Source organism: Haliotis asinina, chromosome 14, assembly GCF_037392515.1.
Source record: "Haliotis asinina isolate JCU_RB_2024 chromosome 14, JCU_Hal_asi_v2, whole genome shotgun sequence".
NCBI lineage: Eukaryota > Metazoa > Mollusca > Gastropoda > Lepetellida > Haliotidae > Haliotis > Haliotis asinina.
The window spans coordinates 152,527-224,615 of NC_090293.1; the positions used below are offsets into that span (position 1 = coordinate 152,527).

Consider the following 72,089-nt stretch of genomic DNA (forward strand, 5'->3'; position numbering starts at 1 on the left):
CAGACACTGGGGCTGGTGGGTTGGTGATTTCTATCTGACCGCTGGTGAATCTGCCAGATTTGTCAGAGGGTCAGACACTATTCGTGAACACTGGATTTCAGATCAAATGGGAGAGTGTTCCATTAACTGCAGCATTATATGTAAAAGATCTTCTGCCAAATGTCTTCAACCCGATATTGGGGACCTTTAGTAGCATTTGATCACTGGAACGGAGAGTTCTTATAAGGACATACACTTCTACCAGATCACACAGATATCCAGGAGCTGTATCATTTATACACTGATATGTGAGGATGAGCATCTCATGGTGTATCTGTTCTTTGACAGGCAACCAATGGAGATAGAAAAGTATAATACTTTATAGATAGCAACTTCTTTATTTCTATGATGCAACATTTCGGTATAGATTCTTATACCATTTCTATTATCTTTCAACTTCTAAAATGCCAGTGAAACTGATCAGCCAGTGGAGATATCTGAGTACTGGCCATGGAGTGATGTATAAGTACTGGAGTGATGTAATAATAATAAATAATAATAATGGATAGCATTTATATAGCGCTAATCTCCAAAAGGACTCTTTGCGCATTTCTCTCACAAAAATTGGATGGAAAAGTACACATGAAGGGAAAGCCTGTTTGAATAGGAATGTACTTAAACCAGTCTTGAATGAACTTAGAGAAGCGGAATTGCGCAGTTCATTTGGAAGAGCATTCCAGACCGAGGTCGCACTGTATTTGAAAGAGCGCTCTCCTGCTGACTTTAAGTTGTATTTTGTGACTTTTAACAGTTTCTCACTGGAAGAACGGAGAGTTCGTGGAGCCTTGTATGTAGAAAGTTCTTTGGACAGATATGGCGGTAGTGAACCATCAAAATGGCGAAACACAAGTGTTGCAATCTCGTATTTGCATCGAAATGCGATAGGCAGCCAATGCAGATGCTGCAGCATGGGAGTTACATGGTCATGCTTGTATAAGTACTGCAGTGATGTATAAGTACTGGAGTGATGTATACATACTGCAGTGATGTACATCTATAGTTTGTGTCTAGACTGACATACACATATAGACATGCCAGTAGAGACAAATGCGTCAACATGCATACCCGAACAGATTGATGATTGACAACAATATCACTTGACCACCATTTAATCAATTTTGATGGGCATATTTCTAAATGTCCAGCCCATAGTTAAACTGTATTGGGATGACAATATATGGGTCCTTAAATGGCCATTCTTACAACAGGGTCCCAACGGCTTGGCACATAGATACTAGTCTTCTTTTGGACAAATCCAATGGTGGAATAAATTGCAGCCTGCGACGAATGTGGGTCTGTAATTAGCAACCTTTCTTTATGTAGTTCATAAAGTATACAGTTACATTGTGATATTTGTTAGATAATCCACCTAATCCAAATTGTAATATTTGACAGTTTGCTGCTTTTTGTTATGCATTTGTTTTTCACTGGTAAGTCAGGGTACGCAAGTGTAGAACAAACCAAAGCGTTTCTGTCATTTCCTTTGTGTACATTTGGGATGCTACAGGTATAGCGCGTATTTTGAAATTTCAATGCGCATTTTATGCAAGTACGCAGCTTTTCTAGACTTCTAAGTAAAACATAATAATGTTTATAACACCTTACTGGATTCCATACAAAAGTGCATGCTCAAAGCGATAAATATAAAGGAGCTTAAACTGCTAAGATAAATTAAACACTTGTACATATCTCTCCATACGACATTGTACTTTGACATGTGGACATTTCCAAACAGTAAGACTTACCCCGGATTAAAGTCTTTCCAAACCGCCGTGCAGCAAAGGAAACAGGAAGAGACTCACTTCATAGACAACTGGTAGACAGACAACTTTTCTGTGTCCTCAGTGAGTAATTGCCTTTTGGTGTGTCTGGAGAGGCTACTTGCTACTGCAATGTTAATTAGTTTTGAATCACATGGACACTGAAAGAAACTTCCCAGATTTCTAAATGCAATCACATCACAAACATACTTCTTTTCTGGTCTTCTCTCTTTGACAAAGGCAAACTTTTGATTTCTCAATAAAACACAACTGTCTCTCCTCTTTGTTGATATAAAAGAATTACCAATTGGTTGTTTTGACTGGAATCCGTTTGGTTACTTGTGCTTTAGGATTTTGGCAGTTTTGTACATGTGTCTTTAGTTTGTCCAAATGGTTTTCAAATTTGAATGCAGATATATGATTTAATGATGTATGTGTGAAAGTGCTGGACATGTTCTTCTAGATGGATTAAGAAATGAACATAACATGTGAATGTGGGACCATAAATATCCTTAGTTTTTTTCACAAATTAGCACAACAGCTCTCTTGCATAATCCAAATAGACGTTCCTAGTATCATTGTTGGCATCCAGGGCCTCATTTCACAAAACTCTTGTAAGGCTAAGGTCTCGGAACTTTTCTCGTAGCATTTGTACCTGGCATACTGTAACATAGGAGGTGCAAAGGCTACGACAAAAGTTACGAGACCTTATCCTTACGAGAGTTTTGTGAAATGAGGCCCAGGAGACTAAATAATGCCTCAGTCATGGCCCACCCAGATCCATGGCCCACCCAGAACCCATGTGTATGTAGTGTATTCTCGTATCTGCTGAAATCTGTTATCGATTGACCTGCCTATAGTTGTCTCAGGGGTCACGACTTCTTGCTTACCTCGGAAGTAAGGCTGAACGTACTCAGCGACCCCATTCTGCTCTTTATTGAGCGACATTTTCACAGTGATTTGAAACTTTATACTTCCCAAATTGTTTAGTTCCTCATGAACTTTGTCAGCGATGCTATGTTGGTGATGTCTATGTTTTTATCAACATGCATGCTCCAACTTCTCAGATACTTACCTACAGCCTCAGTGCACACGAACTCAACAGCTCTATGCTGACGCAATAGTTCGACTAGCTCGGCCTTCCTCATACGGGAATAACCTACTGAACCCAGCCCTTTAACCTCCTGTTTGAGTTGTTTCACAGTGTATAGTTGTTTTACCGCAGGGTTGTTAATCCGTTAATCATACTAGGATAACCCGTCAGCCCTAGCTCTTTCGCTCAGAGTTTTAGTTGTTTTACCGTTGGAGGGGATTGTATACTGAGTGATCTATATAACTCTGATCTCATTCAGGAGTAACCAGCTACGCGTAGTGCTTTCGCAGCCTGTCTGAGCTCCTGGACAGTAGACATGGCACATGCATGTATGTATATCAATCTCTAATAGGAAAAATTATAAAAAATAAATAAAATGTAAAGGAAGCGGCCTTAATCTATTTCTAGATGGATATTTTCGATTACCCACTCCCCACATTTGTCTTGTAGTGTTTGCAAAGCGTAGTCAATAAAACTATCTCTTTCCACACAGCTTCAGAGTCTTCTTCATAGAAATCCCAAATAAAGTTTTTTCACTATGATTGTAACTGAGAAGTACTCATAGTCTTCCAGTACGCAAAAAATCATAGGTTTGAGGACACTGATATCTATTCTTTCACCCACATTCATCTGCCAATGGCGAGGGCTCAATTTCCTTGAATATCTCTAATAGAAAATTACATTTGTATCCTGAGGTGATGCCTATGTTCTTTTCTGTACTCATTTGTTCTCTCGTAGATAAGCTTATTTCGAACGTTTGCTCTTTGTGATTTGCACTGTCAATAGTGGCCTTTTACTCCGATGCCACACGGAACACCTGTAATTTGGGAGGCTGCTCCTGTGAAAACAGCAGTAGCCCTTACACATGCTTCACCTGCTGCAGATCTCTGTCTTCTGCATAAGTATGTATTCACATCGAAACTGTGTGGGTCCTGTCATTTTGGTATAGCCTTCAGCAACCCATGCTTGCCATAAAAGGTGACTATGCTTGTCATAAGAGGCGACTAACTGGATCGGGTATTCAGGCCGTCTGACTTGGTTGACATGTCATCAGTTCCCAATTGCGCAGACCGATGCTCATGTTGTTGGTCACTGGATTGTCTGGTCCAGGCTGGATTATTTACAGACCGCCACATATGGCTGAACTATTGCTGTGTTGTCAATGTTCTTGAACATTCAAACGGCATCGTTCTCTCGCTGGAGTTGTTCGTTAATGAAAACTAGCTACTGCATACGGTTTTTAGTGTATGCGGCTTGCATGGCTTGCGGTTTCTCTATAGCTATATCATGCCATTTTCATTCCAGCTCTATCTCGGCTGCGTTTGACTCCCGTAGTTACTTCAAACTATATTGTATGGTATGATCCCTTGTTTCATGAGTATGTCCTTGGTGGCCATTGCCATGCCAGGGTTCATTGTAAGCATTGCCATATCCTGCAGGTCGAAATCTAGCTGGATAGTCGGTTGTTTGAGCACCATTTTAGTCAACTGGGCATCCCTATGGCTAGACTGGAGATGGTGGCGTGGTATGTGTCATTGATTAGCGTTTTCCCCTAAGACATTTTGTATATAATATAGAAAATATATACGTTTATAACATGATATGCGGGTTGGGGGTTCCCCCACATCCGCCTGTGTACCTCCATGTGGTTGGTTGGTCAGGGTTTCCCCAACTTCATTATGTACCATGAACAAGGCCAGAGCATCGCAAGCTGCGCCTGCACCCCACAGGAGAGTAGGGGATATCCCTCCTTGGGGAGTACCCCCACCACATTTGGCTAAACCACCTTTTCTGCCGGAGCTACCCTCTTAGTGTCCTTCTTCCTGGTGACTGTGTTGGCACGGTGTTTTGTTGGACAGCATCCATCTTGTATACTATTATCATCATTTTTTCTCTCCTTAAATTGACAGTGCTTTGCCGCTGTCATCGGGGCTAAAAACATGCTGTATTTGTGGTACAGCACGCAGCTGACAGAGCCCAAAGTGTGTTTGATAAACGTATCTTTCTCTGAATCCTCCAAGTAGTAAAGTTGACGCTCCGTGGGCAATTTGGAGGAATTTGGTATGACATCAAACCAGAGTAGATCTGGGTCATAGCCGACCTTATAGTTTTTGTCATCTTAGTCCCGAGTCTGGCCTCGTATCTAGCGTACAGCGATTTCTTCGGCTGGCATTTTTTAAATTTTATCATGAGCGTAGTCTCAAAAGTATTCTTTGGCTTTACCCCGACTGCCAGTGCTGAGTAGTTTGAGTAGTTCATCACACTCCATCTTATAATGTAAGAGGAAAGTTTTAAATCAACAATAAAAACATCAAACAATAAAATACCCTACGCAGGCGAAACATAGGGATATGAAGGGGTACGTTGCTCATGACTAGGACTTCAAAAATCGAAATTATATACCATGCTAAGCATTTGCTAAGCATTCCTAAAACACCCTATAGGCCACTGGCTGGTCGGTTTTCAACACATAGTTACAGCTAGCTGTCTCTTTACACATTCTCATTCTGTTTTGTTCATCACATTGACCACTCTCAAAAACTCCTCGACTGAATCCCTGTCCTTGCAGTGGAATAAGGCCACCCATTGCGTCTGCTCCCTCAAATCTTTCAACACTGTGTTGAACTTCTGAGTCAGCAGCCAGACGCTGTGATTTGCATGCCGGCCAGAGAATGCCAAATGCGACAGCGTGTCTCTTTTTTCTGTTATCTCTTGATTCGCACTGCAGTCGTCCAGTATAAACAGCATCAGCTCCCCTTTAAATTTCAAATGGTAAGTCTTCAACCAGTCTTGCAGACGCGTTCCAAGGTCAACCTTGTGCATGTCAAGATCTTTCTGTGTACGTTCTATTCATGTGTAAAGTAGAGCACATGATAACGATATTATCAAACACATCCTGGTAGTAGCCTTCCAGCAAATCCAGCACGAAAACTGTTTTCCCGCATCCCGTCTGTACACACACTATGGTGCAGTGCAGATCACGAAGTATGGGGGAAACCCCCTTGAATAGTGGTGATACCCACCCCACTAGTAGATGGCGTGCAAGAATCTCCCACTGTCTATATTAAGTTGCGGGTCCATTATCGCGAACAGCTATATATGTACAGATATAAATTCAGTTTGACTGCTGTTTGATCCATCTTGGTAATCTCAATGGTTATACCCTCGCTGCCATTGTCAATGCGATGTCTCCTGCCGTGAAAATTGTTGTCGTCCATGGATTGCATGTCTTGGTGGTCAGGTATTCCCCGATCTGCATGGAGTGTAGATCGAGGTCCTTGGTTACATGCGAGTGATGTTTGATGGCCAGTAGCTTTCATATTTTATCCCACTGCTGATAAACCCTTACCTGGTCTCAATTATCCTTTTCGAGAACTGAAAGGGCTAGCCAATGCATTGCAAACCTTTTGTTGAGCACAGGTCATGAAAACTGTCATCGAAGAAAGATTGCGCAACTTGGAAGACGAGAGACTGAGACATTTTGAAGCCACTTCCTTGATCCAAGAAAAGCTTCAATCACAGATCAGCCACATAAAAGAAACCATTGATCAGGTACTGAATGAACACACCACGTTGGCCAACAGGATTTGAATCCTATTTTGACAGTAAGGAATCACCAACGCCAGCATCCTGACTGGATTGGGCTTCATCATATCGAGCCTGACTGTCAGTGGGGGAAGTCCCCACACCCCAAGTGGTGGCACATCACCAAGTGGTGTTGAAAACTGGATAAAAAACATCTCAAATCCCTCGGGGAAGCCCTGGTAAACTCACGGGTAAGGCCATTGAAGCCATGCTTGGTATCCTTGGTAGCATCATATTGTGGCTGCTTGGCTGTCACGTGGCTTGGTCAAAATCTGTGGGCATTCGTCGTTGCCGTGGAATTTGTAACCAAATGAGACACAAGGCAACCGCGATCCCCCCGACAACCAGCGCTGTTTTACAATCGATGTGCTGTTGATTGACCGCCTGCATGTGTGAGGATGTTGGTTTCATTCTGTACTCTGGAGGTGGAGCTACTACTTTCTGTGATGGTTGGAGGTGTAGGGGCAGTGATTGTGAAGCATTTTGTAACTATAGAAATTTATACCTTTACCACCTTTATAAATTTTATGGCCCATATGAAAAAAATTAGAGCCAATAAAAAATAAGTTGCACATGATGTGTTTATTTTGTGTCATAACTGAGGTAAAGTCATTGTTATAATACAGCTGAACTTAGATGGTCTACGAAGATGCTGGCCACTAAGAGACCAGTGTGAGTGATCAGTGGTCTCTGGTTAGTGATGATGGTCCAAGTTCACCAAGATTCTTTCTTTTTAAAGAAAGAAGCCTATTCTTTCTGGAACGCCACAGTTCTAGGGCTCTTGAAAATTCATGCTTAAGTCCTTTACCATGAAGTTTCACCCTCAAGAGCTTATCACTCATTACTGGCAGCAGCCTGTTCCTCTGTTTGGTAACAAAGATTTTGCTGTGAAAATGTTCTCTCACAGTCTGCAGTATGCAGTGGTAGGCATAAAGCAATCTGTGCCAGCTGTATAAGATTGGGTATCTCATCTTGGTGGTATGTTGTCAGAAGCTGCCACAGATTTTTCATGTTGTCCACTGGGTACTTGAGAGATCTCACTGTCATCTTGGCATCTGCCCACTCTCTCATCACCTGAGCTTTGTTGAAAAGAGCTGCAGAAGTACTACCTTTGTGTGTCTGGAAAAACAAGCAAACTTTAAATAATGACATTAATGCTTGTTCATGATTATTACAATTGTGACTATGGTAAATAATTCAAAATCATGAATGTTTTAATTAATGTCTAGTATAATTATTTAACTAGTCTATACTAATATTACACAGTATGACTAGTGTGCAAGCAGAAAGTATTCAAACTACCCATTACTGTTTTACATAAAGAAAATGAAGAATAATTAATGATTAATGCTTTTAATCTACATCAAATATGTGAACTTACCTGCTCTTCACCAAAATGACTCAGCAGTACACTCATCTCCTGATGTTGCCATATTCTTCAGGTGCACTCTCCCAGTTTATAGATCTCATTGCAAGCACATAGAAATTTTCTGTGATGCTCTTCTAGGGAAATCTGAAACAATCAATGTTATTTGTCATAATTGATTCAAAGCTAAGTGTATGTTTTAGACTTTTTGAGTCAATTACTTATACTAGTTAAAACATGTTTTAGCTTGGTAACAATATTATATGAATTTCACTCTGTGAGTGAAGCAGTGTTTCAAACTTTCAGCTGTATCAATCATCACTGATCATGTGTAGTACTACAAGAGGTGCAATGAGGAGGTGACAGATAATTAGCAATGCTGCTTACCTGTTATCGAAGTTTGCTATCAGCCTGTTGATGAACTCACTCTTTATGGAGTTGAAGTTCACAGTTGGTAAGTGGGGTGTCAGGATGTGACCCTTGAATTCATCATATTGACCATCTTCCTGCATTCTCACATCAGCCTCATAATGTTCTAGATGGGTTGGAAATAGTTGTTTACCCTCAACATAAGACTGCAGCTTGAAAAGGCACTCATCAACAGACACCTGAAATGAAACATTTTTTTGTGTGAAAACGAACACAAGAAGACAAAAACAGTGGATAATTACATTAGCATTTGTTGATCTGAGGGATTCTGAGGGAACTAAAGAGATGTCTGCACTGAGTGCAGATGAGAAGTTTGACTTTGAAAAGTTACTTAATTACTTACCTGGTCTGCAGTCACAGGCAAAGTGTAGCGCAAAATAGGTTGCGCAGCAGAACGAAACTGACCAGTCTTCGTATATGCGAGCGAAGCGAGCAAAGGTTGGCAACAAACTTCCCTCGCTTCGGTCCGAAAAGTATTTTTGATGTCAAAATAAAATATCGCCACCATCAAATATAGACACACATTTCCTCACAGGGTTGTGCTCTCAGATTTCCAACCTCATACTTAACAATTACTCACGTGAAATATATTTTAATCAACGTTTTAAGTGCCGCTGGTGCTCTCACAGATCGTTCTTCGCCTCCATTACCCCTGCCAGCTTCCGGTTCAACGGAATGAAGGAACAGGTTAAGTAAATCAGAAAACACTTGTCGAGTCGCATGTCCTCCGCAAAGTTCGCAGATGACAGTCGTCGTGCACATTAACCATGAATGAGGAGTAAAGGAACTGCATTGCTGTTGCTGAGGCAGGCCACAATCTCCTTATAACAGGACAATGCGGGACAGGAAAGACATTTACTTTGAGGTATGGATTTTTTGTTTTAAATTTCAAGTCATCATGTGGATTTGTCATGAGGTGTCACGGTTTTCGTTTACAGTGAAAACGATCTTTTGCTTTGTAATAGAACTATTTTGTATCGATAAGAATTGATCAAGAAATGAAAACAATAGCTTTTCGTCAAATCAGTACTTAGATCACATGGAACACTTTTATGAGAAAATTTATTTATAATTTCTCAAATAATTGAAGAAAACGTCTGAGTAATTCCCGCTGAAGCCATAAATAATTCAATTAGATAATGAAATATGCAACACAGGATATCATGGGCAGATGTGGATATCATTTGGACATCCGTAGTAGTATCATTAGTAAAGTGTCCTAGAGATGTTTGTCCACTCTGCTGTGAGAATCAATTTTGTGTGTTAAAGGGACCTGGACTGTTGGTGAGTGTGTTACCAAAATGCAAACATAATATCTGTATGATTTATATTGCACAGTAACAATAAATCAGATTTCCTTTTCACTATTCTACCCAAAGTGTTTGAGTAACTCCTTGGAGCTGTTACACCTCATAGGTCATTTGTTTTGTAGTGTTTATCAACAGGGTTACTTGCACTTTTTCTTGTATGCTAATTATTTCCCCTCCTAGGTACAAGCGGACCAGGTGTAGTAGCTCTGAAAAAGCCAGCTTTTTTGTTGCTGGAGTTACATTTGTTTGAAACTGATGTTTGTCCCAAGCAGATTGCATTTACAGCTGGTCCCTACTGTAGAAGGGTAGGGTTGGTGTTAAGACCATGAGTTATGCCTCTTTGTTGGTATATGGTATACCAACATATATATTTTATGCTTTATATATGATGATGATGATGATGATGATGATGATGATGATGATGATGATGATGATGAGGATGATGATGAGGATGATGATGACGACGACGACGAAATTGATGGTAAGTAATGATATATACAGATATCAAAGAAATACAGTTTAGAAATGGGTTGAATAGTTTTGTTGTTTTTTCCAGGAGTGTATTTATGGGAAACAGACAGGAGTTGTGGAATACTTGTTGACCACATACAAAAATGGTCTTGTCTCTTATTACAGCCTGACTCAATATTTGACTAGGTATTAAATATACAATGGAAATTGGGCTCACAAAAAATCACAAAGTATGGTTTAATTTTTGTCACAACTACCGTTTGATTTTACATCAAAGAACATTTTGGTCAAAACATCATAACATCAGAACAAAATAGTAAAACTCCCTTATGCCATCTACCATTCATTGTGCGTAACAAGAAAAGAAATAAGTTAAATTTTACTTCATATTACGTACCAGCTGACAGCATCTGTCCCAGCGTATGGCCACATTTTACTGTGTTTGTATTTCCCGCAAAAATAACTACTTGCGCAATTACCTCCCTTGCATTCATCCACTCTCTACGTCAGGAGTGAGTCTTTTCAGAATAACTGTTACTAAAATTCTAACAATAACCACAACATATCAGATAAATAATCTGGAACAGTTTAATGAGAAATTTGGGCAATATGATGTGTCCTCTTAATTTCTGCTTATTCTTGTTCCTTCATTCCGTTGAACCGGAAGCTGGCATGGGTAATGGAGGCGAAGAACGATCTGTGAGAGCACCAGCGGCGCTTAAAACGTTGATTAAAATATATTTCATGTGAGTAATTGTTAAGTATGAGGTTGGAAATCTGAGAGCACAACCCTGTGGGGAAATGTGTGTCTATATTTGATGGTGGTGATATTTTATTTTGACATCAAAAATACTTTTCGGACCGAAGCGAGGGAAGTTTGATGCCAACCTTTGCTCGCTTCGCTCACATATACGAAGACTGGTCAGTTTCGTTCTGCTGCGCAACCTATTTTGCACTACACTTTGCCTGTGCTGCAGTTTACTAGAATTTTTGTCTTGAGTGAATCTTAAAAGAGTGAGTGTCACTTCCAGTAATTTTTCATCTATATCACCCCCTGATGTAAAAGGAGCACTGAGTGGAGTGACTGAGAGGTGACTACTCTTGAAACGTCGATACAGATACCATCCTATCATATTATATCATCCTATCATTCTATATCAGTCTAAGTTCTGACACAAAACTGAAAATACTAACCTTGGCCATAGCAACATCAAGGTCTTGACGCTGCAACTGTAGGCACAACTTGCTGACAAGGGGTAGAACATCCATCATCAGATAGGTGATAAATATGAACTGGGTAGTGCCAATGAACTTCAGTAAACCCTTTGCCTTTGGATCCTTAGCAGCATTTCTCTGGTGAAAATATATGATCAGTGGATCCAGAGTATGATAAACTGCTTCCACAGCTTCATAGCAAGAAAGCCACCTGGCGGCGTGAATTTCCTTGTACTTCAGAACTGGATAATCAAGAACTTCTTTTACTTTATGCAACTCCTTTTCTCTTGTAGCAGAGGATTTAAGATAGTAAAAAAGTTGCGTCAGCCAATTTTGATATTTCTTGAATCTAGGAATTCCTTCAGCTGCCTGGCTGGTGCATAGAGCAAGCCAGTGTGCCATGCAATGTACATGTATCATGTGTGGGTTACTTTCAAGAAGTCTGCCCTTCACTCCCTTATCACTCCCAGTCATGACGCTTGCTCCGTCCGATCCAAATCCTATCAACCTGGAGGTAGGTATGCATCTATTTCTGCACTCATCAAGGATCTCTTTTGCAAGTCCTTCTCCTGTACCATCATCGTATTCTCTGTCACTCAGATACACAGTTTCAGGTTTGGATGTAATTGGGTCGATAAATCTTGCATGCAAAGTCATGTGTTTTTTGTTGGCAATATCTGTAGATTCATCGGCTAATATTGTGATGTAAGGTGAGCGTGTGAGTTTGTCATTGATAGCTTCATCAATCAAGCGCAGACAATATTTCTGTCGCTGAATAATAGCTTGCATAATTCACCCTATCACTAACTTTCAACATGTCAACTTTTACCTCCAGTCCCTGCAACAACTGCATCAAACTTTCATATTTTGACAGAGGTAAATTTTCTGACACCAACCAATAAACAACTCTGAAAGCCTTAAAGATTGCCTCATCTTCCACACTGTAAGCTTTAGCAACAGCTTTGTCAAAAGACTTTCTCATTTTCTTAGTTTCAGAAGCTTCCACGTGATCTTTTGATTCTGCATGTTGTTTCAGACCGCATGTTTTGAAATTAGAGCAACCATTTGTAAAAATGTTCTTTTTCCCATTCTGTGTACATATTGTACAAAACATTTTATCATCATGAAAATCTAGCCAGGGCCAGTGTTTTTCCCATTTGCTGTGGTATTTACGGTCAGCTGAGGTCGAACTTTCACAGTCTGTCTGCACATCGTTAGCAGTAGCGCTTTCTCTTTGGACTGGCAGTGGTACAGACGAACAGCTTGCTTCAGCATCATTATTTGATTTCATGAATGAAGTTAATGTTCTTTGTGAAGTAATAAGGTTTCTTATTCGTTTCGGGGGCATATTTAGAGTAGATTTGCATACCTGATCACAAATTAATAGAACGAACCCGAGAGAGACCACCATACTGTCATACTGCATTCTAAAAATAGTGCTGTGTGTAAACTAAAGGGACGCAACTATTCATAGACTGGTAAGCAGACTGGTACTCTGCCTATGCTACGCTCAACAAGCTGGCTACACAAAGTGTAGTGCAGCGATAGCGCAGCACGGAATGGGGCAGGGGAACCAGTCTAACTGGTAAGTTGTGTTTAGTTTCATCGAGGCCTATTTTCAGAAGCGTTGCTAGGCACGAGGTCGAGAACCAGTCAGTTCACCAGAGCTACTTCCGACCTAGTTCACACGAGACTTCCAGTTTGTTCCTTGCTTAATTTTTGTGAGATATCACTTGTTTTAGTTATGCACGAATAAAAATGAGCAATGCACCTTCTCAAATTTAGATGAAGCCACTGGCGGTACAGGTTTGTTCATTACCAGGACATTTTTGTTAAATTAGAGCTGTTGGCACATGGCGCATGGGTTTCCCAATCACTGTAGGGGGTATCCCACGTTTACATTGGGGTTGACACCCAACTTTTGGCCAGCCAGGGCAATGACTATTTCGTTGTTGTAACCCACCACCCCTTTGTGTATTCTCATTTGCTTGTCGCTCGGGGCCATGTACTCCCCAATACTGAACATGTAGTCGACTGTCAATTGGGCGTATTGCAACGTGTCCTGGAATCGCTCGATGGATGCCGCCAGATCAACCGGGCTGGCTATAGCGTCTTCCACATTTGACACAAACTGTTTCTGCCCATTGCAAGCGGTTCCCTTACCTATGATAGTGGAGCGCATCTGCATGTGTTGGCGTCTAACACAGCCCACATGTACGTTTGAGTCATTCAAGCGAATGGTTCCAGCATGAGTGAATCTATTCGATGTATCGAGCATAAACATTTTCCAATCATCACCTGGTCCTTGTTTGAACCTCCAAACACGGTAATCCTTGCTCTTGTTGAAAGTCATGTAACGGTTGTCCCACTCGTTTGTCTTTAAATAATGATATGACTTGTAACCCCACTTTACGGCCATGTCGCAGCTGGCTTTTGTGAGAGGCTCGTTTTGAACGATTGGAATGCCTAATCCGTTGTTCAGGCCAGGCAAATGATTGATACCGAATTCTTTGCAAACTTGTTCATATGCCAGTCTTTTGAATGGGTTGTTTATTGCATTCCACACCTTATCCTGAAGTATTGCTATATGTGATGTGACACTTACAAGAATAATGAACGGTAAGTCCGTTCAGCTGCTCTACTGAGAGCTGTGCATTCATCTCAACCAGCTGAGCACTACGGACAAAATTCAACGGGGCTACACTTCCATGATACTGAGAGCTATGCCTGTGAAAACAGAGAAGTGCAACGACAGCAGAACCGAGTCGTTTTCACCGCAGCAGTACAAGAGGTTAATTCGGGGAGCCATCCTTGTGTTGGTAATATCAATTTTAGATATTACACATAATTCAGTGAATAAAGGATACCTCAGCATCACAAGGCCCCTGAAAATGCGTCAATGTGGGGATCTCCAACCTCAGGGACACAAGTGGTTTTGACGACCCCGAAGTAGAGGGTAAATTGTATGCATTGCAGTTTAGAAACAACATTTACAAACATGTGGAAGTCCGCCTCAACGGTGGTGGTGGTAGGCACCTAAGTGATATAGTCCATACCTCAGGAGCGGCTCTGAACACTAGGTTCGACCTGGTTCGCATTGGTGATGATAGATGGATGGTACACCCATCGTTTGATGGCAAACTGCTTCACTTAGAAGATGTTGCGAGCAACGCGTCTGCCATCACCAAAAATAAGCCATATTCCCTCGTCTTCACCTACTACCTAAACAAAGTCGTGAACAACATAACCCTTCTCATGGCTTACGCACCAATGCAGAAGCGTAGCGTAATCGTCATCCCAGCATCGAACATTAGCAGCACTCATGCTATCGAGTAAACCCGGTAAGGATGACGTGGCATTGCAGTTGGTGTCTGAATTCACCGACGTGATAACAATCCTGGAAAAACTGCCCACGAATTTGACGCTGGTCATCCAAGTATACCTAAGGGAACCATCGCAGGACAAAGAAAACAATTGGAAACTATCTTGCAATATATAACAATGACCAGTCATTGTCCTAATGCCACGCTTAACGACCTAGGGGATGTGGAGGTGGTTGATAAACCTGTGGAAGACACCTTGTATGTCCTACACCATCAGAACAGAGTTTGATCAACATGGTCCTTGCCTCATCTTACCTCTCTTGATGAAAATAAGAACAATGGTATCTTCAGAGGGTCTTTCATTCCAGACAAGGGTTTACAAATTCAACCATGGGGAGATCCAGCTAGCAACACAATAATGGCAAAAAATCTGGAGTTAAGGTTTGTGTTTAAGATGCCCGAGTCTGGAGCGGACAATGTAACTATGGCGCAGAACTCCACACTCATCACAGAATTTGATTTATGGGTCATTGATAGGGATAAGGGCCAACAACTTTTACCAGGGGTGATGGTACACACTTGGAACGCTGAAAACTTCACACATTACCGTATCATCATACAACTGTCAGGCCCCCAACTGTCTACAGAAGTAAACCAACTTTTTGTCGGTATAGATTTACCTAGACTTCCATAGACAATATTATATTTCTTAAAAGTTTCAAATACATTGATCACAAATTAACTAAAGCACAATTAAATATCTCAATATTTATATGCAGCATATATTATACGCTCAGGATGGGGCTGTACCCATTTGTAGAGGAAGTAACTAAGACAATGGAAACCATAGACTGGTTCCGGTTGAAACAGATATGTGGCGTAAAGCAACAACTAGAACAAGACTACAATATGCGGGCATCGCTATACAATAGATACCATGCTGATACTGCAGTTGTGACTGCCATCATGGGGTAGGTGTGGCAGGTGTTGGGGTGTTGACAACCATTGTGGCTGCACCTATAGCTCTAGGTATTGAAATAACAACTAGAACAAGACTGCGATATGTGGGCATCGCTATACAATAAATAGGATGCTGATACTGCAGTTGTGACTGCCATCATGGGGTAGGTGTGGCAGGTGTTGGGGTGTTGACAACCATTGTGGCTGCACCTATAGTTCTAGGTATTGAAATAACAACTAGAACAAGACTGCGATATGTGGGCATCGCTATACAATAAATAGGATGCTGATACTGCAGTTGTGACTGCCATCATGGGGTAGGTGTGGCAGGTGTTGGGGTGTTGACAACCATTGTGGCTGCACCTATAGTTCTAGGTATTGAAATAACAACTAGAACAAGACTGCGATATGTGGGCATCGCTATACAATAAATAGGATGCTGATACTGCAGTTGTGACTGCCATCATGGGGTAGGTGTGGCAGGTGTTGGGGTGTTGACAACCATTGTGGCTGCACCTATAGTTCTAGGTATTGAAATAACAACTAGAACAAGACTGCGATATGTGGGCATCGCTATACAATAAATAGGATGCTGATACTGCAGTTGTGACTGCCATCATGGGGTAGGTGTGGCAGGTGTTGGGGTGTTGACAACCATTGTGGCTGCACCTATAGTTCTAGGTATTGAAATAACAACTAGAACAAGACTGCGATATGCGGGCATCGCTATACAATAAATACCATGCTGATACTGCAGTTGTGACTGCCATCATGGGGTAGGTGTGGCAGGTGTTGGGGTGTTGACAACCATTGTGGCTGCACCTATAGTTCTAGGTATTGAAATAACAACTAGAACAAGACTGCGATATGTGGGCATCGCTATACAATAAATAGGATGCTGATACTGCAGTTGTGACTGCCATCATGGGGTAGGTGTGGCAGGTGTTGGGGTGTTGACAACCATTGTGGCTGCACCTATAGTTCTAGGTATTGAAATAACAACTAGAACAAGACTGCGATATGTGGGCATCGCTATACAATAAATAGGATGCTGATACTGCAGTTGTGACTGCCATCATGGGGTAGGTGTGGCAGGTGTTGGGGTGTTGACAACCATTGTGGCTGCACCTATAGTTCTAGGTATTGAAATAACAACTAGAACAAGACTGCGATATGTGGGCATCGCTATACAATAAATAGGATGCTGATACTGCAGTTGTGACTGCCATCATGGGGTAGGTGTGGCAGGTGTTGGGGTGTTGACAACCATTGTGGCTGCACCTATAGTTCTAGGTATTGAAATAACAACTAGAACAAGACTGCGATATGCGGGCATCGCTATACAATAAATACCATGCTGATACTGCAGTTGTGACTGCCATCATGGGGTAGGTGTGGCAGGTGTTGGGGTGTTGACTACCATTGTGGCTGCACCTATAGTTCTAGGTATTGAAATAACAACTAGAACAAGACTGCGATATGTGGGCATCGCTATACAATAAATAGGATGCTGATACTGCAGTTGTGACTGCCATCATGGGGTAGGTGTGGCAGGTGTTGGGGTGTTGACAACCATTGTGGCTGCACCTATAGTTCTAGGTATTGAAATAACAACTAGAACAAGACTGCGATATGTGGGCATCGCTATACAATAAATAGGATGCTGATACTGCAGTTGTGACTGCCATCATGGGGTAGGTGTGGCAGGTGTTGGGGTGTTGACTACCATTGTGGCTGTGCCTATAGTTCTAGGTATTGAAACAACAGCTAGAACAAGACTGCGATATGCGGGCATCGCTATACAGTAAATACCATGCTGATACTGCAGTTGTGACTGCCATCATGGGCTAGGTGTGGCTGGTCTTGGGGTGTTGACTACCATTGTGGCTGCACCTATAGTTCTAGGTATTGAAATAACGGCTAGAACAAGACTGCGATATGCGGGCATCGCTATACAATAAATACCATGCTGATACTGCAGTTGTGACTGCCATCATGGGGTAGGTGTGGCTGGTGTTGGGGTGTTGACTACCATTGTGGCTGTGCCTATAGTTCTAGGTATTGAAATAACAGCTAGAACAAGACTGCGATATGCGGGCATCGCTATACAATAAATACCATGCTGATACTGCAGTTATGACTGCCATCATGGGGTAGGTGTGGCAGGTGTTGGGGTGTTGACTACCATTGTGGCTGTGCCTATAGTTCTAGGTATTGAAATAACAACTAGAACAAGACTGCGATATGCGGGCATCGCTATACAATAAATACCATGCTGATACTGCAGTTGTGACTGCCATCATGGGGTAGGTGTGGCAGGTGTTGGGGTGTTGACAACCATTGTGGCTGCACCTATAGTTCTAGGTATTGAAATAACAACTAGAACAAGACTGCGATATGTGGGCATCGCTATACAATAAATAGGATGCTGATACTGCAGTTGTGACTGCCATCATGGGGTAGGTGTGGCAGGTGTTGGGGTGTTGACTACCATTGTGGCTGTGCCTATAGTTCTAGGTATTGAAACAACAGCTAGAACAAGACTGCGATATGCGGGCATCGCTATACAATAAATACCATGCTGATACTGCAGTTATGACTGCCATCATGGGGTAGGTGTGGCAGGTGTTGGGGTGTTGACTACCATTGTGGCTGTGCCTATAGTTCTAGGTATTGAAATAACAACTAGAACAAGACTGCGATATGCGGGCATCGCTATACAATAAATACCATGCTGATACTGCAGTTGTGACTGCCATCATGGGGTAAGTGTGGCTGGTGTTGGGGTGTTGACAACCATTGTGGCTGTGCCTATAGTTCTAGGTTTTGAAACAACAGCTAGAACAAGACTGCGATATGCGGGCATCGCTATACAATAAATACCACGCTGATACTGCAGTTGTGACTGCCATCATGGGGTAGGTGTGGCAGGTGTTGGGGTGTTGACTACCATTGTGGCTGCACCTATAGTTCTTGGTATTGAAATAACAGCTAGAACAAGACTGCGATATGCGGGCATCGCTATACAATAAATAGGATGCTGATACTGCAGTTGTGACTGCCATCATGGGGTAGGTGTGGCTGGTGTTGGGGTGTTGACTACCATTGTGGCTGTGCCTATAGTTCTAGGTATTGAAATAACAGCTAGAACAAGACTGCGATATGCGGGCATCGCTATACAATAAATACCATGCTGATACTGCAGTTATGACTGCCATCATGGGGTAGGTGTGGCAGGTGTTGGGGTGTTGACTACCATTGTGGCTGTGCCTATAGTTCTAGGTATTGAAATAACAACTAGAACAAGACTGCGATATGCGGGCATCGCTATACAATAAATACCATGCTGATACTGCAGTTGTGACTGCCATCATGGGGTAGGTGTGGCTGGTCTTGGGGTGTTGACAACCATTGTGGCTGTGCCTATAGTTCTTGGTATTGAAACAACAACTAGAACAAGACTGCGATATGTGGGCATCGCTATACAATAAATACCATGCTGATACTGCAGTTGTGACTGCCATCATGGGGTAGGTGTGTCTGGTCTTGGGGTGTTGACAACCATTGTGGCTGCACCTATAGTTCTTGGTATTGAAACAACAGCTAGAACAAGACTGCGATATGTGGGCATCGCTATACAATAAATACCATGCTGATACTGCAGTTGTGACTGCCATCATGGGCTAGGTGTGGCTGGTGTTGGGGTGTTGACAACCATTGTGGCTGCACCTATAGTTCTTGGTATTGAAATAACAACTAGAACAAGACTGTGATATGCGGGCATCGCTATACAATAAATACCATGCTGATACTGCAGTTGTGACTGCCATCATGGGGTAGGTGTGGCTGGTGTTGGGGTGTTGACTACCATTGTGGCTGTGCCTATAGTTCTAGGTATTGAAATAACAGCTAGAACAAGACTGCGATATGCGGGCATCGCTATACAATAAATACCATGCTGATACTGCAGTTATGACTGCCATCATGGGGTAGGTGTGGCAGGTGTTGGAGTGTTGACTACCATTGTGGCTGTGCCTATAGTTCTAGGTATTGAAATAACAACTAGAACAAGACTGCGATATGCGGGCATCGCTATACAATAAATACCATGCTGATACTGCAGTTGTGACTGCCATCATGGGGTAGGTGTGGCTGGTGTTGGGGTGTTGACAACCATTGTGGCTGCACCTATAGTTCTAGGTATTGAAACAACAACTAGAACAAGACTGCGATATGTGGGCATCGCTATACAATAAATACCATGCTGATACTGCAGTTGTGACTGCCATCATGGGGTAGGTGTGGCTGGTCTTGGGGTGTTGACAACCATTGTGGCTGCACCTATAGTTCTTGGTATTGAAACAACAGCTAGAACAAGACTGCGATATGCGGGCATCGCTATACAATAAATACCACGCTGATACTGCAGTTGTGACTGCCATCATGGGGTAGGTGTGGCAGGTGTTGGGGTGTTGACTACCATTGTGGCTGTGCCTATAGTTCTAGGTATTGAAACAACAGCTGGAACAAGACTGCGATATGAGGGCATCGCTATACAATAAATAGGATGCTGATACTGCAGTTGTGACTGACATCATGGGGTAGGTGTGGCAGGTGTTGGGGTGTTGACTACCATTGTGGCTGTGCCTATAGTTCTAGGTATTGAAATAACAGCTAGAACAAGACTGCGATATGCGGGCATCGCTATACAATAAATACCATGCTGATACTGCAGTTGTGACTGACATCATGGGGTAGGTGTGGCAGGTGTTGAATACCATTGTGGCTGTGCCTATAGTTCTAGGTATTGAAATAACAACTAGAACAAGACTGTGATATGCGGGCATCGCTATACAATAAATATCATGCTGATACTGCAGTTGTGACTGCCATCATGGGGAAGGTGTGGCTGGTGTTGGGGTGTTGACTACCATTGTGGCTGTGCCTATAGTTCTAGGTATTGAAATAACGGCTCTTGTGGTAGGGTTGGCAGGGCTGGTGGTTACGTTTTTATCTCACAAATTGAATTGTAAAGCATTGAAACACGACGAGATCAGGGTTCTGGCTGAAGCAGAGCGAAACACTATAAATGAGCGTATTTCCACTTCACTTACCGATAACAAAATCTTGGAGGAGGAGTTTCGTTCAATCCTCTCTGAACTCGACAAAGACCGTAAGATGAAACAAGAGATCTGGTCCAAGTATTGTAAAACTTATCAGTGAAGAAGATAAAAAGCAGTACATAGAAGAAAGGATACAACAGTGCTCAATGATCCTTTATTTTGAAAACCAAAGAAATCATAGGAAATACTCGTTAAACTGTTTTGCTGAAACCAACATATATTGACAGCACATTGTTTCCACCCAAGTAAAAGTCAATAATTTTCCTGTCATGACCAAGAAACGGCACTTTCATGGTTATCACAGGAGAATTAACATGTCAACCATGAAGTGCCGTTTCACAGCAAAAATAACTTCGTTTCCGGACACCGGAAACCTAACTGAAACAAATTGGAAACTTCAGGTATGTTTCCGGATCAAATTCCATCAAGTTTCCGGTAAATGGAAAGTCACAAATTACCCACAATCCGGTAGGGCTCCAGTGAGTTTCCGTTACCCAGATTCCAGTAGGGATCCAGTGCGTTTCCGTTACCCAGATTCCAGTAGGGATCCAGTGAGTTTCTGTTACCCAGATTCCGGTAAGTTTCCACTGGGTTTTAGTTACCTTCATTCCAAAGAGGTTCCATATGTTTTCCACTATTAAATAGTTTCAGTTACTTAATTCAATTAGGTTTTCCACTGATTTCCGTATCTATTTAATGCATTAACCATGTTCTGTAAGTTTCAATAAATCAGAATTTGTGTGGCTATATTTGGTTTTATAATTGGTTATTAGCATGCAGTGATTACCATATGTACACATGATTGATGAGTGTGTAAATTATAGACATAATACACTCAAATACATGTTCACTTCAGTTATCTCAACACCACCTGGACATAAAATAAAAATCAGTCAGTCAGTTGATTTCTCTTTATTCATCATAAACATTGATTTAGAAACTATCATCAAAATTTGCTCAATAGCATTAACATAAAGGAGTACACACACATAACAAAAACAATACCACCTCTATTTACATCACATTGTCCTCATAGAGTGTCTGTGTTTCAATGTTGCAAATACGGTTGCGTCTTCGAAAGTTGCAAGTTTGAAGTAAAGACATTTTTGATAGAAAAGAAAAAAGAAGTGTAAATATAACCCCTTAGATCAGGAATAAATTGCATCTATAAATAAAATAGGCTGTATGATTATTGTTCAGAAGAACAAAGGGCGTGGCAGTTTTGGCGCAAAAGTCAGAACCGAGTATCTCATCACCTTCATCATACCAACAGTGTATGATTTCTCATCTTATGAACAATTAATGGCAAGAATTACAATCTTTAGGTATCAATATCAAAATTAGAACTTGTCAATATACAAGTCGTATTATTGTCAACGGCGGGGATCCCGTAAAAAGATGTTCTGAGTTCACGTTCCTTTGTTGATCATAACGTGGAAGAATAGTTTATGCACATGTCCCCGGTCATAAATTTTATTTCATTTGTCTAAACTGATGTAGTTTTAGGGTCATATCGTGCTGGACAGAAAGCTGCCAGAAGCATGGCGATATCAAAATATTTTCCACATTTCTTTTATTTCTAGTACTAAGTCGACTGTTAATGTTTTTGACTGTCTTCTGTTTTTGCTTCGTTATAAACTTTGTGGAAGACGTTTTTATAATAGTAAAGTATCTGCATGCATGTGTGATCGTGAGCAATCACAGAAGAAATTCAATGAAATGAGATGATTTTGACAGGAGAACTTTACTTTATGGAGTCAATATGAATAAGAAAGACAAGTAGAAAACTTCCACAGTACCAACTGGTTACACAGCTATTTTAAGAAGGTAAGTTTTACCTTGAACTGTCCCTATGTTACTAAAACAACTCCTGTTAGGCACAGAATGCATTGTTTGTTGTATTTATTATGAAACAACAACAAAAGTTACTAGACAAACACTAGTAATGCCACGAGAGACAGGATTTACAGATAATTTAAACTTAATTAAATATGTTGAAAGTATATTTATGCTTCATCTGTAATCATTTACATAACAACTTACCTGACAAGAATAAAAGTATTGTAGCTTGTAATATTTATTCTGTATTTTCTTTTTAATTATAACCTCATTGCAAGAGAAAATGCAAATGAAAAGTTTAAGGGTTTATTGCCAGAAGAAAAGAATAGTGACCACACCCCTTCTTCCATGAAGTGAGAAGTATATACAAGAAAAAGGAGACTGTGAGCTTGAAGGGGTGTGGTCATAAACGATATATAATAATGTTGCAACTTACATAATATATGCTTACATCCAGTCTAAGTAAACTTAGTCTCAGTGTATTTCGTTACACTCCACCACTGAGTCTAACAAAACCTAGTAGAAGGTCGCGTCAGGTAACCTTTGAGCTACTTATAACTGTCCAGTCAAACGTGAGACGGTTAAATAGATTGAACCAATCAAACAACGGCTACTATTTAGGGATCGGTGGGACTTTCAAAATATTCAGGTTACCGACACAGATCTCTCCACAAACAAAAATCTTTATATAACAAAGTTATTTGACCAGCTGTATATATGCTTTGGGGGTTCTGTTGACATGGTTACCATTAGCCAATATTTCCGCAAGATGACATCTTTGAATATTGCCAAAAACACTATTTTCAGGGACTGTTTACTCACCATTGTCATGGTTGTAGTGTCCGCTGTGTGCATCACCTGGAAGGGATCGTACACTAAACAGCTTTCGGAATCGTTCGGGTACGAACCTTTTCTAGATAAAAAGTTCAAAATGTATGTGCGAATGCCCATTTTCGCGATTTGGTAAGCTGTGTTCTCATTGGTCATCTCAAAGGTTACCTGACGCGACCTCCCATAAAGTTTTGTTAGACTCAGTGGTGGAGTGTAACGAAAAGTACTGAGGATAAGTTTTATTAGACTGTGCTTACATCATGCATAAAGGAAGTATGAAAAATACATGCATAAATAGGAATTAATGCAAATCAAATAACAAAGGCTGTTTTGCCTTACATACAGAATTATGCTACTATGGATCACAACATGCCAATAGACAAAAGGATAAATAAAATAAAATAAATGAAAAAGGGAAACCTCCAAGCCGGAGGCCCCAAGGTAAGTTGTGATGCAGATGATAATGTATATGAACCTTCCCGATGGAGGGTATTAATCTGCAAGAGAGATGGAAATATTTAGAAATATGAATGATTTGCTGATAAGGAAGTGATCAGTGGAATTTAAATATACTAGAGTAAAAGGATAAAGATAAATGCTAGGAATGATTAGCTGAGATGGATCGCCCCATAGTTTGCACAACCAAAGCTCTCTGCTCAAGATCAAAGGAGAGATATTCCTTGTATGCGTCACTCCGCCAGTCTCCCTGTAGTTGTATTAACTCTGGGGGAACTCCCGACTTGAAGGCCCAAGTGGCTCCACCTCGTCGAAAACTATGTGATGAGAATTGCGGTGGATTTCGACCTGTTTTCTTCACCAAGGTTCTTAGTTTTTCTTGTATTTCTGGGTATGTTATAAGCAACGTGTCCTCGTCTAAAGTTTCGAGAGTTCATCTGCTGATGTGGAGTTTGTGCTACCAAACTGGATTTTCTGGCCATCAGGAAAAAGGCAAATAAAAATAAACACCAGTATGCTGCATCACATGTTGATCCCAGGTCAAGGAGCATAAAAAATTGTGTTAAAATTTCAGGGGTGATGGCTAAGACTTTGTGGGGACAGTGAGGATTCATTTGTGCTAATCCCCGATACAGAAAAGTAATTTCATAGCTGGATAAGAAGAAAACTTGAAAACTTCATGAAGCATTCATGAACATTAAATGAGACATCTACTTCATGAAGAGTTCATGAAGATACTTCATGGAGAGTTCATGAAGAATTCATAGAGATACTTCATGAAGAGTTCATGAAGATACTTCCTGAAGAGTTCATGAAGAATTCATGAATATACTTCCTGAAGAGTTCATGAAGAGTTCATGAAGATACTTCCTGAAGAGTTCATGAAGACTCCCCTGAACTGTTCATGAAGACTTCCTGAAGAGCTTTTTCTGCCTTTTTCTGCAACACAAGTCACATAATCTGACCATGCTATGCAAGCTGGCAGGCAACATATAAATTCATCACCAATGGATGTGACATAAATTAAATATCAAGCAGCAAAGAGGACACAAACAGAAAACTAGATTTTGATGGGATTTCCTTTTTATTCAAATCTTCAGCAGAAAATTCTGATTAATTATTTAAAAACAACACAAGAACCTGTATCCAAACATTGTGCTCTAGAATTAAAGAAGCTGTCATCCATATATACTTGTTCTATCTTTACTACAGCTTGGATGTCAATCAGTCTGTATCCAGGAAAATGAACTCATTAGGAACACCATTTCATGCAGTAGATTGTAATATACAATTTCAGAAAGTGTAATCCCTTCAGACTATATGTTTTTTAAGTAGACAATGAGAGTCACAACCAAAAGAGAATTTACAACAGGGCCTTTAATCATCTACCTGAAAGTTGTACATGGGGCATCACAATTAATCTCAGAAGACACAGGATGGAAGAACCTTCAGGAAGAGCAGTGGTAACATCACTGAAGATGCCCACATTGGTTTAAGAATGGTTAGTGACTGAGTGAGTTGAGTTCCAGCAATATCACGACAAGGAACCCAAGAGAAGGGCTACATACATTGTACTCATGTTACGAATCAAACGCAAGTCTTCAGTGCGAAGAGTGAACACTTTGGCTCAGGAATATAATCATCGAGGAGAACTTCATCTTTGTGTTTCAATATTTGCAGAATCGCCCCCATTTCCTCAGAATCGCCCAGTGGAAATCTGAAAAACATTGCAACCAACAACATTTAATCATAGTCTTTCCATTTCAAAGAGTCTAAAGCAAATACTGAAACTTTGTTGTTTTTACAAAAAAAAATTGCTCAAAATGTTAAGTATATATAACTTGTTTCAGATAATTTTTCACCTGATTAATTAAACTATTTTAAATAATTTAATGATTTAATTTTACACTGATGACCTTAAAGTATTTTTTTTAATACAAAGAGTGCATATCAAGTAACAAAACTGGCTTTTAAATCACTTGTCTACATTCATAATCAAATATATTCTGAAATATCTGCATTTCCCAACACTTAAAATAATCAGCACTTCATAAAATAGAAAAACGTATCTTCATGTAACTGAACCTATTTCCAACTCAAATAGATGACTAAACATTGTGGCACAATCACTTTTAATTTACAATCGGTAATTATTCCAAAACTGAATACAAAAACGACAGAGAGAAAATGAAACATCCCTGAAAGTGCCTATAGCAATTATCTCCCTTTTCATTTGAATTTATTTTGTTGTTTATAATCTAAGCCAAAAAAACTTAGCACCAAACTAGCACCTTGAACTCTGACACCATCTGTATGTGCTCAGATTTAAGTCACCATCGTTACATGCCCCTGTGTAAGTCCCATCGTACACAAAGTTCACGTTATCATTCCGTACACATTACTGATTTTCCTTCTGAGACTAAGAGACATACACTGTGTAGAAACAACACTTGATACACTGCTATATGTTTAAAAAATGTTTCTGTCATTCTCCTCAAAGAGAGTTGCTTATCCCTTCACCAATGTTTGTTTATGCATATTCCGGCACTCAAAATAATTTGAAAATTGTTGTTATTTACGTACCGCTCATGGAAATCAACTTGGGATGCATCCATAGGCAGTTATTCTAGTCGATTCCTTTATCTTGAGTCAGTTCTTGACATATCCATCGTTGTATTATCGACGAAATGCGCGAATCGCAAATTAATTAGTGATATTCATCGCCTGAATCGTTGTCTGTTGGCGAAGTTGCATTTCGCGCCTTCTGCCTCGCTCTCGCGCTCGAAGACAGCAGCAATGGCGTCATGCCGGGAAACGGTCGCTTCTTTCCGTATAGAATGTTGCAAGTTTGAAGTAAAGACATTTTTTGATAGAAAAGAAAAATTAAGTGTAAATATAAAGCTTAGATCAGGAGTAAATCGCGTCTATAAATAAAATAAGACGTATGATTATTGTTATCCGTTCTTAAAGTCGCAATAGATTTCGGGAGAATGAAGGGCGGGGCAGTTTTGGCGCGAAAGTTACTCCATCATACCGACAGTGTATAATTTCTCATCTTATGAACAAATAATGGCCAGAATTACAATATTTAGGTATCAATATCGAAATTAGAACTTGTCAATGTACATGTCGTATTATTGTCAATGGCGGGGATCCCGTAAAAACATGTTCTGAGTTCACGTTCCGTTGTCGATCATAACTTGGAAAAATAGTTTATAATGCACATGTCCCTGGTCATAAATTTTATTTCATTAGTCTAAACTGACGTAGTTTTAGGGTCATATCGTGCTGGACAGGGAGTGACAGTGGAATGTGTTCTAAAATCGAGAGCATTGAATGTTTTCAACGAAAAGATCAACTTGCGGGTTATGAAAGCTGTCAGAAGCATGGCGATATCAAAATATTTTTCCACGTTTCTTTTTTTTTCTAGTGCCGAGTCGACTGTTAATGTTTTTGACAGTTTTATGTTTTTGCTATGTTTCGTTATGAACTTTGCGGAAGACGTTCTTGCGATAGTAAAGTATCTGCATGCATGTCCGATCGTGAGCAATCACGGGAGAAATTCAAAGAAATGAGACGATTTTGACAGGAAAACTTTACTTTATGGAGTAAATATGAATAAGGAAGACAAGTAGAAAAACTTCCACAGTACCAACTGGTTACACAGCTATTTTAGGAAGGTAAGTTTTACCTTGAACTGTCCCTATGTTACTAAAACAACTCCTGTTAGGCACAGAATCGTTTAGCGTTCTTTCATGCATTGTTGTATAAATTATGAAACAACAACAAAAATTACTAGACAAACACTCGTAATGCCACGAGAGATAGGATTTACAGATAATTTAAACTTAATTAAATATGTGGAAAGTATGTTTATGCCTCATCTGTAATCATTTACATAACAACTTATGTAACATGAATAAAAGTATTGTAGCTTGTAATATTTATTCTGTATTTTCTTTTTAATGTAGTTTACTCTGGAAATTTGTAGTGAATAAGACTAGACTTACTTCATGAACAAAACTTCATGAAGTAACATATAACTTCATGAAGTGTGAAATAACTTCATGAAGTTGAAGAACTCTTCATGAAATATGTCTTCATGAAGTGTGTCTTCATGAAGTAAGTTCATGAAGATTTAAGCGAAAGTTGATGAACATTTCATGAACTCTTCAGGGGTTTCGCAGGGGTTGCTTTAATGTCAAACTCGTTAACTGCTGCTGTGAAGCAGATCTCCAATTCTGCAACACCTCATGTCTGACATACCCTTTGTTCAATGCCATGACTCATACTTGATTGTTACAAAATATTTTGAGACGCTTCCCTCGGAAATATTTTCCCCAGATCTTGAGGCTTACCGTGATGGTAAGCAATTCCAGAACACTGATACTGTACTGTCTCTCCTGTACGCACTTGGGGAAAGCTCGGTGAAAATACTGCCCATCAAACCAGGTTCCACAACCATGTAAGCAAGCATCAGTAGCAAGCACTGCATCTGGGTGTGACCATTCTTCCAACGCCATCATAGATGTCCCGTTATATAACGATAAGAAGATATTCCACCATTGGATGTCCAGCTTTGCTGATCTGATGATGTCATGGGAACCAGATTCTGGGAGAGTTTTGATCCAACCAATAAGTCTGCCTAAAAAGATCCTACCAGGACGAACACATGAAGCTACAAAGTTCAATTTACCCAGCAATGACTGAGCTTCTCGCAAGGTAGTATGAGTCTGCTCTAACCAACTGGCGGTAAGATCGTGGATTTCTCTCAATCTCTCTGCATCTATAGTTAGTGTATGATCCCCTGTGTTAAACTGACTTCCAAGGAAAATCATGTTAGTGGTAGGTGCACAAGCTTTATCCCAGGCTTCTTCAAGTCCACACTTCTGTATCACGTCACCCAGCTTTCGAAATGCAGTATCCGCTACTTGGGGTTTATCACATCCCCCAAAATCATCCAGGTAGTTCACCACATCAACGTTCTCTGACTTCGCAATATAGGCCACAGCATTTATGACTCTTTGGCAGATGTACGCTGCTGATCGAAGTCCCATAGCAAGCACTCTGTCCACAAATAAATGGTGTTGCCACTTATACCCGAACAGATTTATATCTCCTGGATCAACGGGGATTTGACGATAAGCTCTCTTGAGATCTCTCTTGAACAGCAGACAACCTTTGCCTTTGACCTTGACTATTTCCACTAAATCATCGACTGATGGGTACTGCAATTTTCCATTTTGTCCAAGATAGGAATCTTTGGGAATCCACTTGTTGACACCTGAGCCTCCATCACTGCTCAAATCAACAACCACTCTTCTACGAACTTTGTCACTCTTCGGTACAGTATTCAAAGGACTTGTACATGGACCTGATGAAAAGGGGGAAACCTGGAAGGGGCCTAATACTGCTCCAACTGTAACCTCTTTGTCAAGATAATCCTCTACTGCACCTCTAATTTATTTGCTCCTGCATGGTTTCTTCTGCCCAATGTTAATAATTTGAAATCCCCTTCAAAATTTACTGGCCATCCGAACTCCAGAAAGTCAACAACACCTGAATCCCAATATTTCTTTAAATTGTTGCGCATAAATGAAATGTTGAGGTTTGAGTCTACTGGTATTCTGCATCCAAAGGCATTTGGGAGATAAGAACTTTGGATTTGCTCTTGAGCCTGAACATACTTGTGCAAATCTATGGGAGATCTACTTCGCAGTTGGCAAAATCTACATGTATCCTGATCTAAAACTAAGCTACAGCCCAAGAATTCAGAATCTGGGCATTTTCTTGAGCAAAACCCACAATAACATTAGAATCCACCTTAAGGTCATCTAAAGGGGAACTATCTTGCTCCACAAACTGAAGATTTGCATTAGCATATCTGGTGAAATAATGAGAATCCTGTGCAAAAGCACTTTCTTTGCCTCCCATGCAAACCTGACTAGGAAAATGGGTATTGTCATTGTGTACCTGGTCCCACCCTTCAACTGTGTTGAGAGATTCAAAGTCTCTCTTACCATCTTGATTAGCTGATAGGGATAGTGATTCAGATTTACTTGCCTGGGAGTCAAAGGTGTCAAGTCATGTTCTTACAGAACCAGGTTGAGAACCAGATTGGTGCGGGCAAGCTGAGGAACATTCAGGGTGCCCTAATTGGGCCTTATCTTTTAACAAGCAAGTGGCACAGAGATGGCAAACCAATCGGTTTCTTCCTCGTATAACCTGCATATGGGGGGAAGTTTGGCTACATAAATTTCGCTGAAACAAGGGACAGAACCAGGTTCTGTTGGCCAAATTATTATTATCCAAATTGTCATTTCTGAAATTGCGAATGGTTGGGAATTTTTGTTGGTTGTGACGCAAAACTGCTTTAGCCAGAATTGGGACTTCCAGAAAAGTGGAATCGTCACCCCAGCGTTTGTGACCAAGTTCTATTTGTTGAACAAAGCCTGCAAAGAAATTTAAAATAGCTTTCCATCCATACATTTCGCTGTAATAAGTAATCTTTTTCAGAAGACCCAAACGTGCCCTACTTTCTTCTAATGGGGTAGAGTCTGCACCTATGATTTCCAGCTCACCAGCTACAAGCTGTCTAAAGTCTAACTCATGAAACTTAATGTCTTTAGCAACATGTTCATACTGTAAAGTGGTATGAGGCCAAATCTGAGGGTTGACAAATCTGTCGACCGCCTTAGCCTCTAAGCCTGATCTTAAAACCCACCTTCACGATGAGAGGCATTTGACCCTTGTACTCCTTGAGACTCAGAACTGTCCATCAGCGGGTTTACAAACTGACCCATGAGGGTTGAGGCTTGATTCTGGATCCGTGGATTGTCATGGAGATCGTTCAATGTCACATTGTCAATATTTACCGTGTTTGAGCGTCCACTTTCTGTACGATCCATTTCGAGTAGGTTAACTTCATCCCACAACGCTTGTAGATGTCTTCGCCACTCTCTGTTTCAGTTCAGTGCATTGTTTCTCCAAACGAGTAATTTCAGCTTCCATGTACCGCCTGTACAACTTGTGGAAAACTTCACCCAATGATTGACGTGTTAACAAGCTCCACACAAAGGCCGAAAAACTACCATTCATCAGCTCACTATGACTTTTTTTTCACATTACATGCAGTCTTCGATCTTCTGAGGTAGTCACGATATGGCTGAAATATTGCCGATGTGACGTTAAATTTTAACTCACTCACTCACTCTTCTGAGGTAAAATACAAAACTACACTTTGGACTAAAATACAAAATGGCGCTGAACGAGAGCGATAACAACAGTGTCAGCAAAAACAATTTTGAAAAGTTAGAGTGCCAGACAGAGGCGAGGCTTATATACCGCCCAGGGAGCTGACCCCAAGGCCAAGCTGACCTCTGATAGTAACTCGAAAATGAGGTAGCAACAAAACCTACAAAATAAAACACCTCGGCATAATTATATATTTTGTAGACAAAATATTACAGTGTAGTTTACTCTGGAAATTTGTAGTGAATAAGATTACATTTACTTCATGAACAAAAACTTCATGAAGTAACATATAACTTCATGAAGTGTGAAATAACTTCATGAAGTTGAAGAAGTCTTCATGAAGTAACAAAACTTCATGAAGTGTGAAATTACTTCATAAAGTTGACAAAGTCTTCAAGAAGTATGTCTTCATGAAGTAAGTTCATGAAGATTTAAGCTAAAGTTGATGAACACTTCATGAACTCTTCATGAACTCTTCATGAAAACTTCATGAACTGAATTTCGCAGGGGTTTGCCCTTGTCTATTTTGGAGAGAAAAATAATTGTCATATTATTAATATCAATTAACTTATCAAAATATATGAAAAGATTTAAAGTTGTAACCAGTTATGAAACATAAAGTATTGACAAATCTGTCATAATTATTCAACAAGAACGTTAGTTTATTGCATAAAATTATGAATGTAATTCAACTTGTTCTGAAGTGAGACATATAATTTTTCCAATCATGTAATATGAACGCAATATTTATAAAATCATCTCCGATTTCATGTGAAACTATAACTGAAAATATATTTTAGTTTATAAAACATGCATACTGTAGTTCCTACTACACTACATCGTCATAAAAAGAAAAGCATGAATGTTATTTGGAAACACAAATGCCACGCCCATATCCGCGCACCTGTTGTTGAGAATGATGTTTGTAAACGTTTTAGTGTCGGACCATGTGAAAAAAAGAATAAGCTGGGATCAACATGCATCACAATTATATCTTTGCTATCTTTATATTCAGTGGACAATAAAGTAATGTGCCTAATATGAACAAAAATTCAAATAAAGATACTGAAAAACTTGCATCTGCAGTGTTGATCGACTACTGTTTCTGGGTCACGGGAGCATTCAAGGTCAAACTGGTTTGGCTATGTGCGAATTTATACTGTCAAAAATACACCAAGAAAATTCTGTGAGCTCTGATTAATCATTTTAAACAGTTATTTGGGTTTGTCAGACGAAATATCTCCAACTTTTCTGTTAATATTCAATAATGAATGAATTTCATCAGGCAATCCCTGTCTGTGACATCACATCCGGTGGCCTTTGCATTTACTAGAAAACAAGTTAGATTTCACGATCTTAATTTTCGTCTGTCTCTCGTCATACTAAACAGAAAATGATACATGGAACACTTGTAGAATGAGAAATCCTCCCTCTTTCGCCAGGTCTTACACAGAAGAGTTCTGTAATCTTTCTTCTGACCAAAAAAGCTATATTTTATGTAGGAGTTGGACGAAGCGGGCCATGTTTGTTTTTCGTACGTGTAAGACGATCTAACACTGTCTTTTTGCAGGTTTGTGCAAAACTTATTGAAGCATAACACTTGAAATTTGCACTAATGAATGTTTATAAATCATGTATTTTATTTTGCTATTTTCATGACATGACACGTTTAAATAAACGTAATACATGTAGTGCCATTTCAGTAAGACCTGTCTTGACATTTAAAATATGATTTGTTTACGACGAACGTTTTCGATTATTTTTTTTCAGAATTTTTAATTTGTTGTCATGCGGATATTTGCCAATACAAATATACGAAATTAAAGTCAGATACTTATGAAATATCAGTAGTAAGAATATTGAAATCGGTTTGCGATAATTGGACAATTTATACGGCTCCTAATATAAAACGCATCCGGCTGTCAATCAAGCGGTTCGGTTAAATTCAATAAAATTTACTTTATTTATGTTTGTCTTGTAATTAATATCTGTACGTTTGAAATTATCTGGATATTTTTTTATTATAATGTTTATTTTTCTATCTAGTATTAATGAGCTGAATATTTTTTCAATTGTTCCTTATTTAGTGACACACCGACTGTTTGAAATCACCCACCCTCTTATCAGCGCCTTATGCTGAAATTAATTCAACAGGCTAAAGGTTAAGGGTGTCAGTTATGGTTTGAAATGTAAAACTTTCTTTATGGCAAAATTGTTGACACCAACAGGTTGGCTCAGGTCATGAATCAGACGTATATTCTCATCAGGCATGGTTATGGCACTGAGAGCACTGACGATGGTTGGTTTATCCATTACCTCCTTGTAGTTACCGTTAAATATTTCCTTTTTTATCTGGGTCTCTACCTTCCTGGTGTCATCACTGGTTGATTTGTAATTGTGGACTTCCACAGTCTGCGGGAGCAACAGTTTGTCTTTATCAATTATATGGAAGCCATTTTTAATGCCATCTAACAAAAGGTCTCGATTCTAATCATAGTTAAGGGCAGTTTCCCGCTCTTGTAGCTTTGTGGACAGAGAAGACATGGGAACATTACTTGGTTTGAGTCAATATTGTGGGGGCAGCACCCATGGACCCCTATATAATGTCCCAGGTCTCTTGTGGTTTGGGGCGTTATGGCCAGGTTGACCATAGATCATGCAGATGTGTGCAAACCTACATGGTGGCATACAACAGCCATATCGACTGTTGAATTGCCTAATAACATGATGGCCTGTGGTTGGGTCATACCGCTGCATCTTTTGGTCACGTCCAGTTTGAAATGATTGTATATCATGGATGACCACACTGTTGGTTTGTGTCGTGAGGTCAGAGGTGCACATTCAGTTTCATAGTCCCAGTCACAGCCCCTTTCTACCTGGTCTTCATGGTACATAGTGTCAAACAACAAGCCTGCCTGCCATGTAAATGTCAGCACTAGAGTTGCAACCCTGATTAAATAATCGATGTACTTTTTTCTGCAGCCAAGCCACATTCCATCCTTGTGAACTATTTCTTGATAGATGTGGAGACTGGCCTCCATATACTGACTCCTGGTAACTTTATCCCAGTCCAGTTTCTTTTCAGACATAGGGATTTTTCCTGCATCAATGTCAGTATCCAGTTCACCAGATGAAACACACTGGATACTTGCATTCCATCTTTGTGAAGAGGTATGCAGCCAAATGTAATCCCTGATATCCCTATATGGATGTTGTGACTTACTTGACTGTGATGTGGATGGAGTTGGCATGGAATCACGTCCCCACAGTTTCGTTAACTGATTGGCAGTAATGTTGTCAGTTCCAAATGTTAGTCCAGGCAGCTGTGGAACCATGCAAGGGCCTGGCTGGGGATCTTTGTCACACAGAGGTCATGTGTTCCTTCCTTTAATTCCTGGACACCTCGTTTGAGAAGCTGGCTGTTGGTTGTTGATCTTCAAAAACATTGTCAAAGTCTATGCTAAACACTCCACAGACCGGAGAGATAAGAATCCCTGAGAAGCCATGGCCGTCACAGTGGCGGGCAGTTCATTGTTTTCAATCCATTTTTAAAATTTGGCATCAGTGTCACAAGTATAGTTAACCTCTGGATCCATTTGTCTTCTTTGAGCCTTACCATTAGAGTTCTGTTTCCTACTTGACATTGCATGAAAACTTATTTACACACAAACCATGAAGGTGTCAGCACTGGACTAAGCTGAATCAGGGGTTAAAAAATCCCATCGCCCAACTCCTGGGACAAGTCAGTTTTCATTTCGGACAATGAAGTAATGGTATCTTCTTGTCCACTGACTACTAGATAATTTTTACTTATGGTTTCAAAATGCAAATTTCATATCTGCTCTTAATGAAGCAATTAAAGGTAACACTGATAGTAAAATAGAGTTAGTAGAGAGTCAAATTATCACTCTTCGCTAAATAGTCCAGTAAACATTAATGTCACACATTGTGTCATAAAATCAGGGCAAGTGGAAAATTAGTCAGGACAAGTTACTTTCTTGAAGCTATACTTGCCCTGTGACAAGTGGCTTTTCAAAATATTTTTGAACCCCTGGTGAATGCACACTAACTACAGACGCAAAAGCAAGAGGCACATGGGCTGAGAACATGTATGGTAGCTATGGCAAAGCAGAGAATGCTAGGAGCTGATTGGATAGAACTATAAGACAGTCCTCCTAGGGTAATTGCAAGGGCCTTTGGGGCAATAAGACTATCCCCCTAGGGTAAATTGCAAGTGCCTGCATAGTGCCTATGGGATGTGAGTAGGGACTGCAGATGACTAAAAGTAGTTCACCCACAGGAGTTGTGGTTTTAAAGAAGGTTGAGACAGCCTAACTGACAAGTATCTCATGATATGATTGGTCATAGATAACAAATCAGCCATTATACTGAACAGCTGAGATACAAAAAATACAAAATTCTGGAACTTTGATGACACCCCATCCCATGTCCCTTTGTCTTATATATGTTTTAGGAATAGTATTATACAATATGTATATATGTATGCTCATATGATAACATGTGTTTTCTGCATTAAGTCTTGATGAACCAAAGGGACAAACTGTGAATCTGCTCGATGTAAGTCACGGACTATCATACTAGTAATTTCCTTAAAATATTCGGTATGCACTAGCAATGTATCAGTGAAAACGCCTCTTTCATAGAAGATTATTAAGCATGTACATAACTTCTTCTTTACTGCCTTTGCCATAGATGTTTTGTACAATTTAACCTCACACAATGATATGAGAGGGACATTTACTTCTTTCAGTATGTCTCATGTTTTACGTACAAGGAATACATATGTTAAGAAAATATATGTACATGCACCGAAAGGTCTACAAGAGAAAGCACAATAAAATTGTGTAAGACATTCTATACAAGATGTGTATTCACACTTGTTTTCTTTCAAGATATATCTTTACAACACAAAGAAACAATCAGGACATGCTCGTATGACAGTTTCCTGTAATCCCTGCAACCTGCCAGTGATATCAGGCGTGAATAGCACTAATTAGTCTTACCACATGGAGCCAGGCTATCAGCACGGGGTTCCAGGTGTTGAGCGGTGAAGTTGCCCTCAGACTTAATGAGTTAAGCACTGTTAAAGGTCACATGCAACGTAAAACACAACTTTGCAGATTCTGGTACCTTTCAGTATGCACTTACAGAAACAAATCATAAAACATGCCAATTCAACCTATAAAGTTGAAAAAAAACGCGATGAAAAAAAAAGCCCGCGAAATCAGAGTTCAAACGTTTCAGTAAATTTCCCCAACGCTGGGGGGAAAACTGGTTTCAACAGCTGTGCTGCTCAGCATCCATAATTCATGTGCAGTGAATGGGTTTGCAGAACTTGAAACAGTATGCATGCCCAGAGTCTGAGGTCATGAGCAGTAGTCTAATCTTGGTTGTGTACACAAACAAGTAAATAAACTACTCGTTACGTATAACAGCTTGTTGATTGTGGTAAGCAGCCTGTGTCGCCGAGAAAGCTCAGTGTCTGGTTTATTCACACCTATGTGTCTGCCTGCCTGTCGGCTAAAGACAACATGCAGTACACAGCTTCAATCAGTGACCACGTGCAGTTTTGAACTTAACACCTATCAGACTATACGACATAAAGAAAATAGATTGATTTATGACTCGTGCACCTGAGTCCCGTCTCTGCCACATTATGTAATTAGGCATGTGTGATACACATGACATGTTTTTATGTCTGTGGGTTACACACAAACTACATCCATTTTACTCGGATGATTGGATCTGACGGAAACTGGTGCAAACTCTTGTCAGTTTCAAGTCCTGCTTTGTACTTGGACGAATGACAGATTCCAGCCACGCAGTAGTTTACCATCTCTACTAACATGATTTTTGATTGGACCAAGCGCAAATTCAGAGAACATGTATTTTCAAAACCTAACATCTCTATATACATTCTTCATGGATAACAACTTCTTTTCGTGTATATGATTTTGTTTGACAACAGTATATGAATCCATACTGAAACGATGCATCAAGTACACAAAAAGAAGTTGTTATCCATAAAGAAACTTACTTTCTTGTGACTCGCCATACTTCTAAAATGCCCATCAAACAGATCATCTTTCTGTACACACAATGAACCCTCAGCATGTCATCAAATGAAACAGCCAATCGGAAGCTGTCGTTACACTTGAGTGCACATCCAACCGCTTTGACTGGGTTCGGTCTCTCGAGGGCTTCGTTTCGGGGAATGTAAGCCCAAGTACAAAATATTGCAGTTTTGAATCGCAATTGTATGCTTATAATTTTGTTTATTTGTTTTCATAAAAGCGGCAATGTATATTATGTGTCATGAATAAGTGATAAATGTGTTTTAAGTATATTTGATTTTTTGGTTGCATGTGACCTTTAAGTTGGACGAAATCATTTGTCATTTTTAACTGCCGATGATACCGTTTTGCAGTTTCAGCATTATATCATGATTGTTTGTTTGGACTCTCACAATATGTTTCATTGAAGTAGCCTGTTTATCAACGACAATTTCAACAATTTCAACACTTTGACTGCGAGTAAACACTCAGAACTGTGCTGAGAGCAGTCTTCAAACTGGAGGAAGTATTTTGCATCCATTTCTGATATGATAGTTCTTGATGTGCTTTAATGTGTTGAGAAACTTTGATTTTTCCATGATGGTGAAATGATCAAACTGGACTGAGTGATCAATCCCAGTAATCTATGTCAAGTTCACTGTTTCTAGTCAGGATGAGATCCAGTGTAATTCTGAGAACACAAGTTGGATCTGCGACTTGCTGAACAAGTCCATGGGCTTATATAAAGCGCGCACCTGTAATATCACACTGTCATCAGCTACCTGAGAGAAATGCTACATGCCTTTCTAGATATGTGGTTTGCCAGCTGATCCTTTGTATACTTGGGGATTGTGTTAGTCTTGATAAACTGACTTTGTATGTGTTCTTATCTTCCACTACGAGAAGTGTACCTTCCTCTTACAGTTTTCATTAGTAGTTCTGTTGTAGTGATGCTATTCATTTATAATGCGGCCCAATCATCACTCACTTCACCATTACAACACATCACAGTATTTTTTATGTAGTTATTTGGTGCAGGCATATATCTTATACAACAGTAGTATTTTTTATTACGCCTTAGTTATGGGGAATGGTGGGGTAGCCTAATGGTTAAAGCATTCGCTTGTAACGCTGAAAACCTGGGTTCAATTCCCCACCCTGGCACTGTTGTGTGAAGCCCATTTCTGGTGTCCCCACCATGATATTGGGTTAAACCCAAACCCTCCCCACCATGATATTGGGTTAAAACCTAACCCTCCCTACCATGATATTGGGTTAAATCCTAACCCTCCCCACATTGATATTGGGTTAAACCCTAACCCTCCCCACCATGATATTGCTGGAATATTGCAAGGAGAAGGAAGATAACTGTATTTTAGTACTTTACGTTAGAAACAAAAAAGAAAAAACAGAGGGTAGCGTTATTGGAACAAAAAATAGATTTTCATACATACCCAACCCCTTGACAGAGTCAAAAGAGTGACTACATATGATTACTTGTTAAGGGGAAATTTACCTGTCACTTGAAATGTCTTTGTGATCACTTTGAAAACACTTTCATTTATCACAAACTGGAGACACACTTTGGAAGCTGACCTGGTGTACTCTCCGTGAAAGGTCTTTACTTTCACTGACTGGACACGCCCATCATCTCCAGGATAGATCTTCAGGACACGTGCCTTGTCCTGTTGGCCACATGGTTTGTTCACCTGAATCGGCATGATGAGATCACCTTCAGCAATGTTTGGGAATTCTCTTTCTACCACCACAAACCAGATAAAATAACAAACGTCCTTGGAAGTCCCTTGTGACACTTGCCGAGGCAGTTATTACAATTGTACACGGTACAAAATATCACATCAGTGATCATTTACCCTTCACCGTCTTGTTCCACGCATAAAAGCCGTCAGTCAGATTGACCTTCACAGCATTGCTACAAGGCAGTTTCTGTTTGCACCCTAAAGAAAGAGTAAGCATATTCTCACCATAAAATATCAGATGCTACACTAAGAGCAGTGTTTCACATCTCGATTTGATTACACTTCCAATAAGGCTCTTTTTGCAGCCTTTGATAAACAAACTACCATTGTATTAAAATATAACAAACCAGTATGTTAAGTGCTAGTCATCTTAGCCGAGAATGAACTTACTGCGCTATGACATCACATTTATAGGCATATCTGACAGCTGGATTATGTTACCTGAGGGTGTCGGGGTGTTATACCCTTCTCCCTAGGCAATCTGTATTTCCTCCACTCTTTGTCTGGGGATGATGTAGTCAGACGGTATACTCAAGGATAAGTCCAGTTTGGCGTTCAAGTCCTTTTATTTATGGTATAGTTTTTCACAAACAAAGGTCCTCAGATAGTTCCTAGTTTCTGGTCTAAACACAACATTAGTTTACTATGTCCTGGAAGAACTTGTTGGTCTCTTGCACAACTTCTGATACTATAAGTTCATCTGAGCCATTCTCTCAATATACGGAGAGAACCTCTCAAGTCAACGGTGGGGCCCAGAATCGCACACCACTCACCGGACAACTAACAAAATAGAAGTCATGACAATTTAGGCTCCTCCCCCGAAATAATGTCCTACGTCATACAAAAATGACTCATACCCAATCTTAATAATTAGTTTCTTTCATTAGTCCCTTTCCGAAACATTACCGGTACCATCAAATTCTTCCAGTTTCAGATATCTTCATTAATCAACTTTTAGCCATTCATCAACCTAACATTGACATATCTGACAGAATATCAAATAATATTTCCGACTGGTAGGCACCAGAAGATACTTAAACAAATTATTTCCGATCCTCTGCATGTCCTTTTTATTGACAACTGACCACTAATATCCGAATGTCCATCCGCCTAATCATGTAGAATTACAAAGTCCTAGTTTTATGTTACTTCAGAGAAATTGCCATTTCCTCCAAGAAAAGTGAATCCATAAAATCTGATTACTTGGTCAATGCACTTTCCCAGTACATTGACCCTCCCTAACTTGACTTCAATTTTTCCATATATATATCATTGTTTTATAAACTTTTTAACTCTAAATGTCCTGGTTATACATGCCCCTCCTGTTGTAGAGCATGTCCCATGCGATTGATAAATGGCTCAAGTTCCAACATATACATATATACATCATATCCATAGCAACAACAAAGATTAAGATATACATAAATGATACAATATCAACAGAGTACATATATATCTGAGGACCCGAAAACTCAAAAAGCCAGAATACAAGTAAATGTCTCAGATAGGATCTGTCTTTGGTTGTACCTATCTGAGAAGCGAAACAGTCATTTAATAATTAATAACCTTGAAACAGTAACCCAGTGAACATAGCCAATGCAGATGTATAGTAAAATCAGTACAAATCGAAAAGCATGTAAAAATTCTTGTTTGGACTCTTGAACATTTTCACATTTTTCTTTTCACACAAACTACAATAGTTTTACAACACCATTTTACACATTCTAATTATAAGCATGCAACATTTAAATACAATATGGAATAATTAATACATGAGGACACTAGTATGTCTGAGTTCACATATGTTATCATGAGTGAGTTTCTTTTCTAAGTCACATGTGCTGAAATCATTGTAACGTTCTCTTGTGTAAAAAAACTTAACAAGAATCTAACTTTATGTATTCTGTCTTTACTGTTACACAAGGTGGTGGAGCAGAAAGTCTACCCGACTCATTAATAAGTACTGGGTATTGTTCAGGTATCAGTGACAGGAACATGAATGAAATAATGTGTCCAATTAAGTGTCTGTATAAAAGATATGAAGTTTATAATAGCCATAGCATGTCCCCTATCAGAGTCTAGTTATCAGTAGATATGACCAGTTGAGTGTAGGTAAAGTATTATTTTCTCTCTCGTTAATTTTACAACTCTCAAAGACTAAAAGAAAATACTCACAGGAATGACTTTACTTGATATGGTTAAGTGGCCTTTGGATGTTGCAGTGAGCATCATTGTGACATAAACAGTACTGTCCTGACTGATGAAATATACCTTCGAAATTGTGTAGTGTTTGAGTATTCCTATCCTTTGGAAGTTTATAGTTTCATAAAATTCTGTTACCAATGTAAGATAATGTGGATTTTGGTGCATAAAGACAACTCACTCCCCTTTGACTAAAGATAGTACCCCAGTGAAATTGATAGGTATGTAAGAAGCATGTTGTCAATGGTATTTAGTTCTGTTGTCAACGGTGTATTGAAGTTCCACATCGTCAGTAGTATCATCATCACTTTAAACATGAAGCCGAAGGGTCCTGTAGAACACAAACATCTGAGTAAGCTCCTGTTTCAAATACTTTGTTCCACTCCTCATTAGTATGCAAATGTCTCTTACAAGTAAGGGAATATTCAACAATCCCAATTGGTCGTCACCAATGTCCTATACAACATATCACCATCCCATGAGTTAAATGTTTGGAACATTCAATTAACCGAAGAACAGTTACACCGTTCATACAGTCTTAGTTCATGAGAAAATAACATGTGGTACTCGTGAGTCTGTCAAACATTTCATAATAGAGGCCTCCTTAAATTTCTTATATCAAGCTGGTTTGTTCACTCTCTCACTTAGTCCCGGTCATAGGTAATCTTTCCTATGTTAGTCCCTTGTTACTGTATCAACCACTTTATTCTACTTATATTCAGCTGAGTCCTCTGTACGTCCTGTTCATCTCATATACAACTGCCTCTGACCAGGCGAGAAAAAAAATTGTCACCCATCGATGTAATTGGCCTCCGCTTACACTCCACGACCGATTTATATGTCTTCACCCAGGCTACGAGACAGATCGACACTCCGTCCTTCGTCCCGAATGAATTCATTGTTAGTCTTTCGACTGTCCTCATCGTTCAGAAACCTGAGGCAGATGTTCATCTACCCCACACTAGAGAGTGTCAGTCATCTCTAGACTCTTTTGAGCTTTTATATATACCACGAATGCAGGCATGTCCCTCTGCTTCGTATTCATCATATAAATGCAGGCATGTCCCTCTGCTTCGTATACATCAATTCTCATAAGTGCAGGAATGTCCCTCTGCTTCAAATACATCAATTCTCATAAGTGCAGAAATGTCCCTCTGCTTCATATACATCAATTCTCATAAACGCAGGAATGTCCCTCTGCTTCATATACATCAATACTCGTGTGCGCGGGCATGTCCCTCCACGACTTTTCCATAACTATTTTCATAACTTTGGGTACCCATATAGACTGACACGTGTCATAATAATATCGGGACTTAAAAATATGTGTAGCTACCTTATACTCGGAGTTTAGGAACATCATGTTTAGGAATCTATCGTTTTGACTTGTGCTTCCGTTTTGTTTTTCCCTTCATCGTCTTTCTGATGTGGAAATCCTCCACTATTTCAGCTGGAAGAAATTCCCGTTGGACCCATTCACGTTTTGCGACACCTGCATATCGCACCTTGTACCATTTTCCTTTGCGATCTGACATACATTTCTCAATGGCTTCAATCTGTTTGTCCTCTGTTGCAGGACTGCACTCAGTTACATCAGGAACATCATCGTCTGACGCAACTGGCACATCGTGTGTATCTGTACCAAATTCATCTCCAGAAATCTCTTCGTCTGAAGGAGTACCTGTGTCATGTTTTGACATGATGATCTCCTCATCAGGAATCATCTCAGGATCTAATTCCTCATCGTCGGATAAATCCAACGGGGTTGCTAGTGGACGGGTATCTGGACTGAAGTATGGTTTCAGTCTGTTGGCATGAATGGGTGATCTTATCAACTTGTCATCACCGCATCTGCGTAGCTGAAACGTGTGCGATGGGTATTTCCATACCACATAGAATGGTCCCTGCCAAGACTTATAAGGTTTTCTGCTGAACCCTTTTGGCACCTTTGAACAATAGAGCCAAACTCTGTCTCCAACACGGTATCGAGGTTCTGCTGATTTCTTGTCAAATTGTTGTTTGTATGCCTCCTGTGCAATCTTCACATTCTCATGAGCAATTTCTCTGATGATCTCAATATTGCTCAGTAACTGCCTTAGATCAGTGCGAGTTTGAACAGGAAGCCCCTGCTTCTGAGGTTCCAACACACTGTCAATTGGCAACCTAGGTTCCCTTCCAAACACCATGAAGTAAGGAGAGAAACCTGTTGAGCTGACTGCTGGGCTCATTCTGTAGCCAGCTAGTATGCTAGGCAACAGTGTTGGCCATTTTTCCTGTTCCTTGTCACCATAAATTCTGAGTGTTTGACCAATGACACTATTCATGCGCTCAGCATGGCTGTTTGTTTCTGGATGGAAAGGGCTAGTCTTAAGTCTGCCTATATCCAGTAATTTGCATAGCTCATTCAACAGTTTGGAGGTAAACTCCTTACCCCTATCAGTTAGTATGCTTTGAGGGCATGAGTATCTGCTTATGACTTGATCATACAACACTCTGGCTACTTCAAATGACTCTTTGCTTTTCAGCGGAAAGCATTCCGGCCACTTGGAAGCAGCATCAATGCAAAGCATGATGTATTTGAATCCCTCAGGAGATTCCTTCAAAGGGCCTATCAGGTCCACGTGCCACCTTTGGAAAACATCTACCACCGGTAGAGGTTGCAAACACAGCAAAAATAACTTGGTTTCCATTCTTGCGGAAACCTGATGGATACTGGGTAATGTAGGTTTCCGCTAGGTTTCAGTTTCAGGAAACGCGCAATGAGAGTTTCCGCATAGTTTCCACAACTGAAACTAACAAGTCTTGGTTTCCGTCATGTTTCCGTCAACTGAAACTGTAGTTGGAAGTTTCCATTTAGTTTCAGTTTACTGAAACCTTTATAGCTGGAGTGAGTAAGTTTCTGGTCTTGCGGAAACCTTGTGGATCTTGGGTAATGTAGGTTTCCGCTAGGTTTCTGTACAAGGAAGATGACAATGAGAGTTCGCTTAGTTTAGAAAACTGAAATATGTTGTATTATCTGTTATATTTATTACATATTTATTTGAACAAAAAACAAACTCTGAAAATGTTATGATTCAACTGTTTCATTTCTTAGAAAAGCTCACATTTTAATGCAACAGGGCAGTTGCCGTAGTACACAATTCGCTGTATTAAGAAACTGGGGGGGCTCAGAGAAGAGTAACAGAATTCTCTCCACACACGCACTGCTCAGGAGGCAGGCACACTGAATGAAGACGAGCTAGCCACTACACAAAGTGCTTTGTTCTTCTGTAGATGTTTGTTGGTGTATGCGAGTCCTGGTTAATATCTGGCGAAACATCTGAATCCGAAAAAAAAAATATGTCTTTATTGAATCCATGTACAGTTACACTTTGAGTGAGGTCAAAAGGTTTATTGTATGTATCTACATAGTGTCTGCGTCATTATAAAGCTATATGAATAATATTATTATAAAAGAGATTCCCTTACCGGGCATATAACAGATAATATAGCGGGAATTATAAATACCAATGAAGGCGTCTTGTCATTCTCCGAGTTTGTTGGTCCACAATCCATATCTGTAAATCAAATAACTGACACAATGATTCTTTCAGAAATATGAAACTTGAGATGTGATGATTACGTCAATGCATTGTAGGGCTAACACATGCAACATGTACTGATGGACAAGGTTTTAATGGTTATAAAACAAATATCAAATCATCAAACTGATTAACTGGTACACCTGGATACACAGAACTGACACAGAACATAAGATACTAGATAATTTGATAAACTAATGAATGTATGATGTGACTTTGTTGAAATATTTCTGGAGTACAGATTGTATGAATAGATATAACGAAGACATATATACGGAATATCTCTGGGTACCCATGTTAAAACAAATATTGTAGAAACCAACCATATTTCAGAAACGTATTTCTTGTGATTTTAGGCTGTCTTTCTTGATAGTTACTTGTCGCAATGTCCGCAAAGAACTGTGTCTCTGCAGCAGAAAATGCCACGAATAGTCTACAGAAATTATGAATACTTGCATGTACAAATCATAGCCAAAGGGTCAGTGGGATTGTGCTTCATTCTTCATTCACATTGACAAATGAATTAAGGTTTGAAAGAAATTGTGACACATCACCAAATTATATTAGTAATAGTAATAAAGGTATTCATCAAGTTAACTTAAAGGGTAGATACGGATAGTAGATCTGGTTGTATAACTGAAAAGAACAAACAATGTTAATATTTCTAATCCCCCGTGCATGTTTTGAGCACTGTGCGTAAATTACTTACATGGTACGTGGGGGGTCCATCCAGCAGAAATATATCCGGATACTACCTTCTCCTGACAGAATTTTAGAAAATAACTTATTTGCCACAATAAAGTTTCTCATGAGTGCTAAATCAGTAGGACTCATGACGCTCGGGCCAGTTAAAGTAAGGTGAACATGTTTTCAAAATTAATCACTGTTAATCAATATTGATGCTTGACACTGAGAAAAAACAATCAGTGACGCTAATGCGATGAAAAGACCGCTAAAACCATAACTGCCCACTGTTGTCACTTTGAGTACTTACATTCAATCCGCTGAATTCCACTTTTCACACTCCCCTTTGATGTCGGCAATGTAAACAAATAAACGAATGGCGACAGGGTCACGTCCACGCGAGACTATCTAATTGTTACAAAAACAAGTCACAACAGGGTGTACCTTCCTCTTTTGTGTTAGAACGCGGAAATCTACTGTCAAATGGTCATATTAGGTTTACTTTTAAAAAAAACAATGACAAAACTGTGTATTTCCCGTGAGTGTTAGCGAGACGCCATCTTGTTTGGCGGGTAGGAACAAATTTGTTTTCTTAGCAATTATTTTCAAAACTTTAAGCATAAGATGGCTGTAAACTTTGCCATGGCCACCTCACTTTCCCCAAAAGCACTCGACGAAAGGATTCGCGACTTGGAGAAGAAAGCAGAGAACGGATGCGAGAAACTCGGAGTACCTCGGATGTGTCAGGTAAGACAAGGGTTTTTTATTGTCAAATAACGTTTAAAGAATTATTGCGTTAATGACAGAAATCCGGATAGATTATAAAGTTTATCCCGCGAATGTATATTTTCGCTCGTATTATTTTTAAATGTTATCGTAAAATCTAAGTAAAATAGGCCTGAAAAGTTTGTTTATATTCCATTTCAATAGATCGACATGGTATAGAATACACCAAGCTTGTATTTGTAACTAACTCTCTTAGTACTAACCACAAGTATTTATTTAAGTTTAAAGGGGCAGACTTTTGATTTTAGTGCTCCTGTTAATAGTTTTGCGTATTGCAAGATATATTTCACCAATTCAGATATATTTTAAAGAATGATACAAATGATGGGCTTTTACAATGGCAACATTTCGGTGTAATTTATTAAATGCAATCCTGGATCATTAGTGAAATGAAATTGTTTACCCCCAAATTCGCTCAGAGGGGTCAGATCTGTTTCTGAACTATTTGAGGCAAACACTAAATTCATATAAGAAACTGTTAGCTTTGCGTAGGATACATTTGAAATTTCATGTATTTTTTTCAGTAATTTAATACATATGTGTTGAGCATAATCATATATATATACCTGTTATATTTAACGTATTTGATTTAATCTTTTAGGCTGTTGTGAGAAAAATCTTGACACGACTGCTCCTAGAGGATCACCCTTGCCTATTGAAGGTATGTGCTTATGTTACTAGGTAACACAGACATAATTTCATTTTGAATATTTCATTAGTTCACTTCCCTACGTACGTTTTCTCAAAATGAAAAATACACGAAAGTAACATTTGCAAATGGATTTGAATAGCTGGTAAACTAAATCAGTTTAACATTACACCTGTGTGAAATTGCCATCAAACTGACCCCTTGATTTTACAATGCTTAATTGCTGCAAGGTTATGTCATGTGATATAACTAAACTTCTTTTATCATGATCTTTATGTCAGTTGTTCACTTACCGGTTGCATAACTTTGGCAAACAGGATGTACATAGAATTTGCACGAAATAACACAAAGGATGGTTAGCCTTTTCGGAAGTCATTTTAAATCATTTAAGTACAAAATGGTAAACTTTCAGAACAATATATGTATTCAAAGTGATAAATCTGTAGTTTACTTGGGTGTATAATTTTCACTGACGATCTTTAATTTTGATTAGACATTGTGTTGAATGCATGATTGAATGAAGTGCAAGGAAAATGACATTTGTTTTTATTTTCAGTAAAGCCGATGACGAGGACTCTATGAATATAGTAGTCAAAGAAACAAGTGACTATATCATGACCAAGGATGGTCAACAGGATCTTGTGAAGGTAATTTTTACTCACCTGTCATTATAAATAGTTAATGATTTAATTAATAGTGTAAAGACAGATTTGTGGATATTAACTTCAGTAACCAAGCTTATATAAAAACCGTTGCCTAACAGATTAACTAGAATGTGTGAAACATGCTCTATAGTACTTTAAACATTTCTTTTCAGATGCGCTTTGTAGAGTGTGGCGGAACAGGCGTGAGGATCTCAGTAGACAAGAAACTGGAAAGAAAGTGTCACACAGAACAGCAGCAAAAAAAACCAAAACAACAACAAAAAGAATGAAATCCGTAAGTATATCTATTCGAATAATAACATGTAACAGTTCTTCACATTACAATGTCTGGTGACAGATTCTAAGTTCCGGAAATATACATTTAAAATGTTTATGGATTATTGTGTTTCTTAAGATAAATCGTAACATAAGAATCAAGTCAGTTAATATATGATATATAAACATGTTACTACACTTCAGTGACTTCAGAGCAACAGATTGTGTGTCCATAAGAAAATGGGATATGTCATTAAATGTGATGAACTGCTTAACTTGTGTTGGGGTGATTAATCAAGTAAATAACTTTTCATGAAACTTCCTATTTAATAATTTGCAATCCATCTTGGCATTATGGTTTATCTGTTGATTGATTTTTGTTCAAATTTCCAGAAAATTGCACTGCGCATGAAAAACCTGAAAACTATTGACTGGCCAGATCGACAAAAGGAAAGGGTTTCATCTATACTCACCTTGGAAATGACTTCACCAGTTGTGAGTGATGAAGAAGATGCCAATTTATTGCTCTCTTACCCCTTTACCTGGGACTCTAAACTCAAGACGTCTGCACTGGACTCAGCCACAATTTTCAACGCCTCCACCAAAGCTAAGGCCAACATGAAGACCAGGATGCGGCATCCAACCAGAATGACAGAGATATCCGCTCAAGGATGCCCAAGTGGGCTAGTAAATAGCTAATCGATCACATGAACGTAATTTTATCTATGATCAATTAAATTTGAATTATTCTCAATGTAAAACTTTAATAGTTTTGATATTTTGATTGTATTTCAGTTAATACAAATTTATTCAATCTTAATTTTTATCTATTTTCAAAGAGACCTTTATTTACTTTAAATACATTTGTTGTACTTTCAATGTAACCAAGTTCTTTATTGCATTTTATTTCATTGTTGTATTGCATACTGTGTGTTATTATATGTTTAGCATTGACTGACTGGGGTGTGTTTTGCTGTGTCGGTGTGAGGAGGTACAGGAGGAGTCAAGGGATGCAACTGTTATAGCATGTTTTTAGAAATATTTTTGTCATAAGATATAAATGTTGATCTGTTATTTAGTGCTATATCTTTTTATTATTTTTTAGATATATGTTTGATCCATATTTGTCTGAAAATAAAACGGTGAATCTTATTGTATCTTTTGTTTTTCTTTATGTGTACGTGATGATTGTACACAAACTCCTTATATTGTCTTTGCCAACCAGGAGTAACAAGAATGTTATATGCAATGACACACATTGAATGACTCCTGTGAACCCGAGTAAATGAAATGCTGTGGCAAGTTTTCTGGCAACAGAAACTCTGTGGAAACTATGTAGGTCAGTTTGTAACTGAAACTCTGCGGAAACCTGATGGAGTCTTGGTAACTGAAACTCTGCGGAAACCTGATGGAGTCTTGGTGACTGAAACCCTGCGGAAACCTGATGGATCTCTAACTTAACTGAAACTCAACGGAAACCTGTTGGAGCATGGGTAACGGATACCGTGCGGAAACCCTTAGAAAGTGGGTAATTGAAAGTTTCCGTCATTGCGGAAACTCAGTGTAAAGGTACGGAAACTCACTGGATTCTTGGTGGAAACTTAAGTTTCAGTCCACTTTCCATCAGGTTTCCGCACTGCGGAAACCAGGTTATTTTTGCTGTGAAAGGTGCAGGCTTTGCGTGTATGTGTCTCTTTGCTGACTGGCAATCAACACATGAAGCTACCCAAGCTCGTATCCTTTCATACATCCCATACCAGAAATACTTCTGTGGTATGAAGGCATAGCATCTCTCCGCACCCATGTGGGATGCCAGTATATCATCATGATAAGCGTGCAGAATTGTGTCATACAATTCCTGAGGCACAGCAAGTTGTTTCACATAGCGAAGTTCTCTTGAACCTTTTCCTCTTGGAGCATAGAGATGATACAGAATACCATCCTCCATGAGGAAGTCATCAGCCTCCAACAACACACGTCTTGCTTTGTCATCATCATCTGGCAATACGTCTTTTTCCAGATAATCAATGATGCGTTTGAACTTCTCGTCAGCCAACTGTAAGCTCCGCAACTTAGTTGCTGTCAATCCCGTCCTCTCCTCCATGTCAGTCATGGGAGAGACTGATGACACTGTTGTGATCACTGTCTCATAATGATGATCATCATCAGACAATGACAATATCCAGTCCTCATCCTCAATGTCATCATAATCATTGATAGGAGACGCATCATATTCCCTTCTGCTCAAGGCATCTGCATTCCCATGCTTTGCACCAGGACGGTAGATCACCCCATAGTCATACTGAGTCAGCAGCAGTGACCACCTGGCTAATTTACCTGTAGGGTCCTTAATGTCTTTCAGGTATTTCAAAGCAACATGATCAGTGATAACCTGAAACTTATGTGGGGCAAGATACAGGTGAAAGTGTTTAACACCTGTCACCAACGCCAAGCATTCTTTCATTGTGATGTGGTACTTGGGTTGCGTCTTGTTCAAGCTCTTGCCACCATATGCTATCACTCTCTCCCTGCCCTCAGAGTCATGCTGACCCAGTACAAACCCAGTTGCAAAAGCGCCCCTGTCAGTGTACAGTATGAAGGGTTTGTTAAAGTCTGGAAAAGCCAGAATAGGAGAAGATATCAGTGCTTCTCTTAAGGTCAGAAAAGCTTTATCAGCCTCCTCCGACCAAACAAATGGTATGTCCTTACCAAGTAGTGTGTTCAGAGGAGCAACTATGTGTGCATAGTCCTTGACAAACTTTCTGTAATATCCACATAAACCCAAGAAGCTTCTCAATTCGCCTACATTCTTAGGTTTAGGAAAGGATTTTACAGCTTCTATCTTTTTAGGATCAGTCTTGATACCCTCTTTGCTTATCACATGTCCCAGGAAAGCTACCTGCTTGAGAGCAAATCTGCATTTTGAAGGCTTCAGTCTCAGATTCGCTTCCCTCAGCTTATCAAATACTGCCTTCAGATGCACCAAGTGTTCTTCAAATGTCTTACTATACACCAATATATCATCCAAGTACACCAAGGTGAACTTGAATGCCATAGAAGAGAATAGGTTCGACATAAGATATGCAAATGAGCTAGGTGCTGAAACCAAACCCATGGGCATAACGAGCCACTTATAGCTTTTACCTGACGGGACCGTGAAACTGGTGACATCTTGGCTGTCCTCGTCAACAGGTAACTGCCAAAAGCCCTTAAAAAGATCCAGGGAACTATACACCTGAGCTTGTTGACTTCCTAATGAAGCTAAACTCTCGTCAATCACAGGTAAAGGCCAAACCTGAGGAGTGGTCAACGCATTCACACTGCGGTAATCTATGACCATCCTAAATGTATTGTCAGCCTTTTTAACAAGCAAACATGGTGAGCTCCACTGAGAAAAGGTAGGAGCAATCGTGTCATACTTAAGTAATTGATCCACCTTCCTATCGATCTCATCTTTGGTTGCAGGTGAGCATGGATATGCCCTCTGATATACTGGACCGTGATTTCCAGTATTGATCTTGTGTGAGAACAGGTGTGTTCTACCTATCTCCGACATGTCAACTGCAAAAACATCTCTATTCTCCCCTAGAAACAATTCAAAGTCGCTCTTCTGACTGTCAGTCATGTCAGCATCAGCTAAAGAAATTTTCAATTCACCTGCCCTTGCTGTCAAAGTGGCTTCATCCAACTCACGTGGATGAACCAAAAGCTGTGGTGTTGACTCATTTGAATCACCTGTAGAACCACCTGTGACACCTGGACGCGTACCTGTGGACTCACCTGAGCCCTCACCTGTACACCTACCAGTGTCACCTGATGGCACACCCTTTGTCATACCTGCGTCACTTGATGACCCATCCGGAGTCATACCTATGACACATAGTGACTCACCTGAGACCCTATCAAATACACCTGGTGACACACTTGAGGTCATATTAGACTCATACGATGACTCTGGTGCATCACCACCGACAGGTAAGTCGATCGAGTGCATCTCACCTGACAATCTCAAGGTGTCATTCGTACTAACACCGACACACATCGATGGGACATCAACAGGTGTGTTAATTTGTGATGACGTATGACCTTGAGTATCAACATTGAGGCCTGCACCTTGAGAACGCATGTGTATATCGGGTTCAGGACATGACACTTGATCCTCTACACTATCACAAGTCGTAAAAGAACTGTCACCTAACACATGAGTCTGACTGTCCAAGTCAACCTGTTCAGACAACATGTCATTTGCATCCACATGAATTGTGTGACTGCAGTCATCAGTATCGGCTTCCCCATACATGTCACTAACATCAACTTCCTCTATGATACGTATTTCTACCTGGGAAGGCACCCTGATCTCCCTCCCTGTCAGTAGCATTCATCACTCTAAAGGATGCTATTTGGTTGACAGGTAAAGTGAAACACCTGGCACCTAACACACTTAAAGAATTTGTAACAGAAACAGTTGGTTCAATAACACCTAATTCAATATCTGGATCTTCAACATATACAGGTAACAAGGTCTCGGAATGAGGTGACAGCATGACATCACGTATACATGTAACAACATTGGAATTTGAACAAGAAGCAATGAACTTTGCCTCTGCGAGTCCATCCCACAATGTGAATCTGACTCTTCAAAAAGTCTAAACCTAACAATACATCAACAGATAAAGCTGACACTACATGAAACTCCTGTACAACACATAATTGGCCAATCCTAAGAGGAATGCTTGCCCCTGGAATGTCACTCGTCGAGGAGAAGCACTGCGTCGGCCATAGGAATTGTCTCTATACCCCCGACCATATGAATTGTCTTTCCTGTCACGAGAATTTTCCCTCGATGTCAAGGAAAGGATTTGTCCCTTAAGGTCCTCAATAACAGCCACAAGCTTATCTGAAGAGGGTGATGTGCCACCAAAAGCAGCATCAGCCATCCTAGCACTCTCAAGCACCTCATCCTTTGTATCGTGAGGCCTAGTCAAGATAAACTGCTTTATCTGAGGCTTGGAATTCCTGATCACAGCATCCTTGACAAAATTATCATCAAGACGATCAAGACTTCTGGCCTCATGTTCTATGTGCTGTAGGAAGTCCTCAAAGTTCTCGGAGTCCTTCTGCTTCCTACTGTACAACCTATCTAACCTATCATAAATTGTCACAGAATTATGTTTGTACCTAGCAAGGAAGGCAGATTTTACTTCCTCCCAAGAAGCATCATCAAAGTCCTTTGCCTCAAACCACTTGAAAGCTTTTCCATCTAACCACATACTGAAAGCTTCCCTCTGAATAATTGTTCAAAGATGTGAACTTTTCACAACGTTTCAACCAAGCACAGGCCTTCCCTGATTCACTGCCATCAAACTTCTCTAGATTTATGTGACTAAGGGCCAAGGTATTAGCTAATGTACAAACACTTTTGTCCAATCTGTCAGGGTTGTCCCCATGAAATTGTGAAAAGAAACTGGACTGTCCCTCTTTCTTAATATTGGTTGCACCACACTCTTCTCTGTCATAAGGCATTTTGAAATTAACAGTTGTGTCAACAGTGGATTCCTCAAAACAATCTAACTTTTTCTGAGAAGTTGGCACAATGAACGATGCTTCCCTGTCCCGAATAGGAGACCTAACAATTGGATCAGATAAAGTAGTGAAACTTGGCGACAATGCTGGGAGATCAATTGAGGCAGCCACACGGTTAATGGGCATAGAAAACTTAACTACTGTACCCTCATCATCTGATGACGACGTGGTATAACACATAATTGGTACTAACAATAGTCACAGGGAAAGAGTTAGCAACACAGTCTCACAATACACCAATCAACAGTCATTGTTCACAAGAGAAAATTAATGAACACTTAAACAGGCCTCTGTAGGAGTCTGCACCCTCATTTACCCGTTTTGGTCCAATGTACCGGTGATTCAGGTAAAATCGATCCGATAATATTACATCAAAGAACTTCTATTCCATTATCAGATTATTTTACGTGTTAGGCTGTTATTGTAACAGATTATTTTACATTGCTATCTGGCTAGTATATAATCCGAGTTTTCTGCAAACATATTTAACATAACAATGAACACAGACTGTTACCTGTCTTGATACAATTTACGTAGGAGACAGTTTGGCAAGTCAGCGCTGACTTCCCACGATACTTGTAACTTTGATCGTTAAAAAAAAAAAATGCCCATTTAATTGTTGAAACAGACTTCAATGAGTCAATAACGCGGGTCTCGGAGTCCATGGATAACGAGACTGTAATCTGTTGGTGACTGCTAAGAATAATGTGAAATTTGTGCAATCGGGGTAGGCACGTAAAACGTACCCTCACAAATGAGGTAAGCGGAAGTTGTACGTGTATGGAATGAGGTAATACTCACATGGTGTTTCCGTTGTTTCTGTCAACAGTTTTAATAAATAAAATTGGGACTGAATTTAATCAAATAAAATGTGGTTTCTGACACAATACATCCTGGGATGACTGTGTCTTACCGCACTAAAGCGCAGTGTGTTGCATCACAGCAAACATTGTAAGTACTCGTCATAACTCGACTGATAGCATATCTTGTCTTTCATAGGTTACTACTACGATGTTAGTACGATTATTATGGAGAAAACCCTGCATGTTTTAAGCATCTGAAACACAATGGATATATACGATAAACGGAAAGAGTTCCGCCCGTACCCCCCTTCTTTTTTCAGTAAGAAATGCGGTCCCAGGGATTTATTCCCTGATGTAATATTTCAAAAAGGGGCGCTGGTATAAATTTTTCGGGGGTTAAAGGGTTTAATGGGAGTTTAGAAGTTTGGGAGTAATATTCTCGTCACTGGCAACTTCCTGTGAATTATCATACTACTTTCATACATCCAATGTTAGTGGTGTAAGCATTCAAGTGAACTACATAACTAACTAAACTAACTTCACTAAGAATCTAACTAAGTCTGAAAGAAACGACGTCACTGCTGGGAACTGAACCCGGGTCGTCTGGTCGAGAGTCCTCCGTCTTACCTCAGTTCTACTGAGATTGGTGACCGACAGAGCGGAACTTATTGTATTTAGATGCTAGTTTGTAGGCTTCTGCATGGGTTGTATTGTATTAATTGACGAGCTCATTTCAGAAGTCTCAGTGGCTCCGAGGAACAGTGGACACACACTATGAGATGAAGATGGTGCGTTCATGAGATCGAACCCCGTTCCCCGTGAATTTTTTTTTCCATTACCGTGTTGACATATGGAGGTAATACTGACTTAACAACTAATTGTAGTTAAGGAAATGTGATGTCGTACGCTGTTGGTGAGTGCGAAATTTGAATGAGATCTAGACATCACCTGTTGTGCTTTTCCCGTGCATATGATGATTTTGGTACGAGTTGCTTGTATGTAATGACGTCCTATGATTTAATGCTTTTTGAGTAAAATGTACACGTTGTTGTCATTCCCATGCGAGACCATAGCTGGGTGTGGTACACATTCCCGGTGTAAGAGAAAGACAAAAATTAGAAGTCATGTCGTCATCCTCTAGTTTAGATATTCCCCCAACGTAGTACGAGATCGTGAGCCCCCTTCTTCACCAGATCCACTGTTGGATTTCTTTCCTCCCTTATCGGATGATGACATCGACCCAGGTCAGAGAGCGACTGACGACTTGAACGAGGACTTACCGGGTTCATCAAGCGTCAGTCAACCCATCAACGAACAAGTGACTTTCAGCCCGGCAATTGTCCAGCATAGGTGTATCTTTTTCACTTGCTCAAAATATTAACACCAGCAGTAATATTTCGAACACTGCTCCTGTATCTCTTCCAAATCCTAGTATGTCGTCTCCTACTGTTCAAGCACGCCCTAAACGCATTATTAAAAGTCCCGTTTGCTAAACCATCTGAAACGAAAAGCCCCCGTAAGTGCAGTGTAACTCCTGCAGACCCTTTCCAGTCTGTCTCACCTCCACGCTCTCCACCTGTGAAGGTCCCAGGGTAGAATAGGCCTTCAGCAACCCATGCTTGCCATCAAAAGCGACTATGCTTGTCATAAGAGGCGACTAACGGGATCAGGCGGTCAGACTCGCTGACTTGTTTGACACATGTCATCGGTTCCCAATTGTGCAGATCGATGCTCATGTTGTTGGTCACTGGATTGTCTGGTCCAGACTCGATTATTTACAGACCGCCGCCATATAGCTGGAATATTGCTGAGTGCGGCGAGAAACTAAACTCACTCACTCCACGCTCTCCCATACCTTCAGCTGTCACTGCAGTGTCTCACCCCACACCCCTTCGTAATGTCTCCCCAGCACCTCATCCAGCACCTCGGGTTGTTACACGTTCTGGACAATGCTAAACACCCTCCCACGAATCTTTTCTGTCTACTTTCACATTTTGGTTGCACCGAGAGCACTGTTTCTTTTTGCCAGCGGTACGGGGTGTTACCAACCCAAGCTACTTGTCCTATCTGTCACCAAGTACTAACTCGCACTTATACAGTTAATTGCAAGGGTAAGGTTCCTGACTATCGCTTCCAGTGTAACTGCAAGGTATGTAAAAAAAGAAACAAAAATCAAGTTCCAGCACGGAGGGGTACGTGGTTTTCTGGGTCCAATTTGTCACTGAGAAAAACCGTTTTGCTCACCTACTACTTTGCACATAAAATGTCATATGCAGACACAATCAGAGAAACGAGTATTGATTGTGATGGTGATGGTGATGGGAAAGTCCTAGAAACCTCATGAGAAACAGTATCAGACTATTTCATGTATTGTAGAGAGGTATGCTCTGCGATGGTTGAAAAGAATGGTTTGGACAGAATTGGTGGGGCTGGTTTGACGGTAGAAATTGATGAAAGTAAATTTGGGAAACGGAAGTATCATAGAGGTAGGATGGTTGAAGGTCAGTGGGTTTTGGGTGGTATTTGTGGGGAGACGAGACAGTTCTTTCTGGTTCATGTAGAGACGTGCGACCAACGGACACTACTTGATGTTATATGTAGGAAAGTAGTGGGGGATAGTCATATAGTTACGGACTGTTGGAAAGCTTACAACGGACTGTCTGACCTGGGTTATACCTATAGTACAGTAAACCACTCCGAGAACTTTAAAGGTAAGTGTATGCAATGAAGTATATGCGTGCAAATAATTTGCTAATAATGTGCCATTTCCATTAACTTTTGTTTCTATTTATTACCAGATCCCACCACCGGTGCCTGTACCAACTTAATTGAAAACCGGTGGTGGTGCATCAAACGACAACTACCAACCACCCACACCAGACATAAGGATTACACCTGGCGGAATACATGTATCGGTCAAGTGTCAGAGGGGACATTTTTATCCAGCTGCTACATGGCATCGGCTCTATTTACTCCGGAGGCCAGTTGAGGTATGTTGTACTTTTCTTGAGTATTGATCAGTTGAATGGAAAATAGCTTACATATGGCGATGTTGTTACGCTGACCTCAACAGATGTGGACACACATTCGATTCCCGAGGCTGAATGCGGGAACGGCAGCTATTGCAAGTCATATATTGTTTTTCATGCCTTACACACATTATTGATAGTATAACTAGTGATTAATTTGAGTGACAGTTCATAAGTTAATGTTTTGGAAGGGTGAGTACGGGCGGAACTGTCAGTTGCCATCCGCACTGAATTTCACTAGTTTACGTAAGTTATAAGAGCGTAGCAGCAGATTTGTTGATGAGCTATTTTCGATTTCGTGAAGGGATGTGATCGCAGTACAGTCTTTTTATGGGAGCCACGGATTACCCCGCGGTTTAACCGAATCCACGGTATCGCGAAGCGCGCTATTGCGAGGGATGACTGTAAGTCTAAAGTATCAATAACATTTTCAAGTGATCCTTTAGAGCCATCTAGAATAAATTCTGTGCCGTCTGCATATTGTGCAATCAAGTACTCTATATCATTAATGTTTATGCCTTATATATGTTTATATTTCTTAATAAGGGCAGATAGGAAAAAAATACAAGGCGATAGAGCATCTCATTGTCTGCAGCCAGCTGACATATTTCCATTTATAATAAGACTAGACTTGATATCCTTGTATAGAAAGATATCCACTTAGAAATACTGACACCAGATCCATAAAATTTAAGTGTCTTGTTTATAAAGGACCATGGTACAGATTCAAATACCTTTTCAAAATCTACTAATAACAACATTCCCAGGACATTTTTCGATTCAGATAAAGTAATAAGTCATATATCATTCGTATATTATCCGAGCCATATGGCCAGTCTGATCTTCATCTATAAGAATAGGAAGAACTCTTTTTAGTCTGTTAGCTATGACTGTTAATAATATACTACTCAAAAAAAGAAATGCATAGCTGAAAATTGTGATCAGTTTATACAACTAAACATTCTTTTTCAGAAGAAGTCCTCCTTGGGGTACATATAAGCATTTTTATGTCCATTTAAAATCCCTACGACAGTTGTAACTATTTTTGATATTAAAATATTTGCAAAACAAAAAACTCGTTTTTTGTCTTGTGAGACCACCCTTACAGGGCCCCCCAGGCCCCCTACAGCCAAGAGCAGGTAACTCTGACTGTCTACCTCGCACCTCACTTTTCATGCTGTCGTTCGACTAGAAAGACGTGCGTGGTCCATTTAGATAGTTTGTGCTATCTACCTACGGAATTATGAGTCAGAAAGAGTCACCTACTGTATGTATGGTTCCTTTTCTTTCGCACGGGCGTTAGTTGGAATTTCTGGGCTGAAATTTTCATTCATAAATTGTTGTAACTTTGCCGGTCGGGTCCTATCTTCCTGTCATGTGGCAGGCAAGATGGCGGCCTTTATGGCTTCTTTTTAGTGTGGGAAGTGTTTCGCTTGCGTCTCACTTATTCCTACATGTTTCTTATTAGTATGTTTTACATGCTAAGATGTCTTAACCCATTTGTTCTTGTTTCAGTCAAAATGGGTAAGTTGGTTTTAAGACTGTTAGTCTTTTTCATAGCATTACACAATTATGTGTGCACACTTGTTTCTTGCATTTATCCGCTTATACTTTGTTTTTAGCTGGGTTAAATGTATTTTGGCAATTTATTATCGCCCGTGCGTTTATATTTTGCATATTGTGTGTTCGATTGCGTATGTTTTCTGTACCTCAGTTACCATTAGTTTGGTTCTGATTGTTACAGTTTCGCCTCTGCGGACAAGCGGGCTAAGTTGGGGGATATACCCTCCTCTTTCCCTCTTCCCTCTTTTTCTCATACCCCCCTACCCCGCACCAGCATTTGCAGCAGCAAACGTCAGTCTGGTTCCTGATCACGGGATGTCCGATCTCTATAAGAAAGAGGATCTCGGCATCCGTTCCTCTGATCTTGGCGGTGGGGGGTCGTTTGAGAGAGAATAGGGTGCACCCAAGCCTTGGGTTTAGGCTCAGGCACGGGTGCTGTCTCTGTAGGAATGTCAGATCCAAGCTACGGCTCTGGTGTCGTTTTCCCCGCTGGCCCTAAGGGTTCTGCACCAAGCACCGGCTCGGGTGCAGTTCCGCTTGCTGGCGCCGGTCCATCGGGTCTCGTATTGTGTGTTGGTCACCGGCAACCCAACTGGGGGTTCTCGAGCACCGGCTTTGCCGCCTGCCTCGGTTCCGCTCAGTGCATCGGGTGTCCCTGCTTCGGCAGCCGATCCCACGGGGTCTCGGCAGCCTGTTTTTTTTCGTTGAGTCAGGGGTTGGCCGATTCGGACAACTCGGCTCTTCTGGGTCTGTTGTCCTTGTTGCCGTGTCCCTCGTGCATCTGGGTTACTGGCAACCGAACTGATGGTTCTCGAGCACCGGCTTTGCCGCCTGCCTCGGTTCCGCTCAGTGCATGATGTCTCTGCTTCGGCGGTCGATCCCACGGGGTCTCGACGCCCTCTTTCTTCGGCAAACCAACGGAGGCCGATTCGGAGGACTCTAAGCCCTTGCTTGAACAACCCTCCACCTCTCGCGCGCAGCCTTCAGGACTCAGGTACCTCCGGAGCCCTCAGTTGTCCCATTGCAAGTGGCAATCTCTCTGCCGTCGGCCAGGACACTTTGCCTTCTACCCGAATTTCACGTGGATGGTCGCCTCCCGTTATTACTCCGGGAATGGGTGAGAGTCACGTCCAATCCCTGAGTTCTGTCCACACATGCCACAGTGGAAGCAAGAGCCTCCTCCTTTTGCCGGGCTTCGCTGCACTCCGGAGCCGAAGTCGCCGGAAAAGATGGCAATCCTCTGTGCCGAAATTTAGTCTTTACTGGACAAGGCAGCCATAGAGATGGTTCCATCAGGACAGGAGAATACGGGGTTTTTACTCCACGTATTTCCTGGTGACCGAAAAGAACGAAGGGTTCAGACCCATTCTAAATCTCAAGGGTTTGAACAACTTGATAGAGATGCCGTCTTTCAAGATGGAGACACTGAGGTTAGTGATCTCGTCTGTAGAGGCAGGGGATTGGCTTACGTCAATCGACCTCATAGACGGCATACCTCCATGTACCGATGCATCCCGAGTTCAGGAAATACCTTCGGTTTTCCTTCGACGGGGTTTGTTTCCAGTTTCATGTGCTCCCCTTCGGCATCTCCACGGCGCCAAGGGTGTTCACCAAACTCGTGCTAGTACCAGCTCAGGTCGCCATAGCGCAGGGCAACTTTTGTTTCCCGTACCTGGACGACTGGATCCTCAAAGCACTCTCCCAACGCCTAGGTCGAGAATCCACACCGTAGGTGATGGATATTCTCACCAGGCTAGGTTGGGTTATCAATCTATAAAAAAAAAAAAAAAAAAAAATCAGAACTTGTGCCGACGCAGGATCTGGTTTTCTTGGGGGCGAGGTTCGAGACAACCCGAGGGTTTCTCTGTCCCAAGAGCGCATTATCAAGGTACAGGGCATAGTGTTAAGGTTCCTACAGTCCCGTATGGCCACGGCACGAACGTGGCTTCAGTTGCTAGGCAACATGGCAGTGACGGTGGACATAGTTTGGCGTGCACGTCGGATAATGCGTCCCATTCAGCAGGCGTTAGCACAACAGTGGTCCCACTCAGAGAGATACGAGAACAATCTGGCTATTCCCCAGTGGTTGATACCTCACTTGCAGTGGTGGACAGATACCGGGAATCTATTCAAAGGTTTACCTCTGATGATTCCGGTACCGTCGCTCAGAGTTCAGACGGATGCCTCCCTCAGGGTGGGGGGCGGCCTGGGCGACCTCACAGTGTCGGGACTATGGTCCGACGACGAGGCGACCTTACACATCAATGTGCTAGAGTTGAGAACTGTGAGGTTGGTGTTCGAACGCTTCGCGGATGGATCAGGTTCGAAGCCGAGTGGTTCGTCTAGAGATGGACATCCAGACGGCGATGTCCTACATTCTGAAGCAAGACGGCACTGTGTCTCCGTCGCTCCATCAGGAGGTGTGGCAGTTTCTACTATGGTGCGATAAGTTCAGCATACGGGTTATGCCTGTCTATCTCCCAGGGGTTGACAACATGTGTGCAGATGCGCTCTCACGACGTGTTCTAGCTCCCCACGAGTGGTTGCTCGATTGGGAGATATTCGGGATTATCTCCCAGTTGTTCGGGTCGTTCTAGGTGGATCTGTTTGCCTCTGGACTGACGAACCAGATTCCGGTTTTCTGTTCTCGGATTCCGGATCCGAGAGCAATTGCCGCCGACTCCTTCCAGCTGGACTGGACGGACAGGGTGTTGGGGGGCGTTTCCTCCAATTCCCCTGATTTCCAAAGTTCTGTCTCAGCTTGCCACCCAACCAGTGTGGCTACTAGTGCTTCTCGCGCCTGTACTATTACCGCGGCTACCGAACCTACTATCCTAGGACGGCCAGCCTCACCCCAACCCCAGGATTCAGTGGGTGGCCTGGCCACTGTCTGGAATCGTCTCCAAAAGAGCGGAATTCCTGCATCAGTTGCAGACACAATTCTGGCTTCGTGGAGGGATTCCACGTATGTACAGTATGAGGATAGATGGGCCTGTTATGCGCGCTGGTGTGGAAACAGTGGGATTTTCGATCCCTTTTTTCTTCGACTATAGTTGAAGTATTGGAGTTCTTACAGTCTCTTTTAGAATCTGGCTTAGCCGCTTCTACGAATCGAGGCTACTCCACGGCTATTTCAGCCTTCCACCTACCCGTTGAGGGTGCCTTGTTGGCACAATACCCCCGGGTACAGCGTTTCTTGCAGGCGTGGACAGACTGCGTCTGGTCGTGAAATTTGTCCAGAGTGTTGGGATGGGTGCCCACTAGTCTTGTTCATAACTTGGCCAACCTGTCGTTCGTTACAACTATTAAGTTGGAAAACGGCTTTTTTAGTGGCGGTTGCGTCTGGTGGACGTGTTAGCAATTCACACGTCATATTTTCAGACCCGGAACTGTGTTCCATAAGGATCGGTTAGCATACGCTTACCGGATTCATACCGCCCAAAGATCGATTATTAGCTTCGTATTACTGCGCCTATCGATCTACCTGTGTTTATGCTGCCTGCGTCGTCTGATAATACATACCGTAAGGCTCATGTATTAGACGTTATGAAACCTCTTAAGGTTGTTTTAAGAGAATAGCCTTACTCCGTAAGGAGAAACAGCTATTTTGCTGTTATGGTGGTGGCAAAGCTGGCTATCCGGCTACCACACAGATGGTATCCCGATGGATTGTATCGACAGACTACAAGGTCTATTTCCATAAAGGCTTCTCTCCCCAAGAGGGGTTGAAAGCTCACTCAGTGAGAGCAGTGGCCATGTCAAAATCGTACGCTCTGCCCATTGTGGGGATCTGCTCAGCGGCTATTTGGAGTCGTCCGAGCACGATCATCCGTCATTACCAACTGAACAGACACTCATGAGAGCGTGCTCGGTTCGGTCAGTCAGTTCTCTGCAGTAAATAGAATAGCTCCGCTCAAGCTGATTAGGCTTTGTCAGGTGACTATATCTGTTTGCACACGGTGGTGGGTGACTATCCATTCCCATTTAATCGGCGATGTTAGTCCTGCCCCCCTTTGGCTGGGTGCCTTACTTTCCTTTCCATTTCCCCGCTTAGCTTGCCAGTGCGGTATGGACAGGGTTCAGTTTGGCGAGTGTCCCGTACGTCCAGGTCTCAAAACTTTGATTTGGGTGGGCGGGGTTTGTGTCATTTGGGATTTCCCAAATTCTAGCCAATGGGCATGTAAGCTTTGACAAGCGGGTCCTCATCTTTGTCACGCCCCCGCCTTGATTGACATCAGCGGTCAGGTGACCAGGTCGGTGACTTTTCTACTTCCGTGTGGTTGTAGATTCGCACTTCGATCAAATGGACTGTGCTGTCAGACAGAATACCACTCCCTATTGGTTATCTTTGGGAGTCTGTTTAATGCTTATATGTACCCCAAGGAGGACTTCTTCTGAAAAAGAATTATACAAACCTGTAGAGGTTATGAATTCTTTGAAGAAAGTCCTCCTTGGGGTACGGCCACCCTCCTCCCCTCATTCTGTCTGATATGTTCAGCATGAAAAGTGAAGTGCGAGGTAGACGGTCAGAGTTACCTGCTCTTGACTGTAGGGGGCCTGGGGGGCCCTGTAAGGGTGGTCTCACAAGACAAAAAACGAGTCCTCGTTTTTTGTTTTGTAAATATTTTATTATCAAAAATAGTTACAACTGTCGTAGGGATTTTTAATGGACATAAAAATGCTTATATGTACCCCAAGGAGGACTTTCTTCAAAGAATTCATAACCTCTACAGGTTTGTATAAATGTTTTGGTACTCTTTTTATCACTGCCTACAAAAGACTTCTGGTTAGTCATAAATGGAACACCATTTTGTTTTTTAAAAAACACTTGTGGTTAATTAATACCAAGCCCTCAAAAGTTGCTAAAATGCCGTCTGTTTCTCTCTCGCCCACAAACGAAAGCACAGACAGGTTACGTAACTCTGTCACCAGAGCCCTACAGTGACGTCATAGAAGGAACGATTTTCAGTTAAATGTCTAGAAAATGTGTAGGAAGCTCATCATTTTGCTGATTTCTCGACGTCACCAAAGACATGCCGAATTGTTGTGTTGCCGTCAATTGTTCTTTGGGGTCGGGTGATGGTGTCACTATGCACAGATTTCCACCAGACCCCATAGTTTGTGCTTAAACTGGTTGTTAGTGTGTGCGAAGTGATCGGATGGTTCGCCCCTACCATGCTTCCAGGATAGAAAAAGGAGTTTAAGTTTCATCAAGTTTTTAAAATCACAACTGCTTACTACACTTTCTTCCTCGGAAACGGGGTGGTCGAAGTGACAATATTATATAAGTAATAGTATATTGACCCCTTACATTGACCACTTCCAAGTGTGAAATTGTTCATAAAATACATATTTTACTACCAGTGAAAAGTAATTTTGATTTTGTAAGTCGGTGAAAACAAACTTAAATAGCATTCATCCTCTGACAGGGCACCGCCATTTTTGAAAATCGTGAAGTCACGGGCTAAAGTCCGTTAGAATTATAGAGATTATGATTTGTTCTCAACAGGTTAGAAAATCAAAACTACTTTTTACTGGTAGTTAAATATGCACTTGAATCATGGCCAAAAGGATTTTGCATAACACAACTTTTAACATAAGGACTTCTTCCAAGGAAGCAAAGGTGGGGATCAAAGTGACATGTATATTGCAAGCAATGTTATATTGACCTCCACCTCACTTCCAAGAGTGAAATTGTTATATTATATGCAATGCCATGCAAAATCCTATTGTCCATCAATAAAATACTTATTTCACTACCAATAGAAAGTAGTTTTACTTTTGTAAGTTGGTGAAAACAAACTTAAATAGCATTCATCCTAAGACAGGGTGCCGCCATTTTTGAAAATCGTGAAGTCAAATCCATTTGAATTAATGAGATTATGGTTTGTTTTCATCAAGAACTACATAATCAGAACTACATAAATATGTATTTGAATCATTACCAAAAGGAGTTTTCATGACACCACCTGTAACATAACCTAAGCGAGTGGAAGTGAAAATACTGCGCGATAAATTTCTTCACTTGCTAAATTTAATTGGTTTGTAACGTTCACTCACCAGTATGTAGACACTTGTCAATATACGTCTCTATACTTGGTCTCATAATCCTTATACTTTATAATGATACTTGTATGCTTTTTGAAACTTAATAAAAAGAAGCGATCTGCGAATGCATAACAGGAAAGTAGTATAGGGAATGACAGTCCGAAAACACTTTTCAAAAACCCCTCTAAAAAGCCTCATTTACTAAATGAGGCTTTGGTGGGACCATTAGCTCTTGCTATTATTGCCCCTACTACAAAGCCACGCCATCACGTTTACCGTGACTTGGCAGGCGGTAATACTGTGCCGTACGGTACGATCAATAATTCTTCTCTTACAAATCCCCTACCCGGCCCACCCCTCAAGTAGTACAAGTTAGGTTCGTCGGCTTTCATATCCACTTTATCTATGTTGTAAGTTTTGACTGACCATATAGGATCGGTGGCTCGCTTACGGCTATCGCCCTCGTGTTCCCCCGGCTGGTATAGATACCTAACTAAGGCCCTATCTGGTATCTGTTTCTCCTTTCCACGCAATGGAGCAGACGACTCTGCTAACACTGATTTTAGTTTGATAGCGTCTGCCGGTTTCTTACCAGTGAGCCGGGTTACTTCATGGTTGATTGCCGACACCACCTCGGGTAACCTCGCTACCCATTCAGTCGATCGTTTTCCAGTGGTTGTCATTTCCCTAGCATATTGATGACCGAACAAGCGCTCAGCCAAAGTCCTATTAAATCTCTCAACTATAGCTTGGCTGCGATGGGCTCCGGCCGTGCCACGTCTGACCTTTGTATCGTGTTTGGCTAGCAGTTGTGAAACGGCACCCATGAACTCCCGTCCGGGATCAACTTGCAGCTCTGTTGGCCACGTCAGCGGGCTGCGTTTGTATATGCGTTCTAATCCTTTGGCTACTTTGGCCGAATCTTTCGTGGTCAAGGGTTCGGCTTCCTTGTAACGACTGGCTACGTCCACTAAGGTTAAGGCATACTTGTACCTCTTATCATGAGGTAGGAACAGTAGGTCTGCCTGGTGAATGCTATTAGGTATGTTAATTCCGAAACTCCTTCTAGGTACGTAGCGTGGCGCCGGCAAATAGATCTGCCACAGGGCTTGTTTTTCAAGCCACGCTTTGGCTTTCTCTGGTGATACTCGTGCCATTTTAGATAGCTTATCTACTGCGCTAGCTCCTTTCCAATATCCACGCGGGCTGTAATAAATAGCCTCAAATTTTTTCATGTCCATACGCGTATGTGTTTATACCATCAATAGCTATCCAACGTTTCGTGTCCATAGGCGATAGGGACGTCTTGTTTATAGTCAGTCCGTATATCTTATGCCCATCACTTCTAAGCGTGTTCATCTTATGCCTAAAGGTACGGGTCTTGAACAGGGCCTCCTTGAATCTGGCGTGTTTGATGTGTTGTTTCACCACATACTTCTTAACCCCTTTAGCTTTTCGGATCTCACTATTGTCGGCTTTCAATATGGAGTACATCTTAGGCCTCAAACCTATGTACTCAGCTATTGGCGTGCCAGCACACTCGTCCTTCATCTTACCTAGGACCTTTTTATTTACCGTGCTGTGCATGGTATGGGTCTTGGGATAGTCGCTGGTGTCGTATAAATCGATGTGTTTTTTCATATCCTCGTACACGTCCTCGGTTCGAATCTCCATCAGCAGGGAATCCGTGTCAGTGTACAACACTTCGCACCTGTCGCCGTACTGTTTCTTGAGCTCGTTGTAGTAAAAGTCGTACATCAGGTGTTTGGATAAATCGAGGATACTCATCCCAACGTAAACAGGTCGGTTGAATTTTATGTGACTTTTCTTCATGTGTATGGCAACTAGGTCGTCTGTGAATATTTTATTACGGTTGAATGCCGGACTGGCTATCAATTTCCTGAGCTTGTCTTCCTCACTAGATCTAACCAGTTTCACGGTTACGCGTTTCCTCAGGTTTTCCATAGTCTTACCAAACACCGAGTTGTTCATGAGCTTGTAGAGATTTTTTTCAAAATCACTGGTGGCTTTTTTTCGTAGGTCTGTGTTCATTCTGATGTAGGGCTCCATCCATGGGCTCTGGTCGAACATGAGCACCCTGTGTATTTTGGTCAGCCTCATACCCAATGACAGGTACAGCTGTAGGTTGCGATAGTGAACTATGTACTTGGTCTTATTCATTAAGTTAGGCACGAGTTTCTCAACATCCGCCACACGACCACCTGACAAGTTATGTTGGTACTCAGACATCCAGTCTGTGTTAACCTTCATACGTTCGGGTGCAAGGGGATAGCTGTTGTGCGATGCGTGTAATGCCTTGGGATACTCTAAGTCAACTTCGAGGATATACCCTTTGTTCGAATCTGGTGCAATGCTCATAACATCAACGTTTGGTACCCATTCGAATCCTCCTGTAGGTAGATACTGACTCATAGCCCAGCCGTACAGGTTATTTGCGTCGAGGTAGAGAATGTGATTGGTTGGTTTGTTAGGATCGTAACCTTTCACGTATTGATTATTTGCTTTAGCGTATCGTTTGGATGCCATGGAAATCCCACCTCGCAAGCCTTTCTCAATGAATAGGTGCATGTCGTAATCTGTGAGCAATTCCAAATTAACTCCGGTCTTTCTAAGCAAGGCGTCCCACGACAGACCTGGGCTGGTGTAATACCATGCGGGGTCGAGTTTATACTGCTTTAAACATGTTTGCCGAAACGTCTCGAACACGTCGGCTAACAGCAGTACATCTGTCCTCAAGTACAGGTCGTGATAATCGCCAAGGTTCTTACAACCAAGTTTATTCCATACGTTAATCGCGTGCGAGTAATCGTCTCGTGAGACGGACGCCTCATTCAGCTTGCTATAAAAACAGTCGATAGGAGGTAGTCTGGTCTCTGTGAACTTAGCCCAGCTATCCATGTACTCATATGGGTACACGCCCTTCCTCATGAGCAGGTGTCTAGTCTCGGCGTCTGTGTATCGATCTGTGATAGGGAAGGTATTGTTGGCCTTGACCAGACTGTCGAGTGACGACAGGAGGAATTGAAACGAGTCAATGAACCTAAGTCCGTTTAAGCTGAAGGAGATGTATCTCTCCATGTTGTTGGGGATGCACGTTATATTACCATCGATTTTCGCGATGGCCTGCATGATCAAGTGAGAGTCGTATCCTCTCAAGTTGTGAAAGACAACGGGAATGTTTATTGTCTTAGGATTGATTTTAAGCTTGAGGTTGCACGCGTTGTGAGCGGCGCCTCTATACTTACCAGTTATATGGCAGTGATCTCTCACCGAATCACCGTTAAGTGGCGAGTCGCACACATGACAGTTAGTGCTACTGGCGTGAGCTAGCTTGTCGGCTCTGGTCATACGCATTGGAGCGATTCTATACAATGCATTCCTAATAATTTTTTCTTCCTCCTGCAAGCACTTTAGAAACCTTTCAGCCGCGTCAGGACCCCTATACACTACCGGAGCTTTCGTTTCCCCGTCACAACGGACGACAATGTATCCAAACGAACAGGCTTTATGCTCTTGTGTTTTGTGTGTGAAGGCACCACTGGGAGCCTCGCCGGCGGCAGCCACTAAGGCTTCGAAGTCGGCGTATATTATATAAGGCACAGACATTTGGTTCTTGTGATTGTCGAATTTTAGGATATTTTCACCTTCCTTAGGCATGTCGACTCGTATGGCCGTCTGCCCAACACCTTGGCAATCCTCCAGGTGGGATTCTAATAAATCGGCCCGACTGAAACAGTGTAGGCATCGTACACAAAAGTGTTTTTCCCCATCGTGTTTCGACTGGTCGTGTAACAACCGGCTGAGATGTTTTATCCACGTGTAGTGATACTTTTCACCTTTTTGAATCATGAATAAATTAATAACTTGACAATCCTTCACCGGGCTGACCCTGTGTATTATTGTTGTATTACCTTCGTGACCAAAAACATTTATAGCCAGATTATTCTGTTTTTCTACTTTAGTAATCTGGGTTATTGGGGTTGGTTCATCTATACCATCCCAGTTGAGCCCATCGTCCTGTGGATAATTAGAAGGCCTGTTCGGATTAGTGGCAGCTGGAAATATGGCTGACCTGAGAGATAACCTCAAGCAATCGTTTCCTCTATTCTTAACGTTTACTATGGCTTGTTTGTTCTTATAGTAGGGAGGCAAGTCTAGGTATGACCCACCTCTGAACGGCACGTATTTAGCTATATCTAGATAGACATTATCGATTTTATCTACAACCCACCCGGACCCCATGTGTGTGTAGCGTTCTAGGTATTCTCGTATCTGCTGAAAACTATTATCGATTGATGTGTCAATGGTCTCTGCATGTGTGACGACCTCTTGTTTACCTCGGAAGTAAGGTTGAACATACTCAGTGGTACTCCCAACCTGCTTATCGAGCGACATTTTCACTGTGATCTGAAACTTGATACTTCCTAGATTATTTAGTTCCTGGTTGACCTTATCAGCTATCAGAGGCTTAATATCTGTAATGTCTATGTTTCTATCAATGTGCATGCGCCAACCTCTCAAATAATTGCCTACGGCGTGCTCAGTGCGCACGAACTGTAGGTCAATAGCTCTATTCTGTCGTAATAATTCTAAAAGCTGTGGTTTTCTCATACGAGAATACCCGCCTAAACCCAAATCGTGTGCCTCGGTTTTCAGTTGTTTTACAGTGGGAGGTTTTGCTACAGGGGTATGTGATAACAATGCGGTTAACCCGGCTTTCCCCAATTTTGAATAACCCGTGTATCCAAGCTGTTTCGCTTGAGCTTTTAACTGTTTTACCGTAGGAGGGACTTCTAAACCTAGTAATCTCAACAATGCTGGCTTCCGCATTCTAGAATACCCGATAACACCTCTCTGTTTTGCGACCCTCTTGAGCTCGCGCACAGTAGTCATTGTGTTTACACCTAAGAGAACTAATGTCTAATTGGTTCACAGTAAGGGGAGGTAACTCCTCCACTCTTGATAAAAAATATTTTATTTCTTGTAATCACTTATTAACCAAACTCGGTTTGTTGGCCACAATTCTCGTAAGTCTTCCAACAGCTTGTGTGAATCTATGTAGGCATCGATCAGTGTTTGGTTATTTGATAACAATTCGATTAACCCGGCTCTCCCCAGGTTTGAATAACGCCGGCATCCAAGCTGTTTTGCTATAGCTTTTAATTGTTTTACCGTAAGATAGGCTTCCATATTCAAGAATATACAGTAGACATGTTTACACCTAAGAGAACCAATCTCTAATTGGAGTCTATCTTGAGCAGTCGCCTACGTTCTTTTATGTAGCCTTTTTTATTCTCGTATATGAGTTGATGTCTGACTACGTTCGCTCCGTGAGCTTTACATAAACAGTAGTGCCCTTTAACCCCGATACCACACACAGAACACGTGTAGTTAGGACTTCCCATATGGAAACAACAGAACCCCTGATTCCTGCATTTCCTACCACAGGCCTCGGTCTTCCCCATAAGTATATATTCGCATCGGTATGGAGCGGGTCTCATGTTTACTTATATAGGTATTTTAGTTTAATTGCTTTGCAACCAACGCAGTAGCTGCTATACCCAACACTATGAAGCCCAGTTCACGATTTATTTGTCCCTTGGATGGTGTGTAGTACTGAGCGAGTGTGGGTTTATTGAGCGGTTCCAATTGTTTACCAGTTAGTAGGTAGTATTCTTTCATTCCTTCATCGACATCGTAGAATGTTTTAATGGCATGGTTTTCACGCTTGAGTTGTTCGTTAATAAAATCGATCCTCTGGAGGCGTTTTTTAACGTACTCGGCCTGTGCTCTTTGTAATTTCTCAGTCGCGAGATCGTGTCGCTTCCTTTCTTCCTGTATTTCAGCCGCGTGATCATCTCGTAGTTTAGAGAAGAGGAAATTACTCCCGGAAAATGCCAGGGCATTCACTAACGCCCCACCGACCATCATAGCTATCGTGGCCATCCCTATATTTATTTCATTATATTATCAGGTATTATTCCTTGTTTTACTAGGATGTCTTTTGTGGCCATCGCCATACCAAGGTTCATTATGAGCATACCCATATCCTGCAGGTTGAAATCTAGCTTGATAGTTGGTTGTTTAAGCACCATTTTAGTCAACCGAGCGTACCCTACTGCTAAACTGGCTACCACTGTGGCGTGGTATGCGTCGTTGACGAACGTTTTCCCCTCAGACATTATGTATATGATATAAAATATTTTAAATTATAACATGATATGCGGGTCTACCATGGGGGATACCCCCATACCCTCACTGTTCTCACTGTTGGGTGGTGGCTCACTGTGGGAGGGTACCCCCACGTATAACCACGAGATAGCCAAGGCAGCAGTTACACCTACAGCCAACAACAGTCGGGTTGGGTTGGTCACTTTATGTTGGTTACACCACCGTTTTTTACCGGCAGCTACTCTCTTAGGATTCTTCTGCCTGGTTACTGTAGGGGGTGTGGGGGGTACCACCACTGGGGTCTCCTCCATCACTGTTGGGGGTACCTCCACTGGGGTTTCCTGTGCAGCATCCATCTATACTATTATTATTATTCTTTCTCTCAAATTGGCAATGTTTTGCTGTGATAATCGCCGCCGTCACTGGAGCCAACAACATACCATATTTGTGGTACAGCCCGCAGCTGATAGAGCTCACGGCGTGTTCGATAAAAGGGTCTTTATCTAGGTCTTCCCACAGGTAAAGTCGGCGCTCTGGTGGAATGGGAAGGAAATGTGACACAATACCGGTGTATATCTGGGTCATAGCCGATCCTATTGTCTTTGTCATTTCTGCTCCGAGCCGAGACTCGTATCTAGCGTACAGCTTATCGATTTCTTCGGCTGACATTTTGTTGATTTTATCTGGAGTGTAGTCTCCAAAGTAATGTTTGGCTTTGCCGCCAACAGCCAACGCCACCAGTTTCTCTCGCTTGGGGGAATCCCCCACACCCCCACTGGGGGAACCCTCCAACGACAATTGTTCGAGCAATTCCTCACACTCCATCTTATAATATAACAAGTAAGATTTAGTTTTAACTATATAATACCCGATACAGGCAAAACACAGAGAAATGAAGGTTAAGTTGCACACGACAAATACTTCAAATATCATAGCTATGCTTAGCATTTGCTTAGCTTTGCTTAGCTTTGCTTAGCTTTGCTTAGCAAACTATATATGCTACTGGTTGGTCGGTCTTTAGTACGAGCTTAGCGTGTTTAGTTTCAGCGAGCTGTTTCTTTACCCGTTCCCGTTCTAATTTACTCATCACATCGTTCTCTCTCAAACACTCCTCGAACGAATCCCTGTCCTTGCAGTGAAATAAGGCCACCCATCGCGTCT

The 72,089-nt window shown here is 41.1% G+C and overlaps 1 protein-coding gene and 1 pseudogene across 1 annotated transcript; both read right to left on the reverse strand.

Moving 5' to 3' along the window:
* Positions 1-24,679: 24,679 nt before the first annotated feature.
* LOC137261973 (uncharacterized) lies at positions 24,680-30,708 on the reverse strand. The gene is made up of 3 exons (XM_067799778.1): positions 30,525-30,708; positions 28,159-29,174; positions 24,680-24,739 (listed from the first exon to the last, which is right to left on the reverse strand). Exons 1-3 carry the CDS (start codon positions 30,706-30,708, stop codon positions 24,680-24,682), a joined length of 1,260 nt encoding a protein of 419 aa, XP_067655879.1.
* Positions 30,709-52,392: 21,684 nt separating this feature from the next.
* LOC137261976 (uncharacterized) lies at positions 52,393-53,233 on the reverse strand (annotated as a pseudogene).
* Positions 53,234-72,089: the final 18,856 nt, after the last annotated feature.

What these genes read in the sequence shown, in the direction of transcription:
- LOC137261973 (XM_067799778.1), bottom strand. Translation starts at nt 30,708, where the DNA reads ATGGATCGTACAGAAAGTGGACGCTCAAACACGGTAAATATTGACAAT. An exon ending in AAATGCCTCTCATCGTGAAG is followed by an intron (nt 29,175 to 30,524) that starts GTGGGTTTTAAG and finishes CCTTTTCATCAG; the next exon opens with GTCCATGTACAAGTCCTTTG. An exon ending in TGGAATTGCTTACCATCACG is followed by an intron (nt 24,740 to 28,158) that starts GTAAGCCTCAAG and finishes CTTGTGTTGCAG; the next exon opens with AAAAAGGCAGAAAAAGCTCT.